The sequence below is a fragment of the Pseudorca crassidens genome, chromosome 9, assembly GCF_039906515.1.
Source record: "Pseudorca crassidens isolate mPseCra1 chromosome 9, mPseCra1.hap1, whole genome shotgun sequence".
NCBI lineage: Eukaryota > Metazoa > Chordata > Mammalia > Artiodactyla > Delphinidae > Pseudorca > Pseudorca crassidens.
In genome coordinates this window covers 11,373,831-11,440,720 of record NC_090304.1, presented here as the reverse complement: position 1 = coordinate 11,440,720, position 66,890 = coordinate 11,373,831, and the positions used below count along the sequence as shown (strand labels likewise).

The following is a 66,890-nucleotide window of genomic DNA, read 5'->3' as shown; positions in this document are numbered from 1 at the left end:
TCTTCTCACTGTACACGTAGTGGCTTCAACAATACCTGTGTTTATTCCAAAAAGGATGACTTCACTCTTCTTTATAGGTTTCTGAGATCCGTGTGTTAATTTTCAGGCAATGTCTCAAAAGCCTATCAGATATTAATAAGTCAGATCGAATGGCAGGATGCTGTTCAGTGTTTGGAAGCCACCAGGATAGCTCAGAGTTTTCAGCAATTTCAACCCTAGTGTTCTTTACTCCTTGTACTTGTCATGGAAATGTTTGCTGCTTGAGAATCCACAATGAAAAAAAAAATCAGCCAGATACTAATTCTCTGGTGATAACTGCAGAGATGTAGAAACCTACAAGGATTCAGAGAATGATAGTAAGTGGTGAAACTTTTGTACACGCTGGGTTTTTTGTTGTTGTTGTTGCCTTTTTTTTTTTTTTTTTTTTTTGCTTTTTAAAGGTTCCTCTATCCAAACAGCAGAGAACCCACAGAAGAGGAAGCAGGAACTTTAGCCACTTCAGGTGTATCGTATGCGCATAAAGGCCAGTTCTCCCAAATCACCATACGTATTGAAATTACCAACACACTTTTCAACCCTGTACCTTTATATACATCGTATATTCCTCTGTCAAACTGCATAGAAGTAGTCACTGTTGCGACGCTGATCCCTTCCCGAGCACAGCCTGGAACACTTGCATGCCTGCTCTCCACGGAGACTCTTAAAACAGCAGGCTGCCTCTGCAAGCCCTTTCCGATCGAGATCTTTGTCGGCTTTGAGATGCCCCGTCCTGGAGTTCATAATGTCTCCCTCCTCCGGTTGGTAAACTTCTGCACGTATGCAGCAGGCACGTTTGGAGAATCGGTTTGTCCCACGAGGCTGTTCACTCCGCCTGCATTCGCGGCTTCTTCCTAATTGTCCTTGTCGTGGGTCCTGTCCCAGCTGCTGGGAATGACACCCCTGAAAATTGCCCGAGTCGCCCTAGGCCCCTCCTCCCCACCCACGCGCTGTGTCCTCTGTGCGCCTGCGCAGCTGGAGCTGTGCGCTGCAGACGCCAGGCTAGTGTCTCCTCGCCTGGTCCCGCGCCGCGATCTCCAGGCGGGGCCTGCCGGGCACCCGGGAGCCCCTTTTCCGCCCGCCCACTCTGCCTTCTGCAGCCGGGTCTGGCTCTTGGGGCTAGGGCCTCCCCAGGGGCCCCTCCTCCCGCGATCAGGGCCTCCCGCTCCCGAGTCCTCTCTAGCCGCATCCCCGGCTCTCCTCCCCGCCCCCGGACCCCTCTTCCTTCCCGGACTCTTTCCCCTGTTCAGGACTTAGAGAGCTGAAGCAGGCCCTGTTGGCAGTGAACAGCGGAGTAGCGGAGCACGATCTTAACCAAGAGAAAGAGCTCTTGGGAGGGAGGTGGACCAGCCCACACTCATCTTTTCTCTCGCTCCACACCTAGGCTAGAGCTCAGCCAATCGGCTTCCTCAGTAGCAGAGTTGTTACCCAATGAGAGCAGGACTCCAAGATCTCTCTGTCCCCTGGCAAGAGGCGCAGTTCCCCAGATCTCGGAATTAGGGAGGTTCCCGCCTCGTTACCTGAGCAGACGAGTGGGAGCTTGGTTGGGGAAAGACACTTCTTCCCTTACGTGAGTTACACCTTTGATCCTGGGGCTGATCTGGAGTTTGGGGGAAATTCACTGGCTGGGGCACAATTCGAAAAAAACCTCAGGTTTGGTGGAGGAGCCGGAACGTAGTCCTGGCTACAGCTGTTTCTGAAAGGGGAAATGAGGTCTGTCCCTGGAAACGTAAAAAGAACAGAATAAAGTAAAAGGATGTGTATTTCTTTTGCGATGCCCAAGGGGCGGGGGGAGCACGTTCTAATTTTAAAAACGGATGGGTCTTCTAAGACCCAATATTAACTTCATAAAAAATGTTTCCTAAGATCACTCTCTCTCTGAATTCTGTATGTAACAAACAAATCATGGCAAATGTGTTTTCCTGAGTGAACTTCTTTCCAGGATAAAACACTCTAAGTGACAAATGTTGATTACGTTCTCACAGGCAGGTTCACCATTGAGAGAACTGAAGCCATCTACATTCACACAGATCTATAAGTGACTACGTTTATATGACCTATTCACTCTTTTTCATCAACGTAATTCCGCAAGCTTTTGCCCAGGGACATGAAAGCTGCAAATATCTTCACTGTTTATTTCAGTAACTTTGCTCAAACACCCAACCATTCTTCAACAGAAAAGCTCAAAGTACAGTTTACCTCCCAAGACTTCTTGAACCCTTGCCTCAACGTCCTCGCCTTGTTATATCCACGTCCGAAACTATTACCCAACCCTTACTTTATCCTAATCAATCCTCTACGTTAAAGACAACTTAAACCAGACTTCAAAACCTTAATAAAGAACCCAATCTTGCTCTCCTCCCTCGGAGACACAAACAAAATTCTGTCAAGTTATTGCTCTCCATGACTTCTAGAAGCAAATGACGAAGCTCTGTCGTAGCAACAGGTTGCTTTGCGGATCTTTCTAGGAGCCGACAGTTGACATTCTTGGAGGTCCCGGCAAGACCTAGTCAGTTTCTGTTGCCGCAGCCCAACATCTCCGACTCAGAATCCTTGTGTTCCTCTGAGGTCCCTTGAACTTTCTCTCCGGGCACTCTGCACTCAAAGGTAGGGAAAGTGAATCATATATTAAGTTGAACTCCAGTTTCTCTTTGTTGAATTCCCCAAGTGATGAGTTTATTTTGCCCGTGGGAGCAAAGAAACATTTTTAGGGATCGTTTTGCTTATCTGATCAAAAGATTTAAAGTCAACTTCGCGCTTCCCCGGTTGTCCAAAGAACAGAAGAACCCAGAGAAGGCCGGAAGAAGTCGGGAGGAAAGGAAGGCGAAAGCCTCCGAAGTCCCGAAAGTCAGGCAGTCTTAGTCCCACCTCCCTCCTTTCAAGCTGTCCGAGCGGAAGAGGGAGCTCTCTCCTCCGCCAGCCTTGGACGGAGCTGCGAGGCCTTCGCTTAGCCAGATGAGGAGTGACTTGGGTGGGGCGCTGGCGGCGGGCGAGGTGCGCGGCGGAGCGGGTGAGCACGGGGGAGCCAGGTGCGCGCCAGCCCTCGGGACTGGGAGGGGAAGGGACCGGGGCCCCAGGGCCTGGGCCAGGCAGCGTCCCCCACGTGGGGGACCCAAGTAGGAGCAGGGGGTTTTTTTGCTTGGTTTTTTTTTTCATCTTTATTGGAGTAGAATTGCTTTACAATGGTGTGTTAGTTTCTGCTTTATAACAAAGTGAATCAGTTATACATATGCTCCCATATCTCCTCCCTGTTGCGTCTCTCTCCCTCCCACCCTCCCTTCCCACCCCTCCAGGCGGTCACAAAGCACCGAGCTGATCTCCCTGTGCTATGCGGCTGCTTCCCACTAGCTATTTCAGGGGCTGCTTCGTGTTATGCTCCGTGCCGGCGGGAGCGGGGTGGTGGGCTCGGACGAAGCCTAGGGTCAGCCGCGATCTGATTCCTACCTCTCGACAATGGCCAGGCTCAGCTCTGGGGAGCCCGAGCCAGGGAAGAGTGAGAAGCGGGGTAGGGAAGAGGGAGAGGAGGCGGGGGTGGGGGTGGGGGAGAGAAAGAAGGGGGCCAAGGAGGGAGGAAAAGAGAGAAGAGGGAGGGGAAAGGGAGGAGAGAGAGATAGGAGAGAATCATCTCTCATTTTACAAACAGAAAACTAAGGCTCAGAGAGGCTGAAGTGAGTTTCCTAAATAGTTCATTCCCAGTAAATGATGAAGCCAGTACCTCTGCTCCATTGTGAAATAGTCATGTGAATAAGCATAGTCTTTACATAACTTCTTCTTGACCAGAAATGCAGGGGCTAGAACTTAAACTAAACAAGGTGAAGAAGGAACCCAGGAGGTGAACATTCTACAAACAATTTCTCTGTTCTCTTCAACAAATCGTTGCTTTTTCTAGAATAGAAGAGCTCAAAAGACATAATAATTAAAGACAACTTATGTACCTCAATTGGATCTTGGTCTGATATAAGAAAAAGTCCAAAATTTTTCAGATGGAAAGTGGTAATTAGGGTTAAAATGTCATGATGTCTCTAAGTGTAAAATAATGTAGTAAAATAAGAAGATGATGTAAATTTGCAAATAAAATGAGCACATTACCCTATGTTACAAGTATATGGAGGCTCATCATACTATCCTCTTTTTTTTCTATTTGAAAATGTTCATAATCAAAAGTCACCAAAAATATACTCTCTGGGGCTTTGTGAACTTGAGTAAACAGTTTGATCTGTCTGGGGGTTCAAAGGCTTCATTAGTGAAGTGGGACTAATAATACCTATCTCACAGGGTTGTAAGAATTATATGAGGTCGTTTATGAAAAGCAATTAGAACAGGGCATAGTTCCTCACATGCACACTTCATTCATTCATTGACTATATCTTTGCTGAAGGCTTGCCCTGGGCCAGGCTTTGTGTTAGATGATGGAATTCTGAAGACAGACGGCTGCTACCCTCCATGGCTTTCATTCTAGTGGTATATATCACTATTGAAGATTTCACTATTTTATTTACATTGTTCATTCCCTTCTGGGGAGACATCAGAGGGAAGATAGATGGGGAAAAATAATACAGAATCCCTCTTTAAAACTAAAAACTAAAGCTGGAGCAAAAGTTTCTCACTAACTTCCCAGGTGGACTCTCACTTTACATTTATTTAGCCTTCATGGCACTACACAATTCTCTTCCCATCTGTTTCCCTATAATTATACCATCTCGGTATCATCTTCATCTTAACTGGAGGCCAGATTTTCGCATCAGTGTATCCAGAACACACGTCTGAATTCTCCACTGAAGATCCATCTGTACGGTATTTATACCTGCATTTGAATTCCATCTCTGCTTTGTAACTCTGGGCTTGGGCAGGTCACCTATTTTCTCTGAGTTATACTTTCTCCATCTGCAATATGAAGACAGGGCTTCCCTGGTGGAACAGTGGTTGAGAGTCTGCCTGCCGATGCAGGGGACACGGGTTCGTGCCCCGGTCCGGGAAGATCCCACACGCTGCGGAGCGGCTGGGCCCGTGAGCCATGGCCGCTGAGCCTGCGCGTCCGGAGCCTGTTGTTCCGCAACGGAAGAGGCCACAACAGTGAGAGGCCCACGTACCGCAAAAAAAAAAAAAAGCTATTGTAACACTTCCTGAACAACACCAAGAAATCAAATGTAACATATTACAGTAAACTATGGAATGAAAACAACGTGAATGCTATTTCATAGCATGAAAATATACACCATCCCAAACATGGCTGATCTATTCAATAACAATAGTAACCTACATTTATATAATGCTTTACAGTTTATAAAACAATTTTTTTTAATGTTTGTTCTTACCATAACCTTGTTAGGCAAGCAGGGAGGATTTTATTATCCTCAATTTGTTGACGAGGAGAGAGGAGAGTGAGTTGTTGCTTAAGGCAGAAGTGGAATGCTTAAGTTGTTGAGTTGTGAGTTGTTGCTTAAGGCAGAAGTGCAGACTTGCACTTAAGTTTACTGACATTAATTCGGGTCTCTTTCTACTAACTGGGCTCTGTTATCATATCAAACCATCATCTCCTTTCCTGAGTCTAAAACGCTCCTTGAATTTTTCAACCAGAAGGCTCAGAAATGGTAAACATTTGAGACTGCAAGTTAAAAACTTTAACTTTTCTTTTATCCGGTTCTAACTAGAACATCCCTGTATCTAGAAAAGCCAAGACCAACATAGTTCTGTTTTTCTCTGTCCTACTCCATGATCCAGTGAGCTGATAACCATGTACTACCCCAGTCCCCTTTTTTTTTTTTTTTGCGGTACGCGGGCCTCTCACTGTTGTGGCCTCTCCCGTTGCGGAGCACAGGCTCCAGACGCGCAGGCTCAGCGGCCATGGCTCACAGGCCTAGCTTCTCCGAGGCATGTGGGATCTTCCCGGACCGGGGCACGAACCCGTGTCTCCTGCATTGGCATCGGCCGGCGGACTCTCAACCACCAGGGAAGCCCCCCAGTCCCCTTTTGAAAGTGTCTATATCTGCCCAAGAATCTTTTAACTAGTCAGAAATCCATTACAGTGTTCCATTGGGGTGTATGACATTTCTGAAAGCATTAGGCTGAAGGGATACTTTTTGAGAGTCTGTATGTATACCCAGAGTACCTTTATATTACCTTTTGTTCCTTTTTTGGTTTTTTTTTTTTTTTTGGATCCAAAATATTAGTACCATTACCAAGAGGGAAAAGAAAAAGTTAACATATTAATGTGTCAGTCATTGTGCTAGTCAGGCACCCAAGTCACTTTCTTGCCCTGGAAGAGGAAAAGATTCTGGGCACAGGAGCAAGCCCTGAGGGATGGAGCTGAGGCAGTGTGTGTGGAGGGAGAAAGAAGTCCCTGAACTTGGTTCTCACCAGACACTGAGATGTACATGGGAAAGCAAATAGCACTGGCACTTGGGCAATGGCCCTGGAGCAAGGGGCCAAAGGAGGAAAGGAGACTGACAATCAGGTTTCCTCTCTCCTACCGCCACTAGCATCCCTGTTCAACCCTAGCTGGCCTTCCTCCACCACCCTGGACTTCCCTGGGCCCCCTAGATGGTAGCTTCTGTTGCAACCCCCGATTTACATTGTGCTTCTATAGGAGGAAAGGTACCTAGTTCAGTCGATGGGGTTTAAGCAAGATTTGAGGTGAGGAAAGAAATGACGTGAACTTGTGGATGAGACCCTTTGGATGGACTCAATGTACGGCTATTGTGGAATTGATGCCATATGTGCCCCCACTCCCATCTCATAAGTACCAGAGGGGATTCTCCTGTTTAGGAACTGCTTCATGTGGGATGTGTAGATTGTCCCCAAACTATTTCCCTGTCCCTCCTGGATATTCCAGCAAAAAAATAATACAGAATCCCAAAAGGAGAAAGCGAATTCGGGGCTTTGCTTAAAGACCGAAAGGGGGCCTGAACTCTCAGAGAGGCCGTTTCCCGGTGCCACATCGCCACCTGCCGGACGGAGCTACAAAATGCACACTTTCTAAACAAAAGCAGCCCTTCGCCGGCCGTTAGACTGATGTTGAAACTGACCAGGGGGATTTCCATCTGGCGTCCCATTGGGGGGGGTTCAACTCCGACTCACCGGCTAACAAAGCAAGGATTGAAAGGCATTGGCAGTCAAATGCAAATGGTATATTCAGGAGCTCAGTCAGCCCCCAGCCTAGGCATCTTGTTGGATTTTACATGAAAAAGTGGCAGCTGCCTTTCTGGGAGAAATCTTAACCCCTACTTCATCCCCGCCCCGCCCCAGCACTTTTTTTTCCCTCCAAGGAGGAGTCACCTTGCCTTCCGATAGAGAGAAATTAGATCATCTTAATCCAGTCAGAGATGAAACTGCCTTGAAACGGAGTTACAAAATGTTGAGGCTCTCTGTCTACCTCTGGTCTGCTCTGCCCTCCAGGGGTCCCAGCTGAGAGCTTGGGATATTTACTCATACCCCTTCCCTTATCAAATTCTGAACTCCAATTTTTATCTCATCAGCACTATAAGCCTTTAGGCAACTCTGCTCCGCTTTTCATTGACTTACCTACCCTCATTGGGGTGGGGGAAGCCTAAAAATTAGTGCGAGCCTTAAGGATCTGAAGAACACAGAACTAACCATCTCTGTCGTATATGCATTTGCTTTAACAGTCTGCCCTTGCAGAAATCTAGTAAGTCCTGGAGAATGACAGTGGACTTCCACAAAGTCAGCCAAGTGGTAGGTCCAGTTGTAGCCACTGTGCCAGATGTGGTATCTTTGCTAAAGCAAAGAAACACGGTCTCGGATATACGGTATGTGGTCATTGATTGGATGAATGTGATTTTTTTTTCTTTCACTATTAGAAAAGGGGATCATAAGTAGTTGAACTCACACAGAAGAGACAATAGTATATATTGTTTAGTTTTGCCCCAAGACTGTATTAACACACTCTCCTTTTGTTACAATAGAGAGAGAAAAATCTGGGTGGTGTGTACTTCCGGCAGACTATCCCATTAGTCCACTATATCAATGATATGCTAATCAAGCCAGATGACCAAGAAGTAGTCAACATCTTAGAGGCCCTGGCACTCACACATTTCAGATATTGGGAGATAATTCCTATGGAGAACCCCCTAAGTCAGGGGCGTGTCAGGACATCTCATCTAAAGAAAATGATATATCCCACTATGAAGAAGGAGGTAACATTGCCTCTGGTTTCTGACAGTAGCATATTTCACACCTGGGTATACTGCTTCGGCCCAGTTACAGGCTGCCAGCTTTGAATGGGACTTAGATTAGGAAACGGTTCTGCCGAAAATCCAGTCTGTGGTGAAGAGCTCTGCTGCTTGGGTGATTCAGCCTAGCTGACCCTATGGTATTAGAAGTATCAGATGTGGAAAAAAGATGCCATGTAGAGTTTACGGCACATGTGGGAGAATCACAATGCAGACTCCCGTGGTTCTGCAGCAAGGCCATGCCATTTGCAGTGAAGAATTATATGTCTTTGGAATAACAACTTTTGGTATGCTAGTGAACCCAGGTAAAGATGGAGCACCTGACCGTGAGACGTCATGTGACAATTCATCCAGAACTGCCCATTGTGTGGTGAGTTCTATCAGATTTGCCAAGTCATAATTCAGGTGTGGCCGAAAATATCCTCTTGTAATTTGGAAGTGGTACACCCAGAACTGAGCATGAGTGAGAAAAAAATCACAAGGGAGTTGCATGGGCAATGTGGGGAGCATTCCTGCAAAGACATCCATGTTCTTATTCTTGGAACCTATGAATATGTTAAGTTATTTGATAAAGGGCAAATGTGAGGCAACTCTGATTGATCATTTTTAGCTCCTGAGCTTCCCGTTGGGCAAGAGTCTTATAGGGTACAAGTTCCGAAGTTCCCAAAGACCAACTTCAGGTTCAATAATTTGCTAAAAGATTAGTAGAGCTCAGAAAACCATTATACTCATGATATGGTTTATTACAATGAAAGGATACAGATAAAAATCAGCAAAGGAGTAAGATTTATTCTAGGCATACAAGGCTGATTCAACATTCAAAAACTTATTGATGTGATTCATCACATGAACTGGCTAAAGAAGAAAAGCCGTATGATCATATCAGCAGATACATTAAAACATTCAAAAAGACATGACACTATACACAGAAAATCCTAAAGATGTCACAAAAAAACTACTAGAACCAATCAATGAATTTGGTAAGTTTGCAGGGTACAAAATTAGTGCACAGAAATCTCTGGCATTCCTATATACTAACAACAAAATATCAGAAAGAGAAATTAAGGAAACAATTCCATTTACCATTGGAAGAAAAAGAATAAAATACCTAGGAATAAACCTACCTAAGGAGGCAAAAGACTTGTACTCAGAAAACTATAAAACACTGATGAAAGAAATCAAAGATGACATAAACAACAACAACAACAACAACAAAAAACAAAGATGACATAAACAGATGGAGAAATATACCATGTTCTTGGATTGGAAGAATCAATATTGTGAAAATGACTATGCTACCCAAAGCAATCTACAGATTCAATGCAATCCCTATCAAACTAGCTATGGCATTCTTCACAGAAATAGAACAAAATATTTCACAATTTGTATGGAAACACAAAAGACCCTGAATAGCCAAAGCAGTCTTGAGGGAAAAAAATGGAGCTGGAGGAATCAGACTCCCTGACTTCAGACTATACTACAAAGCTACAGTAATCAGGACAGTATGGTACAGGCACAAAAACAGACATATAGATCAATGGAACAGGATAGAAAGCCCAGAGATAAAACCACGCACATATGGTCACTTAATTTATGACAAAGGAGGCAAGAACATACAATGGAGAAAAGACAGCCTCTTCACTAACTGGTGCTGAGAAAACTGGACAGCTACGTGTAAAAGAATGAAATTAGAACAGTCCTTAACACCATACACAAAAATAAACTCAAAATGGATTAAAGACCTGGACACTATAAAACTCTTAGAGCAAAACACAGGAAAAACACTCTTTGACATAAACCAAAGCAAGATCTTTTTTGACCCACTGCCTAGAATAATGAAAATAAAAACAAAAATAAAGAAATGGGACCTAATGAAACTTCAAAGCTTTTGCACAGCAAAGGAAACCATAAACAAGACCAAAAGACAACCCTCAGAATGGGAGAAAATATTTGCAAATGAAGCAACTGACAAAGGATTAATCTCCAAAATATACAAGAAGCTCATGCACCTCAATATCAAAAACACAAACAACCCAATCCAAAAATGGGCTGAAGACCTAAATAGACATTTCTCCAAAGAAGACATACAGATGGCCAAGAGCCACATGAAAGGATGCTCAACATCACTAATCATTAGAGAAATGCAAATCAAAACTACAATGAGGTATCACCTCACACCAGTCAAAATGGCCATCATCAAAAATATCTACAAACAATAAATGCTAGAGAGGGTGTGGAGAAAAGGGAACCCATTTGCACTGTTGGTGGGAATGTAAATTGATACTGCCATGATGGAGAACAGTGTGGAGGTTCCTTAAAAAACTAAAAATAGAACTACCATATGACCCCCAAAATCCCGCTACTGGGCATACACCCTGAGAAAACCATAATTCAAAAGGACACATGTATCCAATGTTCATTGCAGCACTATTTACAATAGCCAGGACATGGAAACAACCTAAGTGTCCAACAACAGATGAATGGATAAAGAAGATGTGGTATATATATACAATGGAATATTACTCAGCCATAAAAAGGAATGAAATTGGGTCACTTGTAGAGACATAGTTGGACCTAGAGACTGTCATAAGAGTGCAGTAAGTCAGATAGAGAAAATCAAATATCGTATATTAATGCATATATGTGGAATCTAAAAAAATGGTACAGGTGAACCTATTTACAGGGCAGGAATAGAGACGCAGAGGTAGAGAATGGACATGTGGACATGGTGGGGGAAGGGAAGGGTGGGATGAAATAAGAGATTAGGTTTGACATAAATACACTGCATGTGTAAAATAGATGGCTAATGAGAACCTGCTGTACAGCACAGGGAGCTCAGCTCAGTGCCCTGTGACTATCTAGATGGGTGGGATGGTGGGCGGGGGGAGGTCCAAGAGGGAGGGGATAAGTATACGTATAGCTGATTCACTTCATTGTACAGGAGAAACTAACACAAGATTGTAAAGCAATTATACTCCAATAAAAAAAATTTTGACCAAATCCAATACCCATTTATAAAAGCTATCAACAAACTAGAAATAGAGGGAAACTTTCTCAAGTTGATAAAGAACACCTACAAAAATCTTACAGCCAATATCATACTTCATGATGAGAAACTAGATGCTTTCTTGCTAAGATCAGAAACAAGGCAAGGATGTTGGCTTTCACCACACCTATTCAATATCATACTGAAAGTCCTAGCTAATGCAATAACACAAGAAAAGGAAGTAAAAGTTACACTATTTGGGAAGGAAAAAATAAAACTAATCTTTGATCACAGATGAGATAGTTGTCTAAGTACTTTGCAAAAAATCCCAAAGAATTGACAAAAAACTCCTGGAACTAATAAGCAATTACAGCAAGGTTGCATGATACATGATTAATATACAAAAATCAGTTGCTTCTGTATGAACCAGCAATGAGGAATTGGAATTTGGAGTTTAAAACATAATACCATTTACTTTACCATTCCCCGCAAAGAGAAATATTCAGGCATAAATCTAACAAAATATGTACAAGATCTATACGATGAAAACTACAAAACTCCAAAGAAAATCTAAATAACTGGAGGTATATTCCATGTACATGTATAAGACGACTCAGTGTTGTCATATTGTCAGTTCTTCCCCACTTGATCTGTCATCAATGTAATCCCAATCACCATCCCAGCAAGTTATCTTGTGAATATCGACAACCTGATACTAAAGTTTATAAGGAGAGGCAAAAGACCCAGAAGAGCCAACACAATATTAAAGGAGAAGAACAAAGTTGGAAGACTATGACTACTTGACTTTACTACTTATTATTATAAACCTGCACTAATCAAGATAGGGTTGTGTTGGTCAAAGAATACAGAAGAAAATCAGTGGAACAGAGCCCAGAAATAGACACACCAAAATATAGTCAAGTGATCTTCCATGAAGGAACAGAAGGAATACAATGGAGCAAAATGGTTTGTTCCACGAAAGGTGCTAGAACAACTAGACATCTCCATGCCAAAAAATCAAACAAAAAAAAAAAGAATCTAGGTATATACTATACACCTTTCACAAAAGTAGACTCAAAATGAATCATAGACCTAAATGTAAAATACATAACTATAACATTCCTAGAAGATAACAAAGGAAAATCTAGGTGAACTTTGTTTTGGCACGAAAGCATAACCAAGGAAAGAGAAAAATGTTATGCTGGACTTGGTTAAAATTGAAAAGTTCTGCTCTGTGAAAGACACCTCACCCCCACCACCATGCAGTGCAAAGGTAAGTGCTGGCTAGGTTGGAGAAAGTCCACGTAAGCCTGAGCACTGGGACACAAGGTACTTCCTGTCACTCTTGGGCCCTGTGGCACCTGCAGCAGGCTAGCTGGGGCAAACTCCTGTTACTTTAAAGAGAGAAAGAGAGACAGAGAGAAAGAGAAAGAATGAATAGACAAGCCACAGATTAAGATAAAATATTTGTGAAAGACACATCTGAGAAAAGACTGTTATCTAAAATACACAAACACTTTTAAAACTCAACAACGAGAAAGCAAATAACCCTATTAAATAGATGGGCAAAGATCTTAACAGACGTCTCACCAAAGATAGATGGCAAATAAGCAGGTGAAAAGATGCTCAATGTCACACGTCATTAGAAAACTGCAACTTAAAACAGTAATGAGCTACAACTACCTATGTTCTATGGGTTCTATATAAAAACTCAGAATTTACAACACCAAGAGTGAACCCTAACGGAAAATGTGGCCTTTAATTAATAATAATGTATCAATATTTGCTCTGCAATTATAGCAAAATGTACCACACTAACCCAAGATGTTAATATTAGGGGAAACTGAAGGGGTAGGGCACTGATGGGATACATGGAAACTCTATGTATTTTCCACTAAGCATTTTTATAAACCTAAAACTGCCCCCAAACTAAAGTGTATTAATTTTTAAAAATCATCAAAGGGACAGACGATAGGGAGAGAACAGGTGTGGAGCTGTCCACTGTCTGTCCCTTCCCAGAGGATTTGTGTGGCTTGTGTTTTATTTCTCCAGCAATGACTTGTGACAATATGCATGAGTAGTGCTAACCAGGGAAGTTCCCCAAACTTTTGAGTCCAGAGTTTTTATTAGGGGCTTGTCATGTAGATGTGGTTGACCACCCAGGAGGCTGACCTTCGTCGCCAGCCCCTCCAAATGTCAAGTTGATATTGTGTGCCCTAAGTCCTCTACCATATATCATGTTGTGTTAGTATAAACTATCTGTCATGGCCCAAGCCCGCCAGGTTAAACAAAGACACTCTTATCAATCAGGACATTCCAAAGGCTTAGAGGTTACCTCCCAGGAGCCAAAGGCAAAGGGCCAAATCTTTCTTTGGGTACAATTAATGCTTTATTGCCCACAGAACCGGCATTCCAGCGCAGCTCGCTTTGCCCAATCCTTGCCCCCTTTTCCCTTCCTTCCTTCCTTCCTTCCTTCCTAGGTATTAAGCCCAAGGATGCTCCTTTATGAACATTCTGCTCACTAAGCTCTGTCTCAGAGTTGGCTTTCTAGAGAACCCTACCTGCAACAGAGGTTGTGATAGGACACTTAGTCTGTAGTTTAGGTCCCACGTCCAACTCTGATCAGATTTTATTCCCCAGGTTTTGAGATTTATTCTGAACTTTGCACAGAAAAAAACTGTACATCGTGTACCAAAATAGAAGCAAACGTTTCAGTTGCTTTAGGAATTTAGATCTGTGAAGTATTTACTTTCAGGACTCCAAAGACAACTAAGGTAAGTCAGGTACTCTCAAAGAAATCTTTCTGTTTCTGGTCAGAGAGGCTTCAGGAAAAGTTCAAGAAAGATGGCTGGCATTCACACTCAAGGATTCTATTCATCTGAGGAAAATCCCAAAGGGCAGACAACTCCTTAAAAGGAGAAATTAACCGCTGCTTTGGATACAAACTACATGAAATGCAAAAAAAAGTAAAGGCAAGCTTAAAAGTGATGAAAGTGAAAACATGTGTGTGTCACTCAGCTGTCAAAACAGAAGGAGAAAATCAGCAAGGACCTGGTGGCATTGGGGTGTCTCATGACAGTCTGGCAAGGACATAGGTTCCCCACTCAGCCTTTGTGGTCACTGGTGGGGATGGGACCACGGTTTGGCTAGAGTAGAGTGGTTACTATTTAAAAGTTTTCAGCTTTGCTATGCTGCCCCTTTCTTTGTTTTCTTGATTAGAGAGAGTAGGCTTTTCGTGTTGTGTTTGTTCATTTTGGGTCCATGCCCACGGCATTTCCAAGTTGCTGGCTTCTTCCAATCCAAGTCTTGGGTATAGGAGGCAAAAGGAAAACTAGGGAAACACCACCATTTTGTTCCTTGGGTCCCAAGGTCCCTAAATGATCTGTCTTTCCTCCAACTTTCAGAGTCTTCACATGGTTTGCCAGGTTTTTTAGTTGTACTTAGCTAGAGTCATAGGGAAAAGTGTGTCTACTTCTTCTTCTTCCCAGAAGTTGAAATCCCATATTGACTTTTACACTTTATTGTCTTTTATAACCTACCCCTGAATGTCAGATAATGTCATTTCTATTGTGGTGCCCTATTAGACAACGCAGCTAAGGATCCCACAGATGGAACCTCTTCATAAAGGAGTGACAATGTTCTGGAAGAGCATATGGGACCAGAAATATTGTTGAGGGCATTTCTGGAAAATATATTGTACCACGCTCTTTGCCTTGGGAAACTGATAAGCAGCTGCACTCCAGTTAAAGTAACTCAAATTTGTTTCTCATCTCAGTGACTCAGTTGACTACATATCTGGAAACAGCAATCAAATCAGGACTCTCCCACCTGATTTGCCTTAACTTCAGAGGATTATTCACATCAGGGTGAGGAGGCACTATATAACACTGCAGGAAAAAGAAGAGAGCCAACTAACTGGGAAAAAATAATCAGTCGACAGAACGTAACACGGATGTGGTCCTAAATGTATATAGAGCAATTATAAAGGGGGGAGGGTAAAAAGAGTTAAAGGGAAGTAAGATTTCTGTACTTCACTTGAACTGCCAAAATGACTACATTAGTAGATTGTGATGTTGTAAATATATAGTGTAATGCCTAGAGCAACGTCTAAACAAGCTATTCAAAAAGAAACATTGAAAAACACTATACATAAGTCAAAATGGAATCTTCAAAATGTGCAAGTAACCTGCAGGAGAAAGAAAACAGACAGAGCAGGCAGAAGACAAAAAATAAACGGGCAGACTTAAGCCCTAACGTACCAATAGTTACGTTAAATGCGAATGGTTTAAGTACACCAATTAAAGGGCAGAGATTGGCAGAGTAGATTAAAACATGACCCAGCTATAAACTGTCTACAAAAATACTCAGTTCAAATTGAACATCATAGGCAGATTGAAGGTGAAGGATGGAAAAAATATACATCACGAAGACATGGATAAAAGAAAAACATGTGTCTATCTTAATATTAGATACAGGTGACTTCAGATCAAAGAAAATTACCACAGAGAAGGATACTATATAATGATAAAAGGATCAATCTACCAAGACAATGTAGCAATCTAAAATGTGCAAAGCACAAACAACAAAGTGGCAAAAAAAAGGTGGCGCACACCCTGATAGAACTAAAAGAAGTAGACAAATCCACAGTTGTAGTTAGAGACTTCAGTACACCTCTTTCAAAAATTTATAGAGGGCTTCCCTGGTGGCGCAGTGGTTGAGAGTCCGCCTGCCGATGCAAGGGACGCGGGTTCGTGCCCCGGTCCGGGAGGATCCCACATGCCGCGGAGCGGCTGGGCCCGTGAGCCATGGCCGCCGAGCCTGCGCGTCCGGAGCCTGTGCTCCGCAACGGGAGAGGCCACAATAGTGAGAGGCCCGCGTACTGCAAAAAATAATAATAATAATAATTTATAGAACAACTATACAGACAGTCAGCCTGGCTAAAGAAGAATGAAACAAAGTCATCAACCAATAGCATTTCATGAAAATTTATAGAACACTCCACTCAACAACAGAATACACATTCCTTTTGAGCACCCATAGAGCATGCCCCTCTTAGCAGAGTTAGGCTTTTTCTACTTGGGAATTTCTGGTTTAGCTGGTCAGATGCTGTTTTCTCCCTGGTACTTCCAGCCTCCCCTTCAGTCGTTACTGATAGTTTATAGTTTCTGGATCTGTACCTCCCAGACCACAAGAGAGTTTCCAGGGCCTTCATACACTTGGTCTCCTGATTGGAAGTAAAAAGAGCTCAATACAAATTTACAAGACCTTTTTTTTTTGTTTTTAATTTATTTATTTTTTTTTTGCGGTACGCGGGCCTCTCAGTGTTGCGGCTTCTCCCGCTGCGGAGCACAGGCTCCGGACGCGCAGGCTCAGCGGCCATGGCTCACGGGCCCAGCCGCTCGGCGGCATGTGGGATCTTCCCGGACCGGGGCACGAACCCGTGTCCGCTGCATCGGCAGGCGGACTCTCAACCACTGCACCACCAGGGAAGCCCTACATGACCTTTTCTTCAATTCTACTTGTGTCCTCTCAGAACACTCTATCCTCGTTTTCTCCCTTCCTTTCTTTCACACTGAGGCACTTTTACATTGCCATATGTCTTGCCTCTTATCACACCATCTCCTCATCACATAACTTGCGTTATGGAACAAGGTGTAACTTGCGTTATGGAACAAGGTGAGTTTTTTGTTTGCTTGTTTGTTTGGTTTGGTTTGGGTTTTTTTGCCCAACTAATTTTTGGATACCAGTTTCCCCTCTGCTAAACATGTAACTGGGGCAAACTGCTCAAATTCCCTAAGCCTTGTCATTTATAACATGGGAATAATGGTGACTCTTGTTAGGATTAACTGAGGTAGCCTTAACTCCTTTTCCTTTTGTCCTTCAAACCCTAAAATTCCGTGTTTTAATGAATGGTGTTGATTGGGTTGGATTGGGAGACTGGCCTTAGGGAAGAGGTTTACTGGAGATTCTGGAGGTCACCCTGGGGAGATTTCTGGGCAAGGGGACCAGCAAGAACAAAGCTCAGAGTAGCCTCAAGCCTGGTGCTTTTGGAGGCCGAAGAAGAGCATGTTTGATATTTTTCCTTTTATTTTGTACTTAGAACTCAGTGAGGAGGGAGGTAAATAAAGGTAAAGGGGTGAAAAAGATTTGGAAAGAACGAGTGATGGGAGAAAGGGCAGGTATAATTCAAGAGAGAGCAAGAAACAGGGAGGGGAAGCAAATCTTCCAAAGCAAAAGAGATCATATATTATGAAAGAAAACGATTATTTCAGAAAGGTTCATAATCCCGGTTCCTAACACATAGTCTACTTTTATTTTTCTATATGCTATCCTGGCTCTTGAGTGTATGAATTCATTGTCCTATGTAGCTGCAACTTTAGCAAAACAAAGTTTGTGTTTTCTGGCAAGATTAATATGTAAGCCCGATGTCAATCTATCTTTTTAGTCAGAACGCACCCATTTTAGATTATTTTCCACGTTGACTATTGATGACCAAAACAACCAAGTCTAGCTTGTGTCTGTCTTAGTGTCTCATTATTTCGGTCATAGAAATCCTGCAAAATAAATCAATTTAGCATGTGTCTTCTTGATTCTGGTAACGTCTAAGCAGCCCAGAAAAACCACATTTGCTCCCTACCATAGACAGTGTTAATCCGTCACCTCTCAAATTGCCGCATCCCTTTGGACTGGGTCTCATAAGCAGAGAGGCCCAGTTAGTTGATCTAACTAGTGTGTGGCCAGCGGCCGGCACGCGTCTCTTTAGGCCAGCAGGGAGCGCGTGAGCTCCAGGGCACCTGCTCCAGTCGTCAGGGGGCGTGGCTCTGCATCCTTGACGGACAGCTGAGGATGCGGACGAAGATGAGGTAATACAACCACACCAAGGAGAGCGTGCGGATGTGGGCGCGTGTGCGTGCGAGCGTGAGTGTGCAAGACACTAAGTGTCTCGGAGCTCGCTGTACGCACATCGATCACACTGCATTAAAGAGAAAGAAAGAAAAGAAAAAAGAAAATTCCATTTCTGGGAGGGAGACTGCAAAGTTACGGCCGGCGACAGCTGCAGTCCCGGGGCTTTGTCCTGGGGGGTCGCTTTTCCGCGTCTAGGGACCAGAGAAACCCGCAGGAGCGGGTTTGCCCGAGCGCCGGGCTTGGGAGGGGCGACTCATTCTAGAAGCAGCTGAGCGGAGCCACAGGGAGGGGGAGCTCTGTTCCAGGCGGCAACAACTGAACGTGCGGTGAAAGGGTGGGGAGGGAGGGGAGGGGAACTCGGCGTGCCAGTCCGAGCGCGATCGCGCGGCGAGATCCCACCCCGGCGTCTGCAGAGCCCGAGGCGCAACTGGTGCGAGGGCTTGATGCTCGCCTCGCCGTCAACCCCAGCTCGCGGCCGCCGGGGCTCCGGCCGCGCGCCCGCCGGGTGGCTTTGCTAGGCGGGGGCCAGTTTGCAGAGAGCCGGACATTTGCATGAAGCGACTCGACCCCACGGAGCAGCGGCAGCAGCGGCGGACCCGGGCGGCGGCGGCGGCGGCGCGCGGTCGGAGCCCGGCGGCCCTGGTCTCCGGGCCCCGGTGGATGCGCGGCTGGGGGGCGGCCCATGGGCCGGAGCTGAGGCTGCCCGGGGTGTCGGGGCGCAGGGCGGGGGGCGCGGTCGAGGCCCGGAGGCGGCGGCGTAGGAGGAAGCGGAGGAGGGCGGGCGCGCCGGGCCCGGGAGGCAGGCATCGCAGCGCTGCCGCCGCCGCAGCCCCGGGCTCGCCATGCTCCTGGCCTCGGCCGTGGTGGTCTGGGAATGGCTGAACGAGCACGGCCGCTGGCGTCCCTACAGCCCAGCCGTGAGCCACCACATCGAGGCGGTGGTTCGCGCCGGCCCCCGCGCCGGGGGCAGCGTGGTGCTGGGCCAGGTGGACAGCCGTCTCGCGCCCTACATCATCGACCTGCAGTCCATGAACCAGTTTCGCCAGGACACCGGTGAGCCGGCCACCCCTGCCCCGCCCGCGCCTCCTCCCCTGCCTGCCCTGAGGTCTCCCACGTCGCGAGCCCACCGGGGCCCACCTTTGTCCGCATCTCCATACACTGGTGTCACCGACAGGGGGTCGTGGAGGGGGCGCTTGACGCCCCACGATGCTCTTAAGATACCCCCTGCAATAAACGTCCATGCAAATAGTACCCGTGGTTTGGTTATGCAAACCGAGCTTCAACCTAGCTCCTAAAAACCCCCTTTCACGCCCCCCTTTGAAACGCTTGGTGGCTCTTGTAGAAATTCCGGCGCTCACCAGCCCACAAGCAATCCCAGCTGATAGGAAAGGCTTGCTGCTCTCATTCCTCACACATCACCTTGGCTGACTGACCCTACTGTGCCTCAGGCACCCTTGGGCCTGCCACACGTTCCCCTGGTCAACCACCTTGCTGCCTCTACCCCTCCGGGGTGGGATGGCTTCCCACAGCTGCATCCCGGGGGGGGGGGGGGGGGGGGGGGAAGAAGGGATTCCCGGGAGGCTTTCACTGTGGTCTAGTACGGGCAGGGAGGGGCCTTTCTGGGAACAGAGGTGGACTTGGGGGATTCCAGGGCAGGAAACGCCTGGGTTGCTGTGGCATTGGTGAGTGCCTCTGCTTGGGCACTCCAAGCATTGAAGCAACAGGCCAGAGCAGATGGAGGGAGGCGGGGGAGGGACACAGCTCCGGAATGCCTGGCTGGGAAGCTGATCGCTTTGTCCTTGGAGGAGAAGAATTCCTAAAAAGAAACTGTCCCCAAGATTCGCCCCGTAAAGGTCCCCTATGGGGGACACTAAACTCCTATCTTTTTGTGAGAATCAAGTTGCCACTGTGGCCACCGCAAATCCCACATCCCAGCTGGCCAGCCTTTCCAGGTCAGAGCCAAGAAGAGAGCCTGCAGGTTGGAGGTCAGGGTGGCGGGTCCTTGACGTGAGGGGCAGAGGGGGGGCTGCATCTTTTGCGTGGCCCACGCATGGTGCCCAGGCTTAATTTACCTGGGACAGGTCTGTCTCTCCAGTAGCCTCCTCACGGAGGTGGGCAGTCGTTTTGGGGATTCTGGCTCGGCTCTCCCGAGAGTGTGACCCAGGAGCCTGGAGAGAGAGGTGTGGAAGGGAGGGACGGGAGGGGAGGACCGGGTGAGTCCCAGAGGGTCAGAGAACAGCTGTGTGAGCAAAGGCATCTCCGCCTCCTTGGAAAGCCCCCGCATCCTGTGCGCTAATTAGGATTGTCATGGGAAAGGGGTATCTTTCCACCCTCGTGTCCTCATCTTTAGTCATAACTCCTAACAACCTCTTTGCCAAGGACTTTGTAGACACCGACCGACTGAGTGAAGCTTTCTGGGGAAAGGATTCCAGAAGCGTTAGCATCTGGAGGGGCTTAAACCTTGGTGGGAAAGGGAGGGGGCTGGAGCTGAGAGGGACTGGGAGGAAGAGGGAATAAGGAGGAATGTGGGGAGGTCGAGAAAGAGGATTAAGTGTGGCCAAGGGGGAGGGGGGAGAAGGTAACTGTGTACTTTGGACAGAAGTCCGAGAGGTGAGGGTGGAGGCATCAGACTGTGGGGAGGGGGAAGCTAGCCCTGTAGGTGGGGTCAGAGAGTCTGACAGTCAAGACACCTACCTGACAGGGGACTCCAATCCTGCTCAGAATAGATGGGCAGGTGTTAGCTTTTCTATTTCAGACTAAGTCTCAGCAGCGGATGGAGAGACGTCTTGGTGACATAAAGGTCCCAGGCCTTGTCCCACATTTGAGAAGGGGGAAAGTTTCATCAGTGTTTAGGGATGTCTGAGATGGGCGTGGTTCCTAGGAAGGGTCATGGCCTGAAGGGCTCTTACTACAGAAATGAAGTTCTGGAGGAAACTGGATTGAAGGACAGTTGCTACTTCCCCCAGGTCTGACCACCCTTCCCTGAGGACAGGCTGCCCACTGCCTGGTGGTTCACAGTTAAGTCGGAGGCTGGAGCTCCTCAGATTTTAGACCCGACCTGGCCCTGGATCATTTTTCGAACTGCCTCAGGGTGTGTTTTACATTTTTTGTCTGTCTCTGAGGGATTCAGACTGCTTTGGTGTCATCCACTCATTCTACTGGTTCATCGGCCAACGTGAGCTGAGAGCCTCCATCCTCAGCGCCAGGCCCCGCGCTGGGTGCGCTGGGTGAGAAGGCACTGGGCTGAATTCCCAGGACTGCTGGGTCTGTCGGGGAGCTTGTCAAAGCAGAATAGAATCTCTGGGTTTCTGGGCTCACAGCCCCCCTCCTCTGTCTTCTCCATCAACAGACACACAGTTCCTCTCAATATAACTCATTGATGAAGCCGTGACAGGGTAGGAACTGTAAGCCACCGGCTCCCAGGCAACCTCCGCCAAGCCCTGGCAACGTTTAATTAAATTACCCACCATCCCCAAGCCACAGTTTGAAGCTGGGAACCAGAAACATCCCCATAAACAAAGGAGAGCTGGAAGTCCCCTGCCCAGAGGCGATTCCTCTCTTTTTTTGTTGTTGCCTCCTCTGTGTGGGGACATTTCCTGACATGGGAGCTGTGTTTTTTCAGAAGTTGCCTGCCCTGCTGCCAAGGAAGTCCTCAGACTCTCCACTCCCCTGGGTTCCGACCTCATCCAGTCTGTCTCCAGGGAGATGGCTGGGAGGTTGCAGATAACCCCTGCCCACCTCTGTCTGTCCTGGACCCTTCTCCTTCCCCAGACCGGCTCTGAGTCTGCGCTTATTTGCATTCTATGCTGGTCTCCTCTAGGCATTTTGGGCTAGAGAATGGGGAAGAAGGGAAGAGACAGGGCTAGATAGAGGTGAAGGAGTCTTGGCTGCTTCGAAAAGCCTCTGTTGGGTCCTCTCCACCCACGATCATTCACCTTGACTGGGCTGACCTTTTTCTGTTGTAGGGCAGTGGCTGGAGCTCTGTCCCCTGTAACATCCAACATCCCTGTGCTCTGTATCTTCCAACATACCTGATCATTGCCATTTTCAGGGCCTGGCAGCAGGATGGGGGAGGACCCGGGCTGGCAGTGGGAGACGTGACTCAGGGTCTCATTCCAGACCCACTGGCTTACTCTGTGGCCTTCAGCAAGTGCCTCGACTGCTCAGGCCTCATTCTCCCTCGTAGAATGAAGAGCAGCCTTAAGGTTCCTTCTGGCTCCTTTCCTCCCATCATGCACATCGGCAGGTGAACTCTGGACTCTGAACTCTGAACTCTGAACTCTTGGACTCTGCGCCAGTGATGACGCTAATTAGAAGTAACATGCTATGAGGGAGGGTTCTTTCCAGCTCAGTTTTCTGTGCAACTTTTGCCTCTTTTATGTCTTTAACGCAGTGACGAGAGTCAGATGGAGAGTGATTCAAGGGTTTGATAGAAGCTGATTTTTAGTCCCCCCCCAACTATACTCCCCACCCTGTGCGAGCACAAGAGTGGTGGGAGCAAATGTCACGACCACGTGATAGCTCCAGTATGAGGGAGGCACCAAGCACATTGCACACATCATCTGGTTTCATCCTCGGCCATCTTATGAAGGACCCATTGTTCTCACTTCATAGGAAAGGAAACAAGTTGAAAAAGATGAAGTCGCTCAAAGTTTTACAGCTAGTCCACGGCAGAGCTGAGATTCTGAACCAAGTGCCCATGTCCTCCTTCATTTGGAGGACCACCTACTTCTTGCAGGCACTGTTCCAGGCTTGTGGGATATAGCGATAGCAAACCATCCAAGTCTTTGCCCTCATGGAACATTCTAGTGAGGGTGAGGGGTGCTAGTAAGAGAGGCCTGGGATTTCCTGGGTACAGGAGCTCAGTGTTGTATGGACATGGGTGAAATGCCCTGGAGTCCTAGGGTCATGCCTGAAAGGTGTCGTCTCTCATTTCCCAGGAGCCAGAACAACTTGGGTGCTTTGGGATGTACGTGTCTGAGTTGCTGGAAGAAGCTTTTTTCCTCTTTCTTCCTCCTTAGTCTGTGAAATCCTTTATCCCTGTGCCATTAGAAGCCTTGTCCTTGGGTCACACTGCACCTTAGGACCCAGTGGATTTCCTCAGATCATCTAATTCAGGGTCCTGATTATAGAAAGGTCCAGGACTCGCCCATGTCAGATGGAGTGATCTCAGAATAATCAGAGAATGTAATCCCACCATCTCTCTTGTCCCACGACTTTCGTGCTGAGGTCTGCCTTCTGTTTTTAACTAACCCTCTAGGGCTGAACTGAACGCAGCATCTTTCCTTCCAAAAATCAGCTCTTCCTTGTGACACCCCCCTTCTTGTTAAATGGCGTCACTACCTTACCGCTCGCACGTGGTCAAAGCCTCAGGGGACTTTGACTCGTCTCGTCATTCTTTTTGGATGCCCCACATATACAGGCATGTGGAAGCTGAAACTTGAGCATTCGCGATGAACACTCTGCAGCTGTTCACGTGCAGATTCCCGGGCCCAGCTCCCAGGGATGCCGGCCCTCAGGTCTGGAGGGTGTTGCTGATCTGTTCCCCAGGAGATTCGAAAGCACGTGATCCTGGATCACTTGGAATGCATTCAGCCACTTGGGGTCAGGTCCTACCCGTTACGTAGGGTCCCTCTGGTCTATCACCTGCTTTTCATTTTTGCTGCCAGCAACCTCCCCCTTCCCCCCCCCCATTACTTCTCATTTGGAACTAATAAACGGAGCAGCTCTGGTGTCATCACTTCTCTGTGTCACAAACCTCACTGGTTCCTCGTGGCCTGTACATAAAAGCCCTCATAGCCTAGCAGTCCAGACCATCTACGCCCTGGCTCTCACGCGCCTTTCCAAGTTTATCTTCCTGTATGCCCATATTTTCCTCTACTCCCGCCAAACAGATGTGCCTTTTATTCTCAGGCATTCCCTTAGACACCCTCCCACCAACTATTCACAAGGTGCCTTCTCCTGAGAGGCCCTTCTTCATCATTTTCACCTGTTGAGGTTCTCCTCATTCAGGCCCTATGTTCCCTGTTATGCTCTCCATTTCTTGAAATGTTCTCCAAATTATGATTACTTCCTTTCTTCAGGGGATATTTATTGAGCCCTCAGGACATGCTAGGCATGGGGGCTACAGCCATAAGCAAACTCCTGGATGCCCCCCCTCATGAGATTGGGAGTCCCATGAGGTAGGTGGACATTCATCAAATGAATCACACAAATAAATGTGTAACTGCACCTCAGGACAGTGCAAAATATAGGAGCAGGGGTTTTACCTGGTCGGACAACCCAGAGAGCTTTCCTCGAGGAAGTGAGCTGAAATCTGAAGGATGGGTAGCCAGGAGGATGCCAGAGTGTGTGAGGGGAGGGACCAAGATTGTGAAGCAGCCCAGAGAGGAGAAGAGGCAGTGGCGAGAGTCTGCAGGAGGCCAGTGGGGCAGAAATGTGGGCAGAGTGTGTTAGGATTCGAGGAGACCACAGAGGTTGTGGGTGGAGAGCATCTTGGTCTTGGCCTACGAGGAAGCCATGGAAGGGATCGAAGCACGGCGGGGCTGTGGTTACATTTTCTGCTAGTGTTGCATTTGTTGACACCCTTTTTGGCGGCGTGTCTCATAACCAGGCACTTGTCTTGTTTTAGACTGGGAGGTGCTTCAGGAGTGCGGGAATCTGCATTCCCCACAGCAGCTAACGCATACTCAGCAATGTGGGCTAAATGATCAAATGCCAACGTAGCCAGAAGTCCTCACCCCATCACAGCACGTCTGTGGAGCCCTCGTTACTGCCGACTCTGCGTTAGGCACTGATATGAAAAGTGCCAAGATGCTTGTACCCATCAGACGTAAGCAGCTGTGCACCCCAGACTCCTTGAAGATGGAGCCGGACTAGGAGAGCATTTCAAGAAATGGATGGCAAGTCGCATAGGACCTGAACGATAAGGAAAGTTTCAGTAGATCAAAGCAGCAAAGGAGGGCATTTTGATAGACGGGACCTGGTGAATAGCAGGGGCAGCGGAGAGTCAGGGAACACTGAGGGAGTTCAGGAGGAAAAGGGGGCATCTGTCCAGGGCAGAGAGGAGGATACACCTGGAAAGAGGCAGGGCAGGGTTTCCAGAAGTTCTGGGGCAACTCCCAGGCATAGCTGGGACTGACACCACCCTTGTGAAAAATGCCTTTTAAGCACATTTATGAGAATTGGTCAAGGGCATTGTTTGTCCCTGCTACCCTGGAGAGAGAATAAAATAGTGTCATTTAAGCTCTCTAAACTTAATGTCCTCATCTTTAAACATTGTTTCACAGGATTGCCAGGGAGATCAAATGAGAGAGGATAGCTGAAGGTGTTTTCTAAGTAACAAAGATTGTACAAAGAGGGAGTTTAAACTCTCTCTCTGGTCCTCCTCTCTCTGTCTCTGTCTCTGTCTGTCTCTGTCTCTCTCACACACACACACACACATACACACACACTTCACATCCCCTGGACTAAACTTTCCCCGTGACTTCTCCATCCTGCTAAGACATACAATAGAAGATAAATTACAATCATAATCACCAACTTTTATTGGGCCCTTGCCAAGCGACAGGTATTAGCATTTATATTCATTCCTGCATTTAATCCTCAAATCCACCCTTTGAAGAAGCTACCCAGGACCCAAACAGATGAGGAAACTAAGGCTTCATCACACAGCTGGAAGGGATGGAAACTCTGCTGTTGGATCCAAAGGTTGCGCTGTTTGTCCCCCAGCAAGCTGGCGCCTTAGGAAGGAAATGGCGGCAAACCAGGGGCCTACTGGCCACCCCGTTCCTCCTGCTCTCCCACTCCCCCCACATCCAGCAGACCTCCTGGCGCTGAATAGGGAGGGGATTGTTCTGCTTCTCCCTCCTGCTTCTGAATGTTGATGTTTTGGGTCATTAAGGGGCTTGGAGATGGGGGCGGGGGGGGGGGGGGGGGTTATGACCTGGCAAAGGCCTGAATAGTCATTGTTCCTTTTCTTCCCCCCTTGAATGAGATTCTGTCCCCAGTCTTGGTGTCTCCCTCTGGGTTGGAGGAGGGGGTGGGTCAGAGGCCAGGGAAGGGGAGCCTTTTCCCACCACTTTGATGGATAGAGCTTAAGCTGACGGATGCAGAGATTCCAGCATCCTTGGAGCTCTCCCCAGTCTCCCTACCCGGCCTTGAACCAGGCATCTTCAGCCTTGATGTTAATATCTATGAAATGAGCCCTGGTTGGGCATGGATCTGAATTCAAGGTTCCGGTAGATAGAGGAGAAAGAGGCAACAGTTACAGGTTTAGTTTTCCCTGACAGTCCTGCAGGTTCATTTCTGCTGTCCTATTCCCCTGCAACAAACCCTCATCTCCTCCCTGCCCTCACCACCCCCCATCCCCCCCACTGTGAGACTATCGAAATTGAGACTCTCCTATCTTTAGGAGGGTTGAGCTTCTCAGGGGCGGGGGTGGGGGGGGGGTGGGGGGGGTGGGGGGAAGACGTTAGATAAATAGAAAGTTATTCTTGCGATCACTCTTGCAGTTGTTGATATAAGACTTAATGCTGGGAAGTATGAGAGAGTTCTTCCAACCTGACCTTTTTTTTTTTTTTTACCACACCCAAAGAAGTCCAGAGAGCCAGCCATCGCCCCCAGCCCTGGGCAGCCTTCCTGGGTTGGGGGCAGAGTCTTCCTCTATCCTCTAGGGTCCCATGACCCTGTGTTCATTTCCCCTGTAGCCTTCGGGGCTGAGGCATGTGGAGAATCAAGGAAGAAGGGAAATGATGTTTCTGAGCGCCTAGCACGTGTCAAGGGCTTTATATACCTTATTGCAGAGTACAGGGCGCGTGAGAAATCCAGGTCCTGCCACAGACAAATGCATATTCGTTGATTGAGTGAGCCACATTTAATTTTACAAAAACTCAGCAAAGGAGTTATCATCTTGTTTCTTGGGGGAGAAAAGAAGGTTGTGGGGTGTTATATTAAGTGATCCAATTTGCCTGCAAACTAAGGTCTCCCGACTGCAAACCAGGAAGTGCTCTTTCTGGTACCCTGTACTATCTCCCACATCCTTCCCCGTGTAACTCATCTGCTTCCACCCCCACGTGACTGCTGGACTTCAAAAGGGCAGGCATGAGCCTCATTCAAAGCTGATATCTCAACAGGCAGCCCAGTGCCGGCACACTGTAGGACTCGTTTAATGTCTGCCTATTAACGTAACACGATTCAGTTTCATCCCTTGGTGACCCTGATCCTCTCCTCTGTCCCACTCTGGCAGGGACCCTCCGTCCGGTTCGCCGCAACTACTACGACCCGACCTCGGCCCCTGGGAAGGGCGTGGTGTGGGAGTGGGAGAACGACAATGGTTCTTGGACGCCCTACGACATGGAAGTGGGCATCACCATCCAGCACGCCTACGAGAAGCAGCACCCCTGGATCGACCTCACTTCCATCGGCTTCAGCTACATCATTGATTTCAGCACCATGGGCCAGATCAACCGGCAGACCCAGCGCCAGCGCCGCGTCCGCCGGCGGCTGGATCTTATCTACCCCATGGTCACTGGCACCTTGCCCAAGCCCCAGTCCTGGCCGGCCAGCCCCGGGCCTGCCGCCGCGCCGCCCGCCGCGCCCTGCTCCTGCCCGCAGTGCGTCCTGGTGATGAGCGTCAAGGCCGCGGTGGCCAATGGGAGCGCCGGACCCCTGCAGCCCCCGGCTGCCCGCAAGCACATGCCCGAGTCTGGAGTGGTCAAGATGCCTCCCCCACCAGGCCCCGGGGCCAAGCCACTGGACAGCACGGGCACCATTCGAGGCCCGGTGAAGATGGTCCCATCGCAGGCGATCCGGCGACAAGCCTCCAGCACGCCGGCAGGGGCGAATGCGGTCTCCCCTGCTAGCCCCCCGGGAGCCAATGGCAAGACCGGAAGGGTGGCCCTGGCGACCTTGAATCGGACCAACCTGCAGCGACTGGCCATCGCCCAGTCCCGGGTGCTGATCGCCTCCGGGTAGGTGCTTCCATGGCTGCCTCTGAGCGTCAACTGACCAGGGGCATCAGACGTCACTGATCATCCGGGTCAGAGATGAAGGAAGGGCTTCCGAGGCTTAAGGTCCTCCTTGTCTTCACCTGGCCCCCTGGCTGCAGGTGGAAGGCAGCACGGTGTGGTGGGTAAGCAAGGATGTGGCCTTTGGGATCCAGCAGATCTGGATTCTAATGGAGACCTTGCCTCTTCCTAGCCCTGTGATAGGGGCGGAGCCCTAACCTCGCAGAGCCCCAGCTTCCTCATCTGTAAATGCGGGCCGTAATCTTCATGTTAGGGTTGCAGTGAGCATTACAGGAGGTGATGCCTGCCGAGAGGCAGCAGGCAACATTCAGGGGCTCCCACCACGTTCTAGTTTGGGGACTTCATCACTTTACTTAATCCTTACAACAAGTCTATGGAGTAGGCTTTTTTTTTTTTTTTTTTTTTTGCGGTACGCGCGCCTCTCACTGTTGTGGCCTCTCTCGTTGCGGAGCACAGGCTCCGGACGCGCAGGCTCAGCGGCCATGGCTCACGGGCCCAACCGCTCTGCAGCATATGGGAATCTTCCCGAACTGGGGCACAAACCCGTGTCCCCTGCATCGGTAGGCAGACTCTCAACCACGGCGCCACCAGGGAAGCCCCTGGAGTAGGCATTTTTGATCCCATTTTACCCTTGAAGACATGAGAGTTTCACTCGCTCCAGGGCACATACCTAATCATCAGTAGAGAACGGGATTCAGACTTCAGGAGGTCTGAGCCCAGACTCTTCCCCACTCAGCCATGCTGCTTCCCTGTCAATCACATACCACGGTGTCCAGCACACAGCAGGTGCCAGGTGAGGGTTAGTCCCTTTCCTCTGGTGCCTCCAGACTGGAATAACAGCCCGTGTTTAATGAGTACTTACTACCTCCCAGGCAGTTCCCATGCACCGTCTCAGTCGTTCCTGTGACAACTTGGGGATGTTGTAGGTTCTGTTATAACTGCTTTTTATCATCCTCTTGGCCTTCCTGATCATAAAATGGGAGAGACGCAGGTCCACGTGGTACCCGTAGCCTTTGCCTGCCAGCCCCTGATTTCTTGTGAGATTGGCCTCTTATATCTGTCCAATCTTCCCTTTCTCTGGAGGAGCCTGGCCCTGCCTGCCACCCAAGCCCCAGACATTCGGCATGGTTCAGAGGTAGGTTGGACCCAAGAGTGTGAAGTTCAGACTGCCCAGAGGAAGATCTCTGCACGTAGAGGCTAAGCGCCGGGAGGAGACAGGAAGGAGGGTAGCTTGCAGACCGTGAGGCCGGGCCTTTACTCCTGCCTCTGCCACTGGGTGAGGCGTGGAATCTTTGCAAGGTCCACGTTCCCCCGGTGTGGAATGGGGATCATCATGCTTGCCTTGCCTACCCCATGGAGTCAGTGTCAAAACCTCAGCTAAGAGCAGTCACCCCTTAACAGCTGACCCGACGCGCTCGCCGGCATTAACTCATGACCTTACACCGTGATGCAAGTGTCAGGCATGGGCACTCAGCTAGGAATTAACTCCCCAAGGAGAGAGGCACAGCCCACGTGTTACAGAGCGGGAGCTGGAACCTAGATTTTCGTCTCCTAGTCTGCCGCTCTTTTGGCCAAAGCCCAGCTCCTCGTTGTATTCAAAGGCAATTTATTATAAATGGTCAAATGCTAGTCAGATGCCTGGGGTTTTCATGACTTCCTCTGAGCCTGCAGAAGTATTTGGCAGAGGGGAAGGGGTACCCGCACGATGCCGCTGCTCAGTTTCTCCACACTGGCGTACAGCAGCATCCCAGGGCCCCTAACGGAGTTCCAGGGCGACTGCTGGCATGGCAGACGGAGGCTCCTATAGTGGGTAAGAACACAGTCTTTAGAATCTGACTGGCTGGGCTGGAACCCAAGTTTCTGGCTGTGTAACTTGGGGCAAGTTTTGCATCCTCTATCTTCAGTTTACTCATCTGTAAAATGGGGATAGGAATGGTACCTTGCTTACAGGGTTTGTCATGAGGACTAAATGAAATATCCAGTGTGGAATTACTACAGTGCTTGGCACATAATAAGAGTCTTTTCAGTATTAGCTGCTATTACTATTACGAACAGTATCTATGCGCCCTGTAGTTACTGAGTCGAATCTAACACCCTACTTCATTTCTGGCGCCCTACACAAAAGCCAAGTGACCCCATGCCGTACTTGAGGGAGGGGAACCCCAGATCGCTTTAAATGTCAATGAAGGATTCGTCAGCTCTTTATCTCTCTGCTCGAGTATCTGCCTGCCAATAGAATCCGAGCAGCAGAATTGGGGCGGAGGTCTGGGCAGTGCAATTTCAAAAGGGCTATAGAAACAAGTTGTTTTTTTCTCTGCTCTGTTTTCCTGACAAGGGAGGCCCCTCCCTACCCTCTCTGTCTTCCAGCCCTCTCCTTTTCACCTCTTACCACCTCCCTCACCCCCACTACCATCTTCTCCTCCAGTCTTTCTTGGCCATTTAATTAGCGTGTTTATTCCCTTTGTCTGCCGTTGCCATCGACCTTCTGTCGTCCAACGGCCCCTTCCCCCTCCCCTCTCTGCCCATGACCTCTTCCAGTAACTTTCCCACGGAAAAAAGGAAGACCAGGGAGGGCGGGAGAGGTGGGATGGAGAGAAGGGTTTGGGGGGAACAAAAGATCCTGTGAATTATTCAGAGACACAAGCAGGGGGTTTCTAAAGAGGAGAGAGGAGGGCTGTGCTGAGGGGGGCGGGAGTCGCCCCTCTGGCCGTCTTTTCCAGAATGGAGGCTTCTCTATCTCCAGCGAGACCTCAGTTGCTGGAGAGACAAGACCATTGTTCCGCCGAGGATTCCTGGGTTGGCTCGTAACTCCCAGAAAAACACTTCTCACCATGGTATCTGCGGAGCTATTCTCCCCTCATCAACCCCCCCTTCCCCTGCCACCTTGCCAGCTCGTCTCTTTTCTTAGTTTTGTATGTTAGAGACAGAAATTAAAACGTGCACCCTCCATAACTGGGAACTTCCCCACGGCACGGGGGCAGGGGGTGTCTGCTGATTGGCCAACGAGTAGTTGGTTCAGGCAGCTTTTGCTGAGCTGAGCTGCCTGGAGGATGTGAATGCTCACCTGCCTTTGGGTTACTGACCTCTAGGAAAAGGACTCAGGCACCTGTAACCCTGGGGGCCCCGACAGGGTGTGCCCGATGTGGACCATACAGGCTGTTCTTGGTTTTCATTTTAACGAAGAACGGTGAGGGAAGGGTGGTCAAGTGTTGCCAGCCCAACGATCTGCCCAGCACTCAACTTTGTATTAACACTTTACACCTGACATCCTCAAGAATCTGAGAAAATTGGAATATTAAGCAGGAAAAGGCTTTCTATCAAGCCCAACTTCCTCTTACCTTTGGGAACCAAAAAATGTAAACAGTCACCCAAATTTGCATAGGGCTTGACTATTTACAAAGTATTCGACCTGGATCCTAAATCCTCCCTCCCTGGGAACCCAGGGACAGGGATTTAGGGTGCCCTGTTTACTGCGTGGTAACTCGGAGGCAGTCCTGAATGGCAGAGAGGCTGCGCGGTACTCCCAAAGGCACAAAGTCGGTGCAGAGCTGGGCTAGAAGCAGATATCCTGACCCCCTTGCAGGGCCCCTTCCGCTGGACCCTTCTGTATTTCATAAGCAAATATCCCCTCTTCCCCAAGCCCTGCTGCCACCATCCAGAGCCTCCTGACAAGCCCTTCTGCCATGTTGTCCCTGTCCTGGCGTGGCAGGGACACCCACCTGTTCCGCAGTATTCACCAGCACACCCTCCCTCTCCCCAGACCTTGCCCCCAGCGTTGAGTTCTCGGGCTGCCCGGGATGTGCGCTCTGGGGATTGGACTATTTCCTGGTTAACCAGGTTGGGTGTGGAAACCTGCCAGTCCAGTTTGTGGGAACAAAGGTGGCTTTTGTCACCCAGATCACAGCTACTTATCAGCTGAAGTGGGGGCCTTGGAGATGGTGAGGGGGGAAGGCAGGTGCTGGGCTGTGTGGCGCCCACTGCCCCCTGGTGTGGATCCAGGCGCAGAGGAGGGACCCTGCCCACCCCCACTCCCCAGAGAGAGGCGGGAGGAGAATCGGCCCCAGGTGGGGGACCCAGGGCAGAGACTGCACCTTGGATGCCCAGGTGCTGGGGTGGGAAATCATCAGGAAGTCTCCTCTGCAGCTTCCAACCCAAGATTTTCACAGTTTTACAGACAGGGAAATTGAGGCTCAGAAAAGCTGATGGACATTGTTACTGGCAGGACTGGGTCTTTAAGCTGATTTCCCTGACCCCCCATCCGCTATACCATGCCTGGCCCTGTGGGGCAGGTTACAGAGTCTGGAATCAAGTCTGTGCCTCTTTTTCTTGGTGTCTTTCTTTTGTGTTGAATTCAGCTTTCACCTCGTCCCATCGGGATTTGACTTATCCTGGGGACAGTTTCTGAGGACAAGTAGCCTTTGGGGGCCTGTTGAGACACAAACACACCCACATTTGTTACTTCCACATCCTTCTCACAGCCCTGGTGCACACGTCATCATCCCTGGAAAGGGACAGAGACCCCAGAAGACTCAGCGTGGCCAGGCAAGCACCCATCCTTCTGGGCACGTGGGGGACAGACAGACCCAGGGCTCAGCCTTGAGGTGACATTCCAACCTCCCCTCTGAGTTGTGGGTTCATTCCTTATACCTGAAGCTTCGTGTTTTCTGTCTGCAGCATGGGGTGTGATGAGGATTACACAGACACAAGAGTACAGCCTAGTGAGTGGCTAAAACTATGGGCTCCGGAGACAGATTTCCCGGGTTCTAATCCTTCGCCGTGTGACCTTCGTCAAGTTTGCTTAACCTCTCTGTGTCTCACCTTCCCTGCCTATTAAAACGGAGTTAATAATAGTAACACCTCTTGCATAGGTTGTTGGAAGGGTCAGATGGATGTATATACTGTGAGCAGGTAGGACGGTGCCTGGGATTAAGTGCCTGACTCTACTCTTGTTAGCGATTTTAACACAGGGATGAAGGGCTGTGGGCTGTCTTGTTCACTGCTGTGTCCCTGGCATACAGCAGAGTATCCAACACAAAGTGCGCTCAGTATGAATTGACAAATAAATTAATAACAAATAAACAAGTGCTTTTTCCCCTCCCCCTACTTTCCCAGCACCACCCTACCCCCATAGCAGAAACTCTGGCTCCTGGAGTCGTCGGTGACCCAGTCCATCTCCAAGCCCACATCCCCTTCCAAGCCCAGCTGTGGAGGCCTGGGTGACAAGGGGATGGTGCAAGACCTAGCCCCGTGTGTCTCATATTTTTCCATTCAGCACCGTGGGAGGCCTCGACTTTCCCAGGCAGCTGTGCTGTCTTCTCTCCATCCTGGCTCAAGTTGCTGGGGAGAAGGACAGAAAAGGGAGGAGGCCCTGCCTGATTTATGCTTCTCAGGGAAAAGGAGAAGTGACAGCTGTTAGAGCAATGGTTTCCAAATGTCAGACTAGGGATCGGCTGCCTCTGCATCCTCTCGGCAGAAGCTCGTCAAAATGCAGATTCTCCTGGCCCACAGGTAGAGCTTCTGACGCAGGCAAGGGGCTTTGTCTTTTCAAAAGCTTCTGAGGTGACTGTACACCCAAGTTTGAACTTGCTTCGTTATGTTTTTTTCATTTCTTCAACCAATATTTGTCGAATGCCTACTAGTGTCAGGCTCTGAATGAAACAGACAAAGATATTTGCCCTGGTAGAGCTTAGATTTTAGGAGGGAAGATAAGAAGCAACAACTTATTTTCAAAGATCATACGTGGGAATTCCCTGGCGGTCCACTGGTGAGGACTCAGCACTTTCACTGCCCTGGGCCCAGGTTCAATCCCCGGTTGGGGAACTAATATCCCACAAACCATGGGACGTGGCCAAAAAAAAAAAAAAGACCAGGGTAAGAGGGCTTGTTGCGGGGGGGGGGGGGAGTCTCAGGGTGGGATGGAGGGGTGGGTAGCAGTATTAAATAAGCTGGCCTCAGGAATATCACTGAGAAGGGAACATTTGAGCCAAGGCTGAAGAAGTTGTAGGAGGGAACCAAGTAGGTGTCAGGTGGAACAGCATTTCAGGCAGAGGGAACAGCCTATGCAAAGGCTCTGAGGCAGGAAAGTTCTTGGCCAGTAGGAGGAACAGCTAGAGTGCAGTAAAGAGGCGAGTGACTTGAGGAGAGGCCAGAGAGCTGGGGGGACTGGGGTGGGGGATTTTGGCAGCTCAGGCAGGGCTGTGTGGGCCTTCCTGGGACTCTGAGGGAACTGCAGGGCCATTCTGAGTTTTGAGGTTCTGTGGAGTGGACTGACAAGGTCTGAAGGTATCAGCTCTGGCTGAGGGGCTAAGAACTTACTGCATCTTTAGTAGGAATAAGTAGTTCCTGTAAGAAAGGGGAACCCCTCAGTGGGTGAAGTTTTGGGGTCCCCACCACTGGCCCATTTTGTCCCACTTGTCAAAAGCATGATGTGTCTGTTCTCTCCTTTTTCAGGGTCCCCACTGTCCCAGTGAAGAACCTAAGTGGGTCCAGTCCTGTCAACCCAGCCTTGGCAGGTAAGAGAAGCCCCCGGCTGAAGGTAGAAAAACAAAAGCAATGAAATAGGTATAGTGAGCATTTGTAAAAAGAGAGAGAATTCGGATGTTGATTAAGACAAATGAGGATGTGAGGAGTTGGGTTGGACGGGCAGGAAGAGTTTGGGCAGAATTGATCGTGAAAAGCAAAGCTTGCTGTTGAAAATGAGGGAATGGATACGTTTCCGAGAAAAGCAGAGGCTACGTAGAGAATCCACGAGTTATGAGAATGCTGGTGGAAAGGAGGCGAGGAGGTTACTGGGGGGGGGGGGGGGCTGACTCTCCAGTCCTTCTTTCATGCTCTTGCCCTTCCAGGAATCACTGGGATCCTCATGAGTGCGGCAGGGCTGCCTGTGTGTCTCACCAGGCCACCAAAGCTGGCCCTCCACCCACCCCCCGTCAGCAAGAGTGAAATAAAGTCCATCCCAGGGGTTTCCAACACAAGCCGCAAGACCACCAAGAAACAAGCCAAGAAAGGTATCGGCCTCTTTATCGAAACGGGTCCTGGCGGGGAGGTCACAGACATGGCTCCCAGCCCTGGCTCTGCCTCCACCACTGAGGGTCACACCCATGCCTTCCCCCTCTGTGCCTTAATTTCTGCATCTGCTAAATGGGCCTACCTAGTACCTGTTCTGATGATTACATCAAAGTGGATGAGGTATGGATCAGATGGCGACACCCTGAGAAATATAAAATAGGATGCGGACACAGATAAAATATCAATACCTTAGAGAGAAAGATCGCTTTGACATTGGAACCCAAACAGACTTGACTCATATCCCAACTTTGTCCCTTGCAGTCTTGTGACCCCAGTCTCTTCTTTTCTCACCTTTACAAGGGGCACAACCGGTGCCCAGCAGGTATGTCCTGTAATGCATCCATGTCACTAGGGAAGTAACCACTGTCTTGTGTCCCTCTGTAGACTCCAGGTTCTCTGGCCCCTCAAATCCCCCTTTAGGAGCTCCATTCTCCCTTTTCACATCCTACACCTAGGAGGTCAAATACCTGTGCTTATCAGGGCACCAAGGACCCCACTTCAGCTCTGTGGCTGGTCTCTCTAGTCTCTGGTATTGGTTGTTAAATGATTTCACCGTCACCCCTAAGTCCCCACCTTGCAAACTTGTTATGAAGTTTCAGTGGGATCACATGTATATTGTGACTTAGCCCGGCAAGCACTAGGCTTTCAGTTAATAGAAGCTTGATTCTTCTAAGAGAAGCAGGGCAGTGGGAAGGAAAGACCTGCATCCCAGCTTTTGAATGTTGCAGGATCCACTTCCTCAAACCCTTGTCCTACTTTTCCAGTCTATCAAAAGCTCTCTGCTTAAATAAACTTGATTGCCTTGCTTGCAGTCTCATAGGAAACGGCAGGATTTTGCACTTTCCCACTCTTCCTGTTATTATTAATAGCATATATCAGACTCTTAGCAGGTAAAGTGCCAAAGAACTGTACACCCGTTCGCTCATTTAATTGTCAAAGCATCACTCTCAGTACGTGCTAGCGGTTGGTTGCTCTTGCCCATTTCCTCGGTGAGAAAACAGAATCTTAGAGACGTTAAGAAGGTCACCCAGGGAGGCACTGACCCTTTTTTCAAATTTCTATGCCTCTTTGTGAGTCCGTATCATCCCATTCCCTGCCTTTAGGCTAGGATGCCTAGCCTTAGGGGTCCAGTTCCTCCCCTCCCCAAAATTCCAGAATCAATGCACCTTTCAGGTAATTGCTTCCCAGAGCATCACCCTTTCCCTACTGCTGGGCTACCTCTGCTGGCAGTGATCATGCCATCAACAGCCGAAGAAGACCGTCCTGAAGCTGTGGTCATAAATTCCCGGTTTCCCATAAAAACAATAGCATTTTGACTCCACATTACCGATTGAGACAGTACTTAGCACACTGTAAAAGGAATGCCATAAGCCTACCTAATGCTTTTAAATGTGTAACAGTTTACAGTGTGCTTTCTTTTTTGTTTTTTACATCTTTATTGGAGTATAATTGCTTTACAATGGTGTGTTAGTTTCTGCTTTATAACAAAGTGAATCAGTTATACATATACATATGTTCCCATATCTCTTCCCTGTTGCGTCTCCCTCCCACCTTCCCTATCCCACCCCTCCAGGAGGTCACAAAGCACGGAGCAGATCTCCCTGTGCTATGCAGCTGCTTCCCACTAGCTATCTACCTTACGTTTGGTAGTGTATATATGTCCATGCCTCTCTCTCGCTTTGTCACAGCTTACCCTTCCCCCTCCCCATATCCTCAAGTCCATTCTCTAGTAGGTCTGTGTCTTTATTCCTGTCTTAACCCTAGGTTCTTCATGACATTTTTTTTCTTAGATTCCATATATATGTGTTAGCATACGGTATTTGTCTTTCTCTTTCTGACTTACTTCACTCTGTAGGACAGACTCTAGGTCCATCCACCTCACTACAAATAACTCAATTTCATTTCTTTTTATGGCTGAGTAATATTCCATTGTATATATGTGCCACATCTTCTTTATCCATTCATCCCATGATGGACACTTAGGTTGTTTCCATCTCTGGGCTATTGTAAATAGAGCTGCAATGCAGAGTGCTTTCATTTGTCATCTCATTGCGTCCTTTGGGCGGGTCCAGGCTCTTCGATGATGTGGAAGAGAAACCCACTCAACCTCTGTCAGTTAAAAAGTGGGTTTGTTGAAATTAGGCAGGGGGCTGTCAAGGAAGTGACCTAAGGAGATAAAGGCGGATGTGAACACCTCCCACCTCCTCAGACCACCTCCCTCCATCTTCTACCACTCTGTTCCCTTTCGGTTCTTAAATCCAGTTGCGCAATGAATTGCTTGCCTTTTCTGCTTTGAGCCTGGCTAACAACTCCCCTCTCTCTGGCACATCCAGCTTGTCTTGGTGGCCCACTGAATATCTTGTCCCCACAGGTAAAACCCCAGAAGAGGTGCTGAAGAAGTATCTGCAGAAAGTCCGGCATCCACCAGACGAGGTGACTGCAGGGGAGACAGGGCGGGGCTCACCTTCTCCGTCACCCACAAGCACCTCCTCTGCTGGAGTTTTCCACAAGATGCGGCAGGAGCTTCTTTCTAAGTCCTGACTGGTGCAGAGCTGGTCAGAGCGGACGCCCAGGCTCCCAGGTTCATGGTCCTGAGCGATAGCTGCAGCTTAACCTCTCCCACCTCCCCATCCAGCAAACTGCTGACTGATTCTAAACTGCCTTAACATGAGAGTCTGCATTTAAGAAAGGCAGTATGATAAGCTATGGGCACTGACTTTAAAAGGGGCTTGATGTCCCAGCAGTTCTCAACCAGAGGTGATTTTATGTGACTGGAGGGGAGAGGGGATGCTGATAGTATCCAGTAGACAAAGGCCAAGATGCTGCTAAACTCCCTACAATGCCCAGGAAGGCCCAGGACAGCACCCACAGCAAAGAATGATCTGGCCCCGAATGTCAATGGTGCCAAGGTTGAGAAATCCTGTTGTAGACTTATTTAAGCAGCAGCCTCTCCAGGACGCTTCAAATACAATTCCTTTACAGATGTTCCATTTAAGTAAAGCTTGTCGGTGAGTCTCTCAGCAAGCATTGATTTCCGCCACAAGCCACTGCAGGATACCAAGGAGGGACGGTCAGTCACAGCCCCCAAGGAGGTTATCATTCTGTTGGCCAGCCCAAATGAACATGTACCACCACCAGGAATCGTTTCAGGAATTTCTCTGTGGTGCAGAGCAGGGCAGAATTCTATTTCGATTCCCAAAGGCATGTTTACCCTGGTTTGTGGGCTTTCTAGAAGAGGAGAAGAAAGAGCTCACCTGACCTCCGAGATCACGCGGGAACCACCTTGGAGACGCTTAGGCCTCCTAGGCTGATTGAGAGCTGATGTCCTCTTTCCTCTGTCCCCTCCCACCCCCAGGACTGCACCATCTGTATGGAGCGCCTCACAGCCCCCTCAGGCTACAAGGGGCCACAGCCGACGGTCAAGCCTGACCTAGTGGGTAAGCTGTCCAGATGCGGCCACATCTACCACATCTACTGCCTGGTCGCCATGTACAACAACGGCAACAAGGTTAGTGCCAGCCCGTGGGGCTGCTGCCACCTCCCACGGGGGCCCTGGGGTGCGAGAGCATGGAGGCCGTATTGGAGTGGCACGCAGGTGGCTTGGGGAGTCTCAAAGGCATCCCAGGGCAGCAGGAGTGATGAACTTGGTTGTTCTCAGCAGGATCAGTTTTCCACGAAATTATGATGTTGGTAAAATGTCTTTACCTTCCTTTTGGTCTATGCTACCCGATTCTCCCCCTGTATCCACACTGAGTGGTGGTCTGAAAGGTATAGACTTCTGTCCCTGAGAGTCCCGGGGGGGAGTGGTCCATGATGATGGGCCAGGGGTTAGTATCCAGTCATACTGGCATGGATGGATTTCCCATCACCCTTCCTTCTCCCAGGGCTAGTGATTTTCAGTTACAATTCATTTTCGGTGGACAATTTCAAAACACCTTTCACCGCCCCTTCAAAAGCACTGAAGATTTTATCAAGGTATAACTGGAAGTCCCTTAGGGTCCTAGTTCGAGGAGGGGAAGGCTGTCCGTGATGCTTGTCTTGTCCAAGAGAGCCGGTTTCCAGGAATCTGGGAGTGTCCTCAGATGATAACTCTCTGCTTACAATGCCTAAGCCATTGAGTTTTCTCACGTTCTCTCCCGTGCCTGGAAGAACCTTCATTCCCCATCTGCATGAATTTGAATTCTACTCATTTCTCCAGGCCCAGCTTGGATTGCCTCAGAGTCTGAGATTTTTGTGATATCCTCCAACCGCTTATTCACCCCAAAAAATGTTTGGCTTTCAGAAGCTGCTCTGTACTTCTCTTGCTGTGGGAAAAGAGTAAAGGCAGCAGACCTAAGCTCAAACCCTGGCTCAGTGGCCAAATGGCCTTGGGCAAGATTTTCAACCTCCCGGACATTTCATTTTCCATCTGGAAAATGGAGATAAAACAATCCCTACTTTATAGGGTGCTGTTAGCATTGTTATTCAAATTGGTATCTCCTTTGTATTATGGCTGTATGTTTTTTCCCTTCATCCTAATATAGCCCTGTGGTTGAAATTCCCGAAGGGCTGATCTTGGGATCTCTCTCTGTCTCAGAGAGCTCAATTATTCGTGAACCACGTGTGTCTGTATCCCTTGCCCAATTTCCTGACCCTAAGACAAAAGGTTTCATCGGGATTTGGCACTTGAAGAGGTTATTTTGGGTTTAAAGAGGTTTCTTAGAAGATGTATTCCCTTTTTTGATAACTGTATTCAAGAATAATCTAGGACTCTTGCGTTTATTTCCGTGGTGCTTCAAAAATGTTGAAGACACTATCCTTTATTCTCTTTTGCACTAATACTTTGAAGCACGCAGTTTTTATCTTCCTAACAGAGAAGCGGGGTGAAAAGGCCCAGAGAGAATTTATTGGATGGAGTGATTCATCCAAGGTCACGAAGCAAGTTAAGGCCAGAACAGAGAGTGGGACCCTGGCCTTGGATTCCCATCCTTTGATAACACGGAGTAACTTCCATTGCCCTGAATACAAGTTGTCCCTTTAAATAAGTAGAGTTTGAATGGAAACGTCCTTAAATAGCCCCGCAGAGGATCCCAGTCTTCCCCGAGGAGATCTGGATGTCCTGGAGAGCTCTGGTCCCCTCTGTGTGACAGCACTTTGTACACATGTTGTTTCCTGCCCACGCTTTCCTTCTCCTCACTCCCTTTCTTTTTGCAAGCTGGGAACAGGATTTACTGTCCAGGCTGTCTCCCAAGCTCTCCTCCTATCCTTCCAGAAGACACGTCACCAGGTCCCGCTGTGAAAGCACGACCCCTCACGTCACTGTACCCAGAGTCCCCCACCATCCCCCCATCAGAGTCCTGAGATGCAGGGCAAAGCCCGGTCTCCTTATGAAGGATGGGGTCTCTCTTACATGTCCCTTAGCGTGGAGCATGGGGTTGGTGTGGAAGTTTCCTCCTCTTATTTTGGAGAAAGCTTCAGCTTTCAATGGCCTCAGTGGCCAAGCAGGGGGGCAACTCAGGTCTGTTACTCATTTGGGTGCATTTTGCCCCTGACCCCAGCCCTTTATCTCTGGTACCTTTTGGGGTTGTGTGGGAAGGTCATTACTAAAACTGTTTCCTATTCTGACCTTGTCTCTTCAGGACGGGAGTTTGCAGTGTCCAACCTGTAAGACCATTTATGGGGTGAAGACAGGCACCCAGCCTCCAGGGAAGATGGAGTACCACCTCATTCCCCACTCTCTGCCTGGCCACCCAGACTGCAAGACCATCCGAATCATCTACAGCATCCCCCCTGGCATTCAGGTGAGCCCACCTTAGCCACTGGCTTTTATCATTTAAAGTTCAAATGTTTGCAGGTAAATGTTTGTCTTCAGTCCATTCAAGCTACTGTAACAAACAAACAAGAAACCCCACAGACTGGATGACTTTTAAACAACAGAACTTTATTTCTCACTGTTCTGGAGGCTGAGAAGTTCAAGGTTGAGATGCCAGCAGATTCAGTGTCTGGTGGCAGCCTGCCTCCTGGTTTGTACACCGTCTTCTTACTGTGTCCTCACGTGGCAGAAGGGACGAGCAGCCTCTCTGGCATCTCTTTTATAAGGATACTGACCCCATTCATGATGGCTTCACCTTCATAACCTAATCACCCACCAAGGGACCCCACACACCTCCTAATACCATCACATTGGGGATTAGATTTCAACATAATAATTTATGGGGGGGGACCCAGACTTTCAGTCTACAGCTCTCCACCCGTGGCTTCCCCAAATTCATGTCCTTCCTGCACACAAAATACATTCATTCCATCCCAATAGCCCCCAAGTCTTAACACATTCCAGCACCCACTTTAAAGTTTCAGTCCAAAGTCTTATCTAAATATCATCTACATTAGATAGGGTGAGACTCAAGGTAGAATTCATTCTGAGGCCAATTCCTCTCCAGCTGTGAACCTGTGAAACAAAACAATTTATGTGGTGGTGTCTCACCAGACACTGAATCAGCCGACACCTTGATCTGGAACTTCCCAGACTCTAGAACTGTGAAAAATGAATTTCTGTTGTTTACAAACCACCCAGTTTATGTTATTTTCTTATAGCAGCCAGAGCTGCTAAGACAATGTTATGCTACGAAAAGTCTCCTTCCCACTCTGGTCCCCCATCTACCCAGTCTCACCCTCCCCGACTCTCTGCCACTGTTCTCACTTTCTTATGTATCCTTTCAGGGTTCTTTGTGCATTTGCGACAAAGATTTCATCCACTCCTCCCATCTTCACACAAAGGGTGACATATCAGACATATTGCTCTGCACCCTGCACTCTCTTTCTTTTTTTTATAGATCTTTATTGGAGTATAACTGCTTCACAATGCTGTGCTAGTTTCTGTCGTACAACAAAGTGAATCAGGCGTATGCGTACACATGTCCCTAGGTCCCCTCCCTCTTGAGCCTCCCTCCCATCCTCCCCAGCCCACGCCTCTAGGTCGTGGAAGCACCGAGCTGATCTCCCTATGTTGCTGCTTCCCACATGTACCACAATGTTCATTGCAACACTATTTACAATAGGCAGGACGTGGACGCACCCTGCATTTTCAATGAATGATATAGTCTGTAGATCTTTCCATGTCAGTATAGAGAGAACTTCCACATTCTTTCTTAGCTTTGCATAATCGTCCCTTGTATAAATGTACCATAATTTATATTCAGCCATTTCCATTTGATGGGCACATGGATTGTTTCCAATCTTTTGCTACAACAAAATGCTGTCATGAATAACCCTGCACGCATGTGAGTATATCTGTAGAATAATTTTCTAGAAGTGGATTTTTTTTTCTTTGTCAAATGGTATTTGCGTTTGTAATTTGATAGATAATCCTTGACTTTTGTGGACATTTCTTGTGATTCTTCAAAAGACAGCCCTAAGGAACAAATTGAACAATTTTCCTGGCAGTAAACACAAACGTGTCCCTTCCTTCACACGTTGAAGCTTTTTCTAGATGTTTAGGGTGTTCACTGGATTCATTTGTTTAACAAATATTTATCAGTTTACCTTCCTTTCCTCCTTCCTCCTTGCCTTCCTCCATTTTGTCTTTTGTTTAACACATATTTGAGTGTGGACAGGGGACCAGACGTGTTCTAGATGCTAGAGAAAGAATGGTGAGCAAAACAGACACAGTCCTTGCTTCCCTGAAGTCCCCCTTCTAGTGACATAAGGAAGAAATAAAACAGGGAGATGTAATAGCCTGTAAAAAATTGAATTCAAAAACATGGTTCTTCTTTGAAGGACGTATCAACCAGTCAGGCAGAAATAAATACACATCACTAAACTATAGAGTAAACACTGATGTGCACCACTGATACAAGCTTTGGGAAGAAGGACGGACAGACAACACAGGGCTTCAAAGTCTGACAGGACCTGGCTTCCAATTCCTGGCTGATTCCTCCTGAGCTGGTGATTTTGGGACCTTGACCACTTGACCTTCCTGAGCCCTGTTGCTTTATCTGCACATCCGGGAAGCTAATGTGTGGGGGTTTTGTAAAGATGGGTGATAATGTTTATATGTGCATATTGTGGTCCAGGGTACAGAACCAAGGTGCTCAGTACCTGGTCTCCATCATTAATGAGTATCTTACATGTCAGGGTAAGGAACAGGGCCTACGTCTGTCCGTCTGGGAGGGTTGGAGGAGACTTTCTGGGGGCAGGGTACTCACTAGTAGAGGAAAGACATGAAGAAATGGAGGAGAGTGTTTTTAGTTGGAGGACACAACAGAGTTGCCAAAGGAGAGAAAAAGGGGGTGTGGAAGGCCCATAAGGAAGAGTTTAATTTGGGTTAAGATTTGCCGAAGTAGGCGACAGGAGGAGGGAGTAAGGAGGATGTGAGAGAGCGGGCAGAGAAGGGGGACTGTGGCCAGGTCAGGAGGCCTTCAACACCAGGGTGAAGGCTGTGGGTTCTCCTTGACAGGCTGGTGGCGGGGCGTCCCTCAAGGTGGTCGGGCGTTGGTTAGGATTATGGAAAGTCGTGTGATTGGGAAGCTGCTTTAGGAAGGCCAGTCTGGCAAAAGAGTCGGGGGTGACCTGACAGACCAGTTAGGAGACCACTGTGATAATTTAGCTTCCAGTCATGAAAAAGGGAGGGGCCGGGACCAGGGAGATATGGTTGGATGTGAGGGCAAGTGAGACTTCTGGGTTGATTCTAGGGCTGCCAGGGAGGGTATAATAGGGCCAAGAATGAGAGTACGGGAGTCCCGAGAAACAGCCAATGGCCTCGGGGGGAAGTAGGACAGACTGACGTGGGCAACGTCGGGGTGGGGCAACCACTTTGGAGGATGTTCTTTGTTCCCGGACTCCAGGACCAAAGAACGGGGAGCCTGCACTAGGGTGTAGAGGTGCCCGCCTGCTGCCTCTGGAGGTGCCATGGCTCCCCTAGGAAAGCCCAAGCTTGTGTCAAAGAAAATGCATCCGTGCACTGTCCTTACAGCCGTTCCGTAGACCACCCGTGAGAGTCGGTAGCAGAACCCTCAGGGCAAAGTCCCTTCCTGGAGACCCCAGGGACCACACAGGCTTGGGCTTTCATGAGGAGTGAGGCCCTGTAAGCTCTGCCTTCCCTGCAGACGATGATTCTCTGGGGGAGAAACTCTGAGCGGGACCAAGGCAGAGTCGTGACTGCTGAGCTTAGCACCGTGCGGGGAGCACACAGCCTTGCTGGGCTGGCCAAGCAGGTGTCTGTGTTGGCCGCATAGCAGGCAAGTCCCGGGCAGGAGAGGAGCGGGCAGAACCGTGGTGAGAATTGGCCATCAGTTGTCCAGCCTGGCTTAGAAACAGCCATGGCCGTGGGAATGTTGTAAATGTGATTTCATGAGAATGTCAAATTCAGAACCTTCAAGTCCCGCGGCTCCCAGAAGCCACTGTTGCCTCTTTCCGTTTTCTGTGATCTTTCCCTTCTCTGAGACTCCACTGTACTCGTCATGCTGTTCAGTTTGCAAAATCATGCCTGATCCGGAACACGCTATTAAAAAAGATTGTTTTAATCCCATAATTTTTCAATCATTTTGGAACTGTCGTCCATAGTAAGAGAAAATGGAAAATCTGTGTTTTCTTGAAGTTTTGTCACTCATTCATTCATTCCTGCATTCACTCGCTCATTTGTTTGTTCAGCCAGGATGCGGTTACTGATCTACGGTGTGAGAGCTTGTACCAGGAGCTGTGTGGAATTATCAATATTATATTGGCTTCATCTAGAAGGGATTTTAAAACAGGGTTTCACAGACTCTGAGGGGGGCCAGGGGTGCTCAGAAATTGTAGACATTGTGTGTAGGGGGAAAATAGGTGCATTGTTACTGGGAGAAAATCCCTCATTTTTCATGAGCTTCTCAAAGGGACCTGCAGACCAATCTGAACCCTGATTAGGAAGCCTTGTTTTTGGCTAAATTCTGCTTCAGTTTCTTTCCCACCTGGTGGCTTGAGACCGCTTGCTTAATAGGGGTATTGGATGATGACAGTTGAAACGTCAGAAGAGTTTTAGTCGTGAATATGCCAACGTATATTGTTAAATAAGACAACAAACCAAAACCCATGAGGACGAAGGAGAAAATCCCCAAGAATCATTCAGATGATTCTGATCGCACGGCTCTTGGCTCAAAGCTCACAGGCACTTATGTTATCCTGAGTAGTTTAGAGGTTAAAAAAGTCCAGAGTATGCTTCAGGAAACCTGGGCTTACGATTTGGCAAAGCCATTACCATAACGGAAGTCATTTAACCTCTGGGGCTGCAGTTTTCCTCTTTTGTAAAACAAAAGAGCCAGAATAGATGATGATGAGGGTGATAAACAGCTGCTGAGCTCTGAACGTGCGCCTTAACATTCATAACCGTCCCACATCTTCCTTATTTAAGGGGTGGGGAATTAACACCCCGAGGAAGAGCAGCTCCAGCTAACACAGCTGGGAGGCAGCAGCTCTGCGTCCACAGCCAGGTCCAAGAACTCGAGTATGTGTTAAACCGCTACTCCCACCGCTGTTTGGGTCTGTTCTCTGTCTAGACTCTGCGGCCATTAGTATTCATCATTATTTGAATCAATCACAGCCTGCACCCCCTGCATCCAAAAGATTTTGAAAAATGCTCTTTGCTCTCTTTTTTTTTTTTTTGCTTTCAGGGGCCAGAACACCCAAATCCTGGGAAAAGTTTCAGCGCCCGTGGCTTCCCACGACACTGTTACCTTCCAGACAGCGAGAAGGGGAGAAAGGTGAGAGCAGGTTTCAGCGAAGGGCTGGGGAATTTTCTTGTCTCTTAGGGCCTCAAGTTTGCTCCCTAAACAGAACTGGGTCTCTTGTAACTCTAGATGCCCACGTAGCAAAGTCATAGTCAAGTCAACTAGAGGTAGGATGGATATGTTTAGAATTTTATTTTTGCGGGGTGGTGGGACCTGGGCTTTTGGCTTTTTCCTCTCCTGGATTTTACTGGCAATAATTCATCTATTTTAGAATCCTTCCTCTAGAGCTTTGCTGTCTAATGGCAGATCCTGGGACCAGCACCAGTGACAAGACCTAAGAGTTTGATATAAATGCAGAACCTTAGGACCTACTTCATTTTAACAAGATTCCAAGCGATCTGACAGCGTATGAAAGCTTGAGAAGCACTGCTCTGGGGCAGGGATCTTAATTTGTGGAATTTTATTTGCTTATTTATTTTTTAATGAATACTTTGATTTTCCCCAAAAGGGTAGAGGGAAAAATCACTGGGTTTCTGGATTCTTAGTGATTCCCGGTGAGACTTCAGCGGTTCTATGAACTCTAAAATTAGAATTAAAATTTCATGTTCATTTTCCTGTGGATAAGGCCAGAAAATCATTGGATTTTCAAAACATTCCCTGATCTCAAAAGTGAAGAGAACCGTTGATTTATTGAACAAGAGGTGTGCCTTTGTTAGCTTTCTCTAGGTCACGCTACGTAACAAACAACCCCTAAATCTCAGCGGCTTCCTTCAACCACTGTTTATTTCTCATGTACTTTGCATGTGAGTGGCTGTGTCTCAGTTGCTGCTGTGGGTCAGCTTTCATCTGCTCCATGTGGCTTCCTGTTCTGGAATCCAGGTCAAAGGAGCAGCCCTTCCGTGGCCCATCCCCTTCCCATGGAATGAGGCAGATTCCCAAGAGAGAATCCAAGCAGGAGTGTACAATCCCATTAAAGCTGCTCCTGGAAGCTTGTTACTCCCACTCACCTTTCATAGGCCCCAGCAAGTCACGGACAAGCCAGACAAGGAGCTGGTGCCCTGCCTACAGGGAGGCCCCTTGGCAAAGAGTGTGGCTCATAGAAAAGAGTGTGGCTGTAGTCTCTCAGAGGGGAAGAATCAGATAGTTCGGGACCATAAGAGAATCAACCATGTCATCCTGAAGAGGTGCCCAGTTCAGTGTCCCCAGATTAGGAGGCAGGGCCAGTCCTGATACCTGTTCACCCTGAAAAGCCACGTCTCTACGCTCGAGATCTACAGCTCCAACTGCTGGCTAAAGCTGGCTAAACGTCTCCACCATCAAGTCCTGCCGTCAAAATTAGAATCCTCTTGCCGAGAGCTGCTCCTCTGCCAGGCCTCCCTCTTCATGTTAATGACATACTCTGCACCCCGGGACCAAACGACACAGAACATCTCGGACTCTGGCCCTGAACCACAGATTTCTCCCTGCACCGCCCTCCAAACCGCTTGCATCCTTTTCTAATCCTGCCACCGCCAACCTAGTTATCTGTCACCAGAATAGTAATCCTGAAACACAGTTTCTGGCATCACTCTCCTTGCTTAACTGAAATAAAGCGAGAGAAAACAATACAAAATTGTTAGGATGGCTTTCCCTTCCTTCTTCACAAGGACAATCTTCTCTGCTTGATATACAAGACCTACTACAGTGTGGGTCCCCTCTCGCCAATTCCTCACCCTTATCCCTCCTGTCTGCCGTTCCCCGATGCTAACCTTGGGCTCCTTTGCAGAGCAAAGTAATAAGAGCGTGGGCTTTGGAGCCAGACGAGCCTGGGTTCAAATCCTAGTTCTGCTGTTTACCAGCTGTGGGAACTGACGTGAAGTTGACTTAATCTATAAAAGAATGGTGATCGCTTCTAGCTGTACGGACAGGATGTTGTAAGAATTAAATGAAGGTCGCGTTTGTAACATGCCCAGCGTGGTGGCAGCAATCTCAATTATCCGTGCCTTGGATGACATGTGTTTCCAGTGTCTCTACGTCCTACTCTATTAATATACCTCATATCCTCCCCTCTCTCTGAGATCAGCTCAGAAGCAGCCTCCTCCGTGAAATCTATACTGACCCCCACCTGAGAGTCAACAGAGACATGACTGAGAGCAGGGATGGGAAAGTCAAGCAGTCCTGAAGCCAAGGCCCCCTCTGGCACTTTCTAGCTGTGATCAAGGCAAATCTTTTGTCTTCTGAGCCTGTTTCCTCTTCTGCAGAGAAGGGATAAAGAGTATCCTGTCTTGGCCAATTATTATAACCATTACATGACCCAGTGCCTGGCATTAGTAAGTAAACACTCAGGAAATGGTAACTCTTAGTTTCAGAGCCTGCTACTCTTATTACTCTTAAGATTCCCCACCTCCAGCTCGCACCGTGGTTATAGTCATTCAGTTTTGAACCCAGTGCATTTTAATCGGGTGCCTTCTTCATGCTGGTCAGGGTGTCAGGCATTCATCTTAACAAAGATTTTTCTAATGCAGCTGAATTAGAACATTCTGCAAGCCCTAACACCTCTCTGAGGCTCACCTATAAAACAGAGATAATATTAGTACCTGCCAGACGTGCCTCAAAGGGTGGCTGTGAGGATCAGATGAGAAAATAAATATGAAATAGCCTGGAAGAGGTCAAAACGCTTCCACCATGTCCCTGGAGAGATATTCCACAACTTTAGCTGTGGATCAATTAATACCACATTCAGGTGGTGGTGATGGCAGTGGGGGAGGGCATAGCTCAGAAGATCTCAGATCATAAGTGCCTTGGACGCCTAGATCCCAGCTTTTAAAATGCAGCTATGATGCTCGCACCTAGCATTTGCTGAGTAGGTGTGCCAAGCACTACTGTGAAAGTGCTTTTCACATAGTACTCCCTAGGTTGCGCACAACCTTCAGGGGTAAAGTGTACCATTGCCGTTTTATAAGTAAGGAAATGAAAGTTCAGAGAGGTGATGTAACTTGTCCACGGTCACACAGTTAGTCAACGACAGAGTCAAGACTTAACGTGCAGGTCCCTGACTCCATTTGCAAATCCCTTTCTGTTCACTGTGCTACTTAGGGTATCACGATGCAGGAGGGGCTAGGACCTTTGGGAGGACTCTCCACTTCCCAAGGGATAGTCTTTGACCACCACCGAATGCCTGACTCTAATCTCCTGCCTTCTCTCTTAGGTCCTGAAGCTGCTGCTTGTGGCCTGGGATCGCCGTCTCATCTTTGCCATCGGTACGTCCAGCACCACGGGCGAGTCAGATACCGTCATCTGGAATGAGGTCCATCACAAGACAGAGTTTGGCTCTAATCTCACTGGCCACGGCTACCCAGATGCCAATTACCTGGATAACGTGCTGGCTGAACTGGCTGCCCAGGGCATTTCTGAGGACAGTACTGCCCAGGAGAAGGACTGAACCGGAGGGGCTTTGGGGTGGGAGAGGCCGTGGGACCACAGGTCAGGAAGTGGGGAGAGTCAAGGTGGAAGTTGGTGCCATGCCCTCCCAACTCCCTGTCTCCCCTCCTGTCCTGCCTCCACCCCCCATCCCTCCCAGCCCCAGGCTGGGGGGAGCAGTCAGAATGAATAAGGTGGTTGGTGTCATCCACAAACCTCATCCAACGCAAAGGGGATGTGGGATGAGGGCCATCCTCAGTCTGTTCCCATGGAGTTTTCGGTGCTGGGTAGGCAGGGACCCCCCTCACCCCCCTAAGCAGGGGGCGCGGGCAGCACGCTTAGGGTATGGGCACTCCTTATCCTGGCCTTGTGAAGCCGGAGGTTCATGCCTCAGCCGGTTTCTTGCTGCTTCCACTCTGCTTCGAGAGCGGAGTTTCTGCTTTTCTCTCCTCCGCTGGAGGTGAGGGGCTCTCACTGTGCAAGACTGGGGGGCAAAGTGGTGAACCGTGAAACTGCTGTGACGTCAGAAATCCGTGCCTCGGTGTACAGCAAGGAAGCACGTCTCGCCAAGAGGGTCAGGGTGGCACAGGCTCCCGGGAGCAGGCTCAGCTCTCATCATCGCCCTGGCTTCTCTGGGCCCTCCCTCCTCCTCCCACCTTTGACCTGTCCAAAGAGGCATACAGATGGATAGGCTCTGGGGTTCCTCTCTGGGGCCGCATCCCACGATGTCTCCGGCCCCTCTCTGATCAGATCCGAGCCTGCATCCAACTTAGCATCTGAACAGTCCTCAGGGAGAGGAGCCCATAGCCTTCTTCCCAACTCATCCCAGACCGGCTCAAAGATTCCATGAGTTTCATCCAGTCACTGTGAGTGGAGCCCAGGCTGGGCTCTGTGCCATCTGTGTGCGTGCATATATGTGTATGTGCATGTGCGTGTGTGCGTGTGTGTGCACTGCTGGGCCAGGTTGGTGGAGGGTCCCGTCGTGTTCTCACACTCTGTTTTGCAAGATGTCAAACCCCCATTCTGATGGGGATGAAACAGCCAGGCTGGGGGCCCTTGACTTGCTTCACCCTTTGCCAGCCCATCCCATAGGAAACTTGGACCCAGAAGAAGACAGAACTATGCTTGGGAAGATGTGTAAGGTGAGGGCTGGACTGACCCCTTTGTATATCTCTTTCAAGATGAGATCTGAGCCAGACGACAAGGGCTTCACTCTGTCTCCGTGCACACTTGCTAACCAGAGCCCGGAGGTGGTGCTGGGCCCCTCACCTCCCTCGTCGATTACAGGATGACCCAGAGCGTGAGGGAGACCCTAGCCCATTCCCAGCAGGATTGGGGCCACATTAGGGTCCAGTCCAACCTGCGTCTGGGTTGTGTCCCAAAACCCTGTCTATCCCCTCCCTGACATTCCCTTCAGCTCCCGTTAAGGAAGGGATTGTGTGTCAGGGAGGAGAGAAGGGGGACCAAGAAGGGAAACCCCACCCTCCCTTTGAAAGTGGGTTCTTTGAACTACGTGTTTGGGGGAAGTTCCTCTGGATTCTAATTTGATTTTATATACCTCACGTTTGGGGATTTGACGTATATATATGCATATATATTTCATAGTATGTGGAAGGTTTTCGATGCTAGAAAGGTGGAAACGGAAGAACCTTCAAAACTGGTATTTAAGTTAGAAGCAGAAGCCAAGCTTTTCTGAGAGCGGGCTCCGAGCTGCTTGCTCCAAACGCCTGCAGACGTTTTGACTGTCGGGTGGCCAGTGGGCTCACCTGGGTGTCACCCAGCTTCTGGGTCACGCTCCCCTCCTTTTCCAAATGGCTATAGGGGTGTTAATCGGCTCCAGCAGAGGGAGCTCTGACAGGAGGAATGGCTCCTGCTGGCTGAGTTCCAGTCTCTCTCATCAGTCATTTATCTCACCAGCAGACCAGGGCCTGAGTTCACCGCACCATGGGGCAGTTTCCTGCCACAGTGGGGAAGGAAACATCTGAACTCAACGGAAGAGACATCCCTGCAGCTTTTGATGTCACGTCCATGCCCTTTGCCAGGCTAAGGCTACGCCGTGCCAGAGATGAGCCACGTTATAAGCCTCGTACCATCCCTACCTTCAGTCAGCACCCTTGTCAAGTATCCCCTGGGTTCCTCACCCACAGGGGACGAGGAAACAGACCGAGCGTCGGCGGGTAGATAGAGCTGTGCAGTAGGAGACGGGAAAGAAAGAAGAATGCTTTGACAACCGGCAGAGGGCCGTGGGGAGAGATTGATTTCCCTGGATCAGGAAGAAGAAGGTGTGGGTGGAGAAGGGGGCGGCCAGGAGCAGAAAGAGGATGCAGGGAACATGTAAGGCAGGCAGTGTGCCAGGGGCAATACCCCTTTGAGAGTTCATCTTCATACCTTCAAGCCTTCCCCCCCAGGGCGCTGATGGTATCGGCGCCCCGTGTCTCTTGCTCTCTAAGGATGCACAGTAGGGACTACCTCATCCTCATACTGCTCTATTTGTGGGACCTTCTCAGAAGAAGGAATCTTCAACTTCCTTTCTAACACTGTGTCAGGCAAGGCGGGAGGCATTCCTTTGCCCTCTCTCTTGTGCCAACCGGGAAAGGTACAGTCTCGGGTTCGGTGAGAACCCCCTCCAGCAGAGGCCCTGTGCGTCCATCCCTTTGACACAGGAAGTTCTCCCAGCGGAAGCCCTGCTGTGTTCCCTGCCCCGTGCAGGGAATTTCATGCCTTTCCTTTCATGGTCTTAGCACCAGCAGCCTAGTTTCTCCCTTCCTGAGTCTCCAGGGATGACACGTGGGATTGGAGACAAACCTTGTTATATGCTCATCCCTTAAAAGATGAATTGTGTATGTGTAGTTGTGTGTGCCTTTGTGTTTTCGTCCCCCATTTGTAAAGCTTGGACTTCTCTGTGGTTTTATACTTGGTCAAAAGTGCTCGTCCTGGTATTGCACTGTTGTGGGCGTGAGAGGATTGGGGGAAGGTCCCGTGTGGTACAAGAAAGGACCCTGTCCTCTTTCCTTGTTTGTGGCCACTGACATTGATGGGGAGTGGGGAGAAGGTGGGTCTGGGAGAGGGCAGGTGAATGTCCTGTCGCAAATCATTGTTTGAAACCAGCGTCTTTTGACGTCCTTGGTGTTGCTCTGTGAGAGGACATCGCCACCTGGTGCTCATGAGGTGTATGTGCAGAACAATAAATGGTAAATGAACAACCACAAAATTGCCGTCAACCTGCTTTCTGTAGACCAGTACACCGACCTGTGAGGCATTGGGGTGACCTCCCTCAGTCCGTAAGCAACCACAAGCCCTTCCACTGAGCGGGAGAGTCCCTTTTTCTAATTTTTTCACATCTTTTCTACCCACACGTTTGACCAAGTTACCTAGCTTGATTTCTTGTTCCTCTAAAGGAACAGACCATGTGACAGGGGAAGTACAGTAAGTGAAACTGTGGGGGAAAGACCGTCTTAAAAGCCATGAACGTTTGCTTCTTAAAGTTCCCTTCACCTGACTACACTATCGTGTATGTTTCAATAGTTTACAGGCTGTTGTTTTTCAAATACATGTTTAGTATTGATCATCTCGATACAAATGAGATCACAAAAATAAAATGCAATTGCAAAGCCGCCTTTGTCACCCAAATGTGTCTCTATTTCTGATCGTCTGTGGAGTGTGGTTAGTGTTTCCACAGATGCCAGCCTGAGCTAGCCGGTCAGGAAAGCAGGATTCTGAAAACGGAGCCTGTGAACCCCGCAGGGAGGTTCTGATTTGTAAAGTGAATTGATGACTGTACGCCACAGACTCCCTCATTCTGATTTCCTGTGGAGGAACAGTCGAACAGAGTATTCCTTAAGTACACATTTGGACGCATATTTATGTGCAACGTTGTTAGAAATATAAGTTGGTGAAGTTGAGAATCTGCCTGCTAATGCAGGGGACACGGGTTCGAGCCCTGGTCTGGGAAGATCCCACATGCCGCGGAGCAACTAGGCCCGTGAGCCACAACTACTGAGCCTGCGCGTCTGGAGCCTGTGCTCCGCAACGAGAGAGGCCGCGATAGTGAGAGGCCCGCGCACCGCGATGAAGAGTGGCCCCCGCTTGCCACAATTAGAGAAAGCCCTCGCACAGAAACGAAAGACGCAACACAGCAAAAATAAATAAATTAATGAATAAACTCCTACCCCCAACATCTTCTTTAAAAAAAAAGTCTGGGAGGCTTTAGCTATACTTGGTCTCTCTGACTCAGTAATCTTCAAAGAATTCACGGGGAAGTCAGTATTGGCAGGAAAGTGGTTAGCTTGGCTGAAACATACCCACAAAACACCCAGAGCTTAAGGAGAACATTTTAATGCTTAAGAAGCAGGGGTTTGGTAGAGAGGTTGTAGAAATCGATGTCTCTGGCTGAGAGCACGACTCAAATTCTGTGAATCACTTCCCTGTAGCACAGTGAGAGGTGAATGTGTGACGCCCCCTCCCATCTCCCCACAGTCTGGGATGCTTCAAGCTACTCAGAAGGAGGACCTAATATAAGCCTAAACTCTTGACTGTGAATGTTAATGAGGACAAATTATCCTTCATAAAAGATAACTCAGCAATGACATTTGATTTGGTGAAGAAATATGTAACTCTAAAAAATGTTGCAGAAGAATATTAACAGATTCACCCTAATAATTACAATTAGGTGACACTATTTTTAAGTTGGGCAAAGCCCCAACTTCCAAGTAGCAATCGTGTATCATGCTACATGACCCGGGGAAGTCAGCCTGGAACTGAAATAAATGTGTCACAAATGACGTTGGATGGCTTTTTCGTTTCATTTAAAAGAATTGATTTGATCATGTCAACCCCCTTTCTGCTGGAAAAAAAAAAATAAGGGTAGGGTACCTAATTGGTAATTTTTACTCTGTTTAGGTTTTAGGGATGAAGTGATACTTAGGTATGGGCTTACTTTGACTTCTTATGTTTTTCTTGTCTCCCACCCCCAGAAAAATGCAGACTTCTTGTTGGAAGGTGGTGTGTGTGTGTTTGAGGGTGTGTGTGCATGTGATGGGGACGACCTGAAGGGGGGATGGCCATCCATGGAAGAGAAAGGGATTGTACCTTGGTAACAGAAAATGAGATGGTAATGCTTGATCTATCCAAACCTGCAGCTCCTTTCTTTGCCCATTTATGATGAGCTAAGAGGACAAAACCAAGTAGTTGGCTGTGGGTAAGAATTTCAATTTCCCATGAGCACCAGAATCTTTCCTAGTTTTTACCCTTTCTTCACTCACTCCTGGTCTCCAAACCATCCCTTCTCCCTTGGCCTCTTAATAGAAGTTTATATGTTAAAATGTTTTCTGAGGACTTTATGACCCTAGTCTGAAGTCCAAGAGTGGCCTGGTCTCTGTAAGTCTTAACTGTGGTGAAGGTGGAGAAAGTGGGCCTAGTATAGGCACCATCTCTCGGTTCAGATGATGTTGAGAGGACCCAGAGGAGATGACACAGTTCATCAATTCAGAGCCCTCAAAGCTGAAAAGCAATAGTCAAGCAGGACCTCCTGTGTCTTCTGGGGGCTCTGTCCGCCTCCAGGAGTATGAAATCCAGACAGCTTTTTAAAAACACAAAATAGTGGGAGGGTAACACGTAAAGGCATAAATTCTTAGAGCTCATGAATTGGAAACCATGGCTGACCTCAGATTAAACGCGTTTTCAGATTCAAATATCAACATTCCCCCTCCTCTCTTTTTACACATGGGCATTCAGGTGAAGATACTTACTGACGCAGGTAGAGAAAAGACACCTCCCTAGTGTTTTAGGCTCCAGGAGGACCTTTGCTTTAAAAGTCACAACTGTTCTCCAACTTCTCCCACAACTTTGTCCATGTAGCTCTATTCATTTTCTGGCCCAAAGACCTAAGAAAGTTCCAAAGTTATACCTGCCTTTTGTTGCATTTACCACATCAATACTTAGGAAAGCAGAAGTGGAAAGAAAAAATGAAAGACATGTTTGAAGCTCTGGCCGGAGACGAGAGAAATAGTTTCCTGGGAGAGCCTAGGCTGGACTCTGCACCTGTTCTTGGTCAAGGGCATCTCCATTCACAGCCGTGTCTGTAACCAAACTCTGCCTCTCGTCTTGGACCGCCTGGTATCCCCTCTTCTTGTACTTCCGGGTGCCGTAGATGGCCAGGGCAATGACAGCTGCCAGGACGGTGGTGATCCCCAGTGTGACCCCAGCTGCCGCCCCTCCAGACAGACCACTACCATCCCCATGGATGACCTTCATGGCCCTGCGGAGCTCAAGAGGCTCCCCGAGCCTCCACTGGTGGGTCTGGGAATCTTTAATCCAGGAGCTTGCAGTCTCAAGATTAGTCACTAGGACAGTGTTGGTGGCAGCCTGACTCATGAGGGGTGGTTGGGTGTAAGGTGGGAGCCTGACGGGAGGCAGAGACCCTCCTGTAAAAAGCCCGGCTTTGACGCAGTAAGACACTTGGCACCCGTCACTGATGAGGGCTAGGTGTTGGCTGAAACCCCCCGGACACTTTTTTAGAGAAGGTGCCCCTAAATCTTTGTACATGACAGAGTCCACCAAGGGGTTCCCGACTGCACAGCTGAAGAACCCGCCAAACGGGACGGAAAACCTATATCCCAACTCATAGTCCTGAGAGGCACATACCTTGAGGTTTTCAAAAAGTCTCAGCGGAAAGTAGCCAGCTGGGCATGACTGTGCATTTGTCAAAGGGTTGATGCTCTTATCGCTGAAGAGGCCGCCAAAGAGTAGTCTTGAGTTTTCAGGTACTTGGCCACTGGCCACGCACCAAAGAGCCCTAAATTCTGCTTTGGCCACCCGGAAGACATCTTCACACACCGTCTTGCAGAAGATAAGGAGGGTACACTTCCGGGAACACTCCAGGTGGTTGTAACCCTCCTCGTGGGTCTGGGAGAGCAGCTGGACTGGGGTGTAGCCAGAGGGGCAGGAGAAATTGCCAGTGAGTGGATTCTTCTGCTCCAAGTTTCGGCAGAGTTGGACAACCTCATTCCCTGAGAACTGGGTGCATTCCTGGTAAACCCCGCCAAAGGAGAAATTGGTCATCTTCCCCTCGCAAGAGCCATCATCCATGTTGGCCTGGAAATTGAAGTTGGGCGAGTTGACATCTGTGCAGCCGGGGTAGGTGTTGAACGTGTAATAGCGTCTCACGGCAGTTTCCACTGTGTTAGACAGCTTTTTCACCAAGGGTCCTGGCAAGTCAGGCAGCCTGTCAGGGTTGATGAAGAAATACAGAGGCAGGCCAGCTCGGTCCATGGCCACCAGGTGGTTGGTGATGCCCTGCTGCCAGGTCTGGAGGGTGATGCCTGGGTAAAAAGGAAGCCCTCCAATGCTCTGCACCCTGGAGTCGGTTCGGTTGGAGAGGTAGCTCTTGGTGAAGGCGTTCTGTGAGGTGTGGTTCTCCTCAAATTTGAAGTTCACGATGTTTAGGAAGGTGATTCCAGCGGACGCTGTCACTGCACTGCGGCTGTTCTGGCTGTCCTGGAGCAAGGAAGATCTGATGTGGTCCTCCTGAATGAGAGCAGCCCCTGCATCCACACTGGTGATGACATGGGTACCATAGTTGAGGACCAGCAGTTCCGCCAAGTAGGTGGCCATCCGCGTCTGGTTTTTCTCCAGACGCTCAGAGATGTCCATGAGCTCCTTCTTAAACCCCCAGCTTAGCTCTGCATCTGGGTTGATTTTGACTGTGTAGACCAGGTTTCTTACCTGAACCTGGGTAGTTACAGCTTGGTCCTTCACCTGAAGGGTCTTCATCCTCTGGAACTCAGGCGAGAACTTGCCGTTGACTTTGGAAAAAAGGGAGAGCTCCATGTTGATGGAGTAGGAGGTGCTACTCTGGTAATTCTCCCAGGACTCCAGGATTTTTGAGTTCATCTCCAGGTTGCTCTCTTTCTGGGGAATGGTAAAGACCTCATCAGGGACGATGTACTGTCCATCCTCTGTGGTCCTGCAGTAGGTGTAAGTCAAGTTCATCACCCGTCCCATGTCCACATTCCGCAGGTTATCCCAGCCGCCTCCAGGTAAGACTGCCAGAACAGGTAGTTTTAAGGCATTCTTGCATTTTTGAAATCCATCCTCATCTGTGTCTCCCAGAGGTTTGTTCATTTTAGCCCATGCTGCCACTGCCCAGATAAGCACGGCACCCCTGACCCTGTTCATGGCTCAGATAGCCCCAGCCTGACACACTAGCACCAAGTAGCAGCCAGCAAGCTTGGGGCAGACTGAGCTGATGGGAAAGAAAGCCGTGGCTGAAACAGAAAGTTCAGCAGTTCTCCTAAAGCCACTAGTTCCTCTTTAGGCTAATCTAATCGCAAAATGGGAAAATGAGAGTCGATTGGAATATTAAGGTCAATCGGGACTTTGAAAAAGTTGTGTTGTACTAGATATGCAAACTTAGCCCTATACCCTTACCAGTTAACTACCCTAACTGCCCCCCACCTCCCCCAGGGCTGGTTACTCTGCAGCAGCAGTGGGCACTCAGAAAAACTGTAACCACACACTTTGCTGTTACCCCCAGGAGAGTTTTCTAGCTTTGAAAGAAAGCTTTGGTTTTGTTCCCTCTCTTGATGTTTCAGCTTTTCCCTGACTACTCTCTCCTGGGACTTCAATACCAGTTTCCTTTTCCTGTGTGTACAGTTGGCAATAAGCTGGTACCTACTACTATAACTTTAATTTTTTCATTCCATTGTTAAGTGCATGTAACCAGGATAGGTGCGTAAAAATGAATGGGGCTCTTCATTACTCAATTTTTTAGAGCAACAGTTCATTTATTATATTATTAGGAGAAGATAATTTCCTGAATTTGTTTCTGTATGCTAATGCTAAGTCTATTAAACCCCATAATTCAGAGCAGTGTTTCCAGGCCCATTGATCTAGAACCAGGTTTAACTGAAGCCCAGCTCTGTCAATTCTGTGGGACAACTAGTACACTTAGTGGGAACCAGGGAATCCAGAGGAGTTAATGGAAACTCCCAGTTTCACCCTTATGGCTCCGTAAACCATACCGTGAAACGGAGGCAGTGCTGAGACTGAAAAAGTCATGGTTCAATGTACAGGTCACCTGTATGCATTCTGGAAAGAAGGTTTCAAGCAACTGAATTACCACAGATTGTCACTGATGCAGCTGACAAGTGTTTTCAGAAATAATGAGGCCAGTTGCCTAGCTTCACAGGCTGAGCACCACTAGTTATTAAAACCTTGATGTAGAGCTGCCATATGACCCAGCAATCCCACTCCTGGGCAAATATCTGGAGAAAACTCTAATTCCAAAAGATACACGCACCCCAATGTTCATTGCAGCACTATTTACAATAGGCAGGACATGGAAACAGACTAAATGTCCATTGAGAGATGAATGGGTAAAGAAGACGCGGTACATACATACAATGGAATACTACTCAGCCATGAAAAGAATGAAACAATGCCATTTGCAGCAACGTGGATGGACCTAGAGATTATCATACTAAGTGAGGTAAGTCAGACAGAGAACGATAAATACCATATGATATCACTTATATGTGGAATCTAATATACGACACAAATGAACTTATCTATGAAACAGACACAGACTCACAGACAGAGAGAACAGACTTGTGGTTCCCAAGGGGGAGGGGGAGTGGGGGAAGGATGGATTGGGAGTTTGGGATTAGCAGATGCAAACTATAATATATAGGATGGATAAACAACAAGGTCCTACTGTACAGCACAGGGAACTATATTCAGTATCCTGTGATAAACCATATTGGAAAAGAATATATAAAAGAATATATATATTCTATATATATATCTATATATATATCTATATCTATATCTATATATCTATAGATATATCTATATATCTATATATCTATAGATATATAGATATAGATATAGATATAGATATATCTATATATATATAGATATATCTATCTATATATATATAGATATAGATATAGATATAGATATAGATATAGATATATCTATATATAGATATATCTATATATAGAGAGAGATATCTATATCTATATCTATATATCTATATATCTATTCTATATATATATTCTATCTATATATCTATATAGATAGATAGATAGATAGATAGATAGATAGATAGATAGATATCTGAATCACTTTGCTGTATAGTAGAAATTAACATAAAATTGTAACTCAACTATACTTGAATAAAATAAATTTTAAAAAAAACCTTGATAGTATTCTGTGAACCCAGAAATACCACATTCTGGGTCTATTCATGCCTCAGTTATCATGCTCTGGGGAATTCACTTACTTTCAAGAGGGATTAATTTATGAACCAGTGTCCATTTTCTACTTGGCTAGAGAAGCAAGCCTCTGGTTAATTTATAAATCAGTTAGTTATAAATTTATAGCTCAGTAGAGTGATGCTAGAATTAGAAAAATTAGAGTTGAAAGCCCTTGAGTACTTCCAGTAAGTCTGTTGAAATATTCAAATACTTCTCTTCAAACTCTTTCAGGGCTAGTTCATCAGAATTAGAAAACTCACTTACATTGTTATGAAGACCTGCTGACAATTTCTTACTTTTTGTTTTGGTTTTAATAGATCCTGATGAGACTTCACTCTTCTTCAGTGAAAATACAAACAAGGTGAATATAGATAATTCTATATTCAGGTGTTCCTATATCTCTAAACACTTAGTCATTGTCATTTACTTTTGGACAGCCTTCCTCTTCACTTTTATCATAGCAAAAAAAGATTGAAAATGACTAAAAGAGCCAAGAAAGAGTGAAGTTGTATTACATCCATATGACAAAATATTTTACAGCCATCATAATTATATTTTCAAACAATTTTAATAACATGAGAAATTCTTATGCCATAATGTTATGTGAAAAAGGCATGACATACATTCAATATGACCTCAACCATGTACAAGTATAACTAGAGGAATATACACCAACGGACCCATTGACAGTAATTATATCTAGTAGGTAGGTTTTATGAATTATTAAAATTTTTTCCACTCTTCTCTACATTTTGAGTTTTCAACAATAAGCATGTTTTTACTCATTTAACAAATTTTTATTGAGAATCTACCAAGTACCAAACACAGGGATGGGTAGCCATCACTTTTGCACTCAGAAAAGTGAGCAGCAAATATACATTTAAAAAACAAAAGAAACCAAATATTTCTGGAATTTCCATATTCCATATATCATTTGGAGATGATCCAAAGCCTATGACTGTGTTTGCTGTGCTCAAGGAAGTTCTCTTTGCAATTCATGGGGAAAAAATGAAAGAAGAAGTGCAAATGGGAATTTCGGCTCAACTTAAATTTGCATATGCCACCAGCAGCGATTGGTGCTCGTAATGGTCACATAGGAGGAATCGACCTCCAAGAGTTTGACCAGAGCATTTCACCCATTCTTGTCTTGCTTTACTCTGCTCACCAGCAATTTCTTCCACTTTTTCTTGTCCTGAAAGGCACAGGCAACCGCATAAACTCTCCAAATGGCCACTCTCAAGGGCTTGTGTCTAAAAGCTAAACTTTGGAAAAGGCAACTTTTCTACAAAAGTTATGCACCTGAGGGAAGAGATATGGGAACACATGTATATGTATAACTGATTCACTTTGTTATAAAGCAGAAACTAACACACCATTGTAAAGCAATTATACCCCAATAAAGATGTTAAAAAAAAAAAAGTTATGCATCTGTGTTGCAAAAGAGTGATTTCACTTCCTCCAAAAAGAGGCAAGAGGGAAGTCCCACATCTGCTTTCTTTCTCAGTTTGAGCACGTGCTTTCTGACACCAGCTCATGCAGAGCCAAACCATGATTCATGTCTGAGGTTCAGTTCTGTGTGGGCTTGGAGCTGGTCCAGGTGTTCCCTACTTCTGCATTTCACCTGTGGTCTGAAATAGGGAGGAACGTTTGGCTGTGTTTGCAGGGACCATCCCCTTGCTTATTTTTAGCAGGAATCTAGGAAACTGGATTTAGCAAGAGTCTGAAATCTGACAGTCAAATAGTCCCTAAATGGATCAAAGAACTATGACTCTCAAAGACTCTGGAATAAACTTGGTTCTGGCAAATCCAGGAGGAATCAGTAACAACGGGACGATATTTTCTTTTCTGAACAGTTGATTGCTAACCTAATGCTCTGAGAACTGCTTTGTCAGCTCCTTCTCCTCAGAGACTATTCTTCTCAGCAGGACTGTTTATGTCCTGACCACAAAAGTCAGAACACAGTGGTTTCTTGATTCCTTTTCATCTTGTGAGAAAAAAAAAAAACCAACAGAAGGCCCACGTGAAATTCTACATATTCCCAATAAATATGCCGGAATTTGGCCAACTCGACCATTTTATTTCTTTTCTTTATTACCATTTGTCCCTCATGTTGTTTCTAATTCTTTTCCTCCTCAACAACTCTTCCCCTTCTGCTCTTTTTTTTCTCTTTGCCATTTCCATATTTAGGTTTGGAGGACACAAGTCCGTGATTTAAGGTGATACTTCCACTGCACTAAAGAAGGAAATCTTAATGTGGCAGAGACTTCCTCTTTAAGCTACCACTTCCCTATTGCATGTCATGGCAGACATCACTAATCAATCTCACCATTAATTCCACTGAGCTCTGAGGCTGCCTCATTATCATTCTTAGCCCAGTTCCACAGAACATTCTAAAGGAAGCCTATTTCACCCACCCCTTAAATAATACTCATTGAGCACCTATTACTCAGGCACCCATTGTAGGTACTGTTTTTGCAGTAGCCAATGTCAAATTTAATGCTCTTTTAAGAGTCTGGCTGAGCCGGTGTGCCCTTGGAAGCACTGCTTCCTTTTTTTCTTTTCTCCAAGCTAAGCTCCACTGGACTGAGCAGTTAGGACCAACCCATTCCCCCTCCCCATCAGCTTTCAGGTTTCCTAATGACACCAGTGTAATATGAAGAGTGCCTCTTTTTTTTTTTGCGGTACAAGGGCCTCTCACTGTTGTGGTCCCTCCCGTTGCGGAGCACAGGCTCCGGACGCGCAGGCTCAGCGGCCATGGCTCACAGGCCCAGCCGCTGCGCGGCATGTGGGATCTTCCCGGACTGGGGCACGAACCCGTGTCCCCTGCATCGGCAGGCAGACTCTCAACCACTGCGCCACCAGGGAAGCCCAAGAGTGCCTCTTATATTCTCCTTCTGCTGAAAGCAGCTAAACACAGAGAGCTTTGCTCACAACAGGACTGGAAACACAGTGGGATTTCTCTTATTCCCTCGTTTCTTAGTCCCCGAGCATTGCCTGCCACGTAACTCCTCTTTGGAGGAAGATTTGAGCAAAAGAAGTGATTGGGTGGCATCTGGACTCTGGACTGCTGGCCGAGTTCACATTTCTATACTTGTTGCATTATTGGGTAACACAAAACCAATCTAACATTCAATCTTTTCCTCTTTTCCTGCAGGATCTTCAGAGGGACTTCAAGCAGAGATGAAGTAAAAATTGCCACCATTTTTCTTTCTACCTGAAATAACCATGGAAACAAGTGAGTTAGGGGAGGTTGTTCTTCCGTCATGGAATTATGTGGAATTGGGAGCTTTGGCTCCTCCACTGAAATTTTCCTATTGTCTTTACTACTTCTTTGTGATCTAAATACGAAATTAAGAGCATGGGCTGGGTTGTGAGTCTATTTAATCTCTAGACTTTGTTCTGCTTTGTACAGTCACTGAAAATATCTCAATAGCTAGACTGATGTGCATAGATGTGAAATAGAGGTTTCAGAATTGAAATACAGGTAATATCCTGGCTCCATATGTGACTTAGGGCAAGTTCTAGAGTCTCCCTAAGCCCCCATCTCCTCAACTGTGACACACAAATAGCATCTACCTCTACGCAGTAGATGAAGTTGTTGAGAGGATTAACAGAAGCCATGCATGTAAAGCTCTGTAGGACCCAAGCAAGAGCTCACTGTATATCAGCTTTTAGCTTTGCTGGACTTGTCGCTGTAGGTTTCAGACCGACTCTGTAGTTCAGTCCTCACAGGAGGGGAATGGGAGAAAAGCCGTATTAGAGCATCTCAGGAACTTGACTTTTTTCTGCTCATCCATTTGATAGCACGGGAAGTCCTACTGATTCAGAGAGACCACCTGAATATTTTTTATTAATATCCTGAACAAAGATATGCATATCTTTAAGGAAAACAATATAGTAACCATGCCATCTAGATTAACAACACAGGTAAATCAGAAATGACTGGATGCTTTATCAAAGAGTTCATTTCAGGAGTCTCTTAGAATGGGAATAACGAACTTTTTATGTAAACGGTCAGCCGGTAAATTTTTCAGGCTTTGCAACCAAATGGTCTCTGTGGTAACTACTCAACTCTGCCATTGTACTGCAAAAGCTGATGATACGTGGGACTTCCCTGGCGGTCCAGTGAGTAAGACTCCATGCTCCCAGTGCAGCGGACCCAGGTTCAATCCCTGGTTGGGGAACTAGATCCTGCATGCACGCCACAGCTAGAAGTCCGAATGCCGCAGCTAAGAAGTCGGCATGCCACAACAAAGATCCCACGTGCCACAACTAAGACCTGGCACAGCCAAGATAAATGAATTTATTTTTAAAAAAGTAGACGATATGTAAATGCATGGGCATGACTGTGTTCCAATAAATCTTTACAAAAACAAGTGGGGGCTGACTTTTGCCTGGGGTCTGCGGTTTACTGACATCCTGGTTCAACCTCAAGGGATACACGTAACAATATCTTTGAGCTCTGCTTTTTTTTTTTTTTTTTTGCATGTGGACCAATTTTAAAGTCTTGATTGAATTTGTTACAATATTGCTTCTGTTTTGTGTTTTGATTTTTGGCCTCGAGGCATGTGAGATCTTAGCTCCCCGACCAGGGATCAAACCCGCACCCCCTGCATTGGAAGGTGAAGTCTTAACCTCTGGACCGCCAGGGAAGTTCCTCTTTGAGCTCTTCTGCAGAACTAAAACCCACAACAAATGGAAGATAACTACTTGATGAAACATTCTTCATTCTAGAGAGAAGGTCGCAGTTTGATAACCTCGAGAACCACAGAAGCTCATCAGGAGGGCACCTGAGGCCAGATTAAAGGAATGCAGGCCCTGCACGCACCCTGCTCCCATCAGTGACCCCGCCCTGGAACCATTGCTATAAAACTCCTCACCAAATCCCGCCAGATTGGGTCACACAGTTTTTTGTTTTTGTTTTTTTGTGTGTGTGTGTGGTACGCGGGCCTCTCACTGCTGTGGCCTCTCCCACTGCGGAGCACAGGCTCCGGATGCGCAGGCTCAGCAGCCATGGCTCACGGGCCCAGCCGCTCCGCGGCATGTGGGATCTTCCTGGACCGGGGCACGAACCCGTGTCCCCTGCATCAGCAGGCGGACTCTCAACCACTGCGCCACCAGGGAAGCCCATGTCACACAGTTTTGAGGGCATTAGTCTGCTGTGTCCCCTTTTGCTTGACAAAACAATAAAGCTCTTCTTTTCTACTTCACCCAAAACTCTGTCTCTGAGATGCAATTCGGCACTGGTGCACAGAGGCCGAGTTTTGGCATCAGTACCTAGAAGCAGCAAATTCATAAAGACAGAAAGTAGAAAGGGGTTGGGGCAGAGAAGAATGAGGGGTGTGAAAATGCAAGAAAATGTTGACAATGTGTATTTATTTGGGGTGTTGCAGAGGCAAACTCGAACTGAAGAGCTCCCTTTTGAGATGCAGGCAAAAACACAGCTAAAGGCAGCTACACAAACTTGAAGTCCTCTGTCTGGGTGCTGAGCAGAGAATGCTGTTTATTCAGATTGAACTACTCCCCAGATTCTCCAGGCTAAATCTTTCTTCAGCTGCAGTAGCCTCCCAAACCCTCAGATACTTCCCCTGCGAAGAGTTCTGGCTGGTCCTCCAACCCCTCACCTCCAAAGACCACTTGACCTCTCCCAGGAGGAGGTCTGGACTCTGACATAGTCTCCACCTGACCCACAGCAAGGGGAAGGTCGCTTGATTTAGCAGATACGAATGTGGGATGCCCAATTACATTTAAATTCCAGTTAAACAACAAATAATTTTTTAGTCAGAGTATGTCCTATGCAACACTGGGGGCATACTTACACTCAGAAAGATATTCATTGTTTATCTAAAATTCAAATTTGGGAATTCCTTAGTGGTCCAGTGGTTAAGACTTGTGCTTTCACTGACATGGACTGGGATTCGATCCCTGGTTGGAGAACTAAGATCCCACAAGCTGTGTGGCCAAAAAAAAATTTAAAATAAAATTACTAAAAAAAAACCCAATAAATAAAATGCAAATGTAACTGAGCATCCTGTATTGTCTCTGGAGACCCTAAACGCTACTGGACCGAAAGAGGCCTGGCTTCTTCTCACTTCTGAGCTCACATGAAGCACTGGGCCACCAGATGTGCGATGTGGTTTCTCCAGTAGTTGGTAAGAGAATACTGGATAACGCAGCCCAGAAATACAGAGGACTTAATTCCTTGTGCTAGTGACACTGAGAGATAGGAGGAATCTGGCACGTAATTTGCTCTTCGTTTCTCCCTCCAGTGGACTATTTTGAGGACTGGTGGTTTTGTGTGCTCTCTCTGAAGACATTTGTGTGACTAAACAATTGTCTGTGTCTTTCCTTAAACTGTGATCAGCTCAGTAATACAGCCCCTTAGACTTCCTTTGTCTCCTTTGCTGCCTTACCTCCCTTTTCCTTCTACATTTGCTGCCCTGGGATTGTACCTCCCAATGAAACATTAATTAATGTAGAGTATTAATTAATATTATAATGTTCCTCTATGTGCTCTATAGCATCCCTTGCATTTATCACTATTTTAATGGACTTCTTGTCTGACTCTCTCCCCTAGTAAACTGTAAGCTCCTAAAGGGAAGAGATCATGTTTTTTCGGTTCATCCCTGTGTTACCCAAGGCTGGTGCTATATCTGGTACATAGCAGATACCCAATCAATATATGTTACTATTGAATGAATAAACAAGTGAATAAAGCCAACACAGCTGATAATATTTCTAGAACATGTCCTCAGTAAATCAGGTCTTGAGTGGTTGGGAATGAATACTTGAGCTGAAGCAAAATTATTATAGGATCTTTGTTCCAACTTACATTAGTATCTCTGAGCACTTACTCTGAGCCTAGCTTGTGTGACTTGTATTTCTTATTACAAAATTTAATTTGGTTTTCTGGTCTGTAATTGTGTCTTGGTGAATTTGGGAGGGCGTAAGCTTAGTGTCTCACATAATACATGAATCATAAGAGCCCAGATGGAATGTCCCTATGTGCCAACTCCTTCTGCCTTATTTACGTCTGATCTGGTATTTAAAGCTTTGATCCTGCAGGACTGAACCCACACCTGCTTGCATACCCACCTTGGTTCCCATCCCTGCCAAGTATCTGCATCTAGTGAAGCTGGCCTTGGGATACTTGGTCCTCACCCCATTCCTCTTCCCTTTCCGTCTCCCTAATCTGCCTATGCAGTGTGCAAGCAGGGCTTGCCTGGAGGGTAGGACAGAGGTTAAGAACGAAGGAGCAACAATCACAATTCTTGCCCAATTCTGATAACATTTCCATTCTGCGGACAGTCAAGAGAAGGACTAAGGGAAATAGGGGAAGAATA

At 47.6% G+C, this 66,890-nt stretch overlaps 2 protein-coding genes across 2 annotated transcripts; one reads left to right on the top strand and one right to left on the bottom strand.

Moving 5' to 3' along the window:
* The first annotated feature begins 18,838 nt into the window (after nucleotides 1-18,838).
* Nucleotides 18,839-52,905, top strand: DTX4 (deltex E3 ubiquitin ligase 4). Its single transcript, XM_067748906.1, has 9 exons — nucleotides 18,839-19,170; nucleotides 27,365-28,088; nucleotides 34,596-34,657; nucleotides 34,991-35,152; nucleotides 37,585-37,646; nucleotides 38,569-38,721; nucleotides 40,832-40,993; nucleotides 45,836-45,925; nucleotides 49,080-52,905. Exons 1-9 carry the CDS (start codon nucleotides 18,960-18,962, stop codon nucleotides 49,311-49,313), a joined length of 1,860 nt encoding a protein of 619 aa, XP_067605007.1. The 5' UTR covers nucleotides 18,839-18,959; the 3' UTR covers nucleotides 49,314-52,905.
* Nucleotides 52,906-54,069: 1,164 nt separating this feature from the next.
* MPEG1 (macrophage expressed 1) lies at nucleotides 54,070-57,519 on the bottom strand. The gene has a single exon (XM_067748904.1). It carries the CDS (start codon nucleotides 57,464-57,466, stop codon nucleotides 55,313-55,315), a length of 2,154 nt encoding a protein of 717 aa, XP_067605005.1. The 5' UTR covers nucleotides 57,467-57,519; the 3' UTR covers nucleotides 54,070-55,312.
* Nucleotides 57,520-66,890: the final 9,371 nt, after the last annotated feature.

Bases quoted from the DNA above. Each gene is read 5' to 3' on its own strand.
- DTX4 (XM_067748906.1), top strand. From the start codon at position 18,960: ATGCTCCTGGCCTCGGCCGTGGTGGTCTGGGAATGGCTGAACGAGCAC. The intron at 35,153-37,584 runs GTATCGGCCTCT...TTGTCCCCACAG, and splicing joins CAAGAAACAAGCCAAGAAAG to GTAAAACCCCAGAAGAGGTG. The intron at 40,994-45,835 runs GTGAGCCCACCT...TTTTGCTTTCAG, and splicing joins GCATCCCCCCTGGCATTCAG to GGGCCAGAACACCCAAATCC.
- MPEG1 (XM_067748904.1), bottom strand. From the start codon at position 57,466: ATGAACAGGGTCAGGGGTGCCGTGCTTATCTGGGCAGTGGCAGCATGG.